The sequence below is a fragment of the Miscanthus floridulus genome, chromosome 12, assembly GCF_019320115.1.
Source record: "Miscanthus floridulus cultivar M001 chromosome 12, ASM1932011v1, whole genome shotgun sequence".
NCBI lineage: Eukaryota > Viridiplantae > Streptophyta > Magnoliopsida > Poales > Poaceae > Miscanthus > Miscanthus floridulus.
Window position 1 is genome coordinate 55,440,954 of NC_089591.1, and position 71,438 is coordinate 55,512,391.

Sequence of the window (71,438 nt, forward strand, 5' to 3'; positions counted from 1 at the left end):
CATTAAGAATTTCCAGGAGACGTATGTCCGTCCTGGGAACTCCTGGGACCTCAAGACTTGCCAGCAGGAGCCCAGTGAGTCCCTATGGGACTACATTCACAAGTTCTCCCAACAATGCAACTCCCTCCCTGATGTCGTCAACACGGATGTCATCAGCGCATTCCTCTTTGGGAGACCTATGAGTCTCTGATCCACAAGCTTGGATGCCTGAAGCCCCGTACCACTTGCGACCTGCTCGACGTCGCCAAAGACGAGGGCCCCTCCGCACATAGGTGCAAGAGGAACAAAAAAGACTGGCGCCGACTGGACAACACCGCGTTGGTCGCCGCAACTGACCGCACGGCCAAGCAGCCCCAATAGGGCCTGCCTGACCACTTCAACAAACTCATGGATAGCCCATGCACCAACCATGCCTACCTCATCAAACACCTCTACAAGGACTGCGAGCTCCTCAAACGTTTCCTACGGTAGGCCGACGGGCCGAAAGAAGGGGACGGCAAAGAGGCGGCAGCCAAGAAAGGAGGCATGGCGGGCAAGGACGGAGATGGTTTCCCCGATGCTGATGAATGCATCATGATCTTCGGTGGATCCGACGTCATCTGGTCCAAGCGCCAGCACAAGGTACGCTATAGGGAGGCATGCGTCGTCAAGACGGCCATCCCCTCCTTCCTCAGCTGGGCAGAATCTCCGATCACCTTCGATCAGAGGGACCATCCCTCCCACATCGCAAGACTTGGATGCTACCCACTCGTCATCGATCCCATCGTCCGCAAGAAGCACCTCACCAAGGTGCTGATGGACGAAGGCAGCGGCCTCAATATCCTCTACGTCGACACCCTCGACGCCATGCGCATCCCTCGATCAGAGCACCATCTGATGGGCTCTCCCTTCCATGGAGTGAGCCTAGGAGCGCAGGCATACCCGCTCGGGCAGATCGACTTGCCCGTCGCATTCGGCAACTGAGCCAACTTCTGCTCGGAGGTCCTCACCTTCAAAGTGGTGGACTTTCTAGGGTCCTACCATGCCATCTTGGGGTGCCCATGCTATGCCAAATTCATAGCAATCCCCAACTACACCTACCTTAAGCTAAAGATGACAGGACCAAATGGTGTCATCACCGTGAGCAGCGCCTTCTCACACGCCTTAACGTGTGACCATGAGCACTATGAGCTTACCACTGTGGTCGTCAACTCGTCCGAGCTCCCACGGCTCGAGGAATCGTCGATCCCGGCAGTCCCAGACTACAACAAACCAACCTCTTCGACGGCCTTCCATCCGCTCAAGGAAACCAAGGTGGTGGAGGTCGACCCCACTGACCTGGCCAAGACAGTGCAGATCGGGACCCAGCTCCCGGCCAAATAGGAATGCGAGCTCATCAACTTTCTACACACCAATCGCGATGTCTTCACATGACAGCCCTCTGACATGCCAGTCATACCACGAGAGGTCACCGAGCATGCACTATGCCTCATCCCGGGCTCGAAGCCTGCCAAGCAGCGCCTGCGTCGCTTCGACGATGAGAGGCATAGGGCCATAGGCGAAGAGATCACCAAACTCCTAGCAGCTGGATTCATTAGAGAGGTTTTTCACTCTGATTGGCTTGCCAATCCCGTTCTTGTTAAAAAGAAGACCGAGAAGTAGAGAATGTGCATTGATTATACTGGCCTCAACAAAGCGTGCCCAAAGGATCACTTCCCTTTGCCATGCATAGACCAGATAGTCGACTCCACCTCGGGTTGCGAGATCCTCTCCTTTTTGGATATCTACTCAGGCTATCACCAGATCGTGATAAAAGAGTCCAATCAGCTCGCAACCTTGTTCATCACCCCGTATGGTTCATACTGCAACGTAACCATGCCATTCGGCTTGAAGAACGCTGGCGCCACCTACCAAAGGTGCATGCAGTAATGCTTCGCTGACCAAATCGACCCGCTCGATCAGCCTAACCAAACCGAGCGGCCAAGACCAATGATCATCGTCTATATTGATGACATAGTGGTCAAAACAACTCAAGCCTACGACTTGATCATAAACTTGGCCGCAACGTTCGTGAACCTCCGAAGATTCAACATCAGGCTGAATCCATAAAAATGTGTTTTTGGGGTTCCAAAGAGGAAGCTGCTAGGATACATTATGTCCGAGCGCGGCATTGAGGCCAACCCCGAAAAAATCATGGCCATCTCCAACATGGGTCCCATATGCAACGTCAAGGGTGTGCAAATGCTCACCGGCTGTCTGGCTACCCTAAGTTGATTCATCTCCTAGCTCAATGAATGGAGGATGCCACTCTACAAGCTCCTAAAAAGACGGACACTTTCATCTAGACTGAGGAAGCCCAGCAGGCCTTGGAGAGCCTCAAAGCGTCCCTGACGTCAGCCCCGATCCCCTTCGCTCCCGAACTGGGAGAACCCCTTCTCCTCTACATCGCGGCCATCAACCATGTAGTAAGCGTCACACTGGTTGTCGAAAGGGAGGAGCTGGGACACCAACTTAAAGTCTAGCGGCCCGTATACTTCGTCGGGGAAGTACTTATCGACCCCAAGGCCGGTACCCCTAGGTGTAGAAACTCCTATATGCTGTGCTGATGGTGACTCGGAAGCTCCTGCACTACTTCACTGACCACGAAGTTGCGGTCGTCACTGCATACCCGCTCGGGGACATCATCCGCAACCGCGACGCCGTGGGACGAATCTCCAAGTGGGCGCTCAAACTCATGGGCCATGACATGAGGTACATCCCCCATACCGCCATTGAATCTCAGGCTCTCGTAGATTTTGTCGCTAAATGGACAGAGGTGCAGCTACCGACCTCAGACGTCACCTACGAGTACTGGACAATGTACTTCGATAGGTCAGTAATGGCGCCCGGCTCGGGGATGGGAGTGGTTTTGATCTCCCCAAACGGGAGTAGGCTCCGCTACGTCATCCACCTCCACTTTTTAGCCTCAAACAACACTATGGAGTATGAGGCCCTCATCAACGGATTACGCATCGCCATCGAGCTGGGTGCTATGTGACTCTACGTTCGTGGCGACTTGGAGCTAGTCGTTGATCAGGTCATGAAGGAGTGCTCCTGCAAAAGCCCCCTCATGACAGTATACTACCAAGAGGTGCGCAAGCTCGAGGACAAATTCGAGGGGATCGAACTGCATCATGTCCCCCCGAAAGGACAACGATACCGCCGATTTTCTTGTAAAATTGGCTGCTAGGCGGGATCCATCCCCAAGCGGGGTCTTCATCAACGACGTCCACGAGCCATCCACCCACATCGTGGAAGGTCCGGTCCAGACGCACCTTGACACCCAGCCGGCACCCGGGGGCTCTGACCCTGACACCAAGCCAGCGCTCGGGGGCTCTGATCCCAGTACCTCCATAATGACATCACCCGCCAACGTCGCCGTATTGGCACTCGGTCAAACCGACTGGCGAGCGCCGCTGCTCGCCTACCTCCTCGAGGAGGTTCTCCCACCCAAAAGGATCGAAGCCCGACAGATCGCTCGACGTGCCAAGACCTTCGTCACGCTCGATGATGAACTCTACAAATGGAGTCCATTGGGGGTACTCATGAAGTGCAACCCCACCAACCAGGGGAAGCAGCTCCTCCTCGAGGTCCATGCTGAGATTTGTAGACATCATGTGGCCTCAAGGTTGCTGGTTGGAAAAGCCTTTTGCTAAGGTTTTTACTGGCCCACCGTGCTACGAGATGCAGAGGAGGTCATCCTCAGGTGTGAAGGATGCCAGTTCTACGCTCGACAAACCCATTTGCCAGCACAGGAGCTCCAAACCATCCCCATCACCTGGCCATTCATGGTCTAGGGCCTCAACATGGTGGGACCCCTCAAAAAGGGCCCAGGCGGTTTCACTCACCTACTCGTAGTGATCGACAAGTTCACCAAGTGGATAGAGGCCAAGCCCATCACCAACATCCGCTCAGAAGAGGCAGTCAAATTCTTCCTCGACATCATTTACCGGTTCGATGTTCCTAACTGTATCATCACCGACCACGGGACTAACTTCACTAGAAAGAAATTCCTAGACTTCAGTGATGGATATGGCATCAGGATCGATAGGGCCTTGATCGAACATTCGTTAACTAATGGTCAGGTCGAGCGTGCTAATGGTATGGTCCTCCAAGGACTTAAGTCACGCATCTTTGACCGACTCAACAAGTATGCTGGGTGATGGGTTCTAGAGGTCCTAGCAATCCTCTAGAGCCTGAGAATGACCCCAAATGGATCTATAGGATTCACACCCTTCTTCCTAGCCTATGGAGCTGAGGCAGTGCTGCCCTCTGACCTCGACCATGGCACCCTAAGAGTAAAGGCTTTCGACCGCAACCGAGCTGTGGAGGCTTAGCAAGACGCAGTTGACCTACTTGAAGAGGCCCGCGAGGTGACCGTCATCCATTCCACGTGCTACCAACAAACCCGATGTAGGTACCACGAAAGGAAGATTAGGGGGAGGATACTCGAAGTCGGCGATCTCGTACTCCAGAGGACCCAATCAACGAAGGAAAAACACAAACTCTCTCCACCATGGGAAGGGCCCTATACGGTGATCGAGGTAATCCGACCGGGCACCTATCGACTCGAGGACAACAACGGCAACGTTCTCACCAACACTTGGAACATCGAACAACTACGTCGTTTTTCCCCTAAAAATTTGGTCATACCGCTTTTTAGTCAAGCTTGCCCTTGTAAAGCACCCCAACCCGAACACTTTTAGCCCGGGTCGCTCGGGGGCTCCATGAGGGTACAATACAAAATATTACCTCTCTTTTTTACTCTCTTTTTTACTGTCACATGGTAAGCAACTTTGTCCCTGAATGGAAGCGTATTCCTTTTTCTTTGATTGTCCTACGTAACTTTGTTCTTACTCATAACCGAACGCACCCCGCCATGACCTACGGTTATGAGTAGCCAAGCCCCACGGGTCATGCCCAGGTTCTTAAAAAAGCTACAGCCTACGAAACTAACAGGCAGGTGCAAAAAAGAAAGTACAAAAACAATAGCTATGCCAGGACAAAAATAAGGAACGGATAATGATTCTATCACAAATGCAGCGCTAATGTATTCACTGATACAAAAAAATTGTTTACACGGGGACTCACCCACGAACTCAGCTATTACATTTCCTACTACTACTCCAAATACTACCACGGCACACACCGCCAGACGTAGCAACCGCTATAGGGGCCTCGCCCGGTTTTGTTCTCTCGACTTCGGTGAGTGCAACGGGTACCTCAAGGGACCCATCTGGTTCTGTTCCCTCGACTTTGGTGAACACAACGGGTACCTCAAGGATGTCGCACCCGTAGATGCTTAGTAGAAGAGCATGGAGCTCCTAACCTTCTCATGCAGTCGAGGTAGCTCCTGGACAGGGACACCACTACCAAGGTACGGCTGCCATGGCTGGAAGAGATCTCATTAAACTTTATGAACTGGCCAACCTGAGTAGCTGCAGGCGCGGAACCCTCCACCGGCACGATCCTAAGAAACTTCCCCTCTGACAAGGCTCACCCAATGAAGATCCACCAGAGAAAGTCCACACATGGCTCCATCCCGAAGAATGCCTCATAGATGAATCTAGCACGCCACCCCCTTCGGCGGAAGCTGCCCCTTCTCAGGCAGAGATGGCCAGCACCGCCTTGGGCAGCCTCTAGCCTGACATCGTGCTTTGGATTCACAAAAGGATCTATAAGTCCCCCCCCCTCGCTCATCCCCTCTCTCACTTAGGAACCGCTGTGGCATACAGGCACTCTCGGTGAAGAGGAAGAAGGAAGAGAGACAATAGTTGGAGAATAGGCAAAGGACTACGACGGAGAACCCTCTCCCTCCCCCTATTTAAGGAAGAAATGCGACAGCCGAAGAGGGGCAAAAGATTAGAGCAAAAAACTCTCTCCCTTCCCCCATTCAATGCGGATGGGAAACGATGGGACACACCCTGACCGATGGGACGCACGCTGACCGACGGAACGCCGCCTGGTCAGACAGAACGCTGCTTGGTAAGACGAGACATGGCCTGGGTATGACCCACCACTATCGCATGACCGGGTACAAAAACCAAAGCATCACCATACATAGGCAGCTCTCTGCATCCCTAGGCGGGACTTGGAAAAACCCAAAATAGGATCTCCGCCGGGAGAGACCATCGGGCTTCCTAAGTCGATCGAACGGCTTAGAAAAACACATCGAGAGATAGGTAGGGAGTGAAGAGACACTCCATGTAGGTCATACCGACTCCATCATGAACGATGAGCACGGGTCCCGGTTGGACATTTCTAACTGAAGCTCTCCAAACCCCCGTCACTCGAGTCATCAAGGTAACACTACCGACCACATCTATTTCTTTATAAATCATTTCATACATCCATACGTGCATTCATTCCATACACCTGTGCCCCTCGACGATTCGGGCCCTGAACCGCCTAGGGGCTCAGAAAGTAAGCATCGCACATGCAGCGGAATGCATCACAACGCTCTGTGTTGCGTCACGAAGCGGCAGTTGCCTTATTTGACATGAGCAACGACCGATCGAGGTTCAAAGGCTAGCCCACAAAGGGCTCGAGGCCACCCCACATCAAACAGAGCCAGGGGAGAAAAATGCAGATGAGCCCTGTGCGGCCCTCGCCTAGTCTGGCAGACATGGTCATCTCAACCTTCTCGTTTGATCCTAAGCCTCTGCCAAGCCCACAAAATCTCCATTGAGGGGATGCCATTAGGCCACCCGGGTCGATCTACAGAACGACCCAGGCATCTACCGGGTTGCAGGTAAAGGAGTAGTGAAATGTCACAAGAGGGCTATGCCGACCCCGTCATGAATGATGGATCCAAATTCCACTCGATCATACCCGTTAGCGAACTCACCGAGCGCGTCACTCGAGCCCGAGTGATCGGGACAAGCGTCAAAACTCAGCCCCTCTAGTTGTGAGGAACTGAGGACGGGGTAATGCACACAACTCAAACCGACCCCTACTAAAGGCCAACGGGGCTCGGGGGCTCAAGACACAAAACGCCTGGGTCTACGACCCCAAACTCACCCTATCCGGCTATGCTTCGACTGCACTCCAAAACAACCTGGGTCTGCGACCCCAAACTCACCCCATCTGGCTACGCTTCGACTGCACTCCAAAACTACCTGGGTCTGCGACCCCAAACTCGCCCCATTCGGCTACGCTTCAACTGCACTCCAAAACTACCTAGGTCTATGACCCTGAACTCGCCCCATCTGGCTATGCTTTGACTATACACCAAAAACACCTAGGTCTACGACCCCAAACTCGCCCTATCAGGATCCACGACTTCGACTCGCCCGATCCCGCGGCGCGCACCGATGCTAGGATCAGCAAGCTCCGTCTCAACCGATCCCTAGACTAACTAACTAACTAACTACCTCAGCTGCACAGACTGCACCGAGGCTAGGATCCATGACTCTGACTCGTCCAATCCCGTGGCGTGCACCGATGCCAGGACCCGTGAGCTCCGTCTCATCCGATCCCTTGACTAACTGCCTCGGCCAGGATCTATGACTCTGAGTCACCCGATCCCACGGCATGCACCGACACTAGGATCTGCGAGCTTTGTCTTGTCCGATCCCAATACTAACTGCCTTGGCTACATAGGCTGCACCGATGCCAGGATCTACGACTCTGACTCGCCCGATCCCATGACGCGCACTGACGCCAGGATTAGCGAGCTCCGTCTCGTTCGATCCCAATAATAACTACCTCGGCTGCACAGACTGCACCGACGCCAAGATCCACAACTCTGACTCGCCCGATCCCACAACGTGCACCGATGCCAGGATCAGTGAGCTCCATCTCGTCCGATTCCAATACTAACTGCCTCGGCTGCACAAGTTGCACCAACGCCAGGATCTACGACTCCGACTCACCCGATCCCACGGCGCGCACCGACTCCAGGATAAGCGAGCTCCGTCTCGTGTGATCCCAATACTAACTGCCTCGGCTGCACAGACTGCACCGACGCTAGGATCCACGACTCCGACTCGCCCGATCCCATAGCGTGCACCAACGCTAGGATCAGCAAGCTCCGTCTCGTCTGATCCCTATTCTAACTGCCTCGGCTGCACAGGCAGCACTAGGGCCAGGATTCATGACTCTGACTCACCTGATCCCATGGAACGCACCGATGCCAAGATCCACGAGCTCCGTCTCGTCTGATCCCTATACTCACTACCTCGGCTGCACCGACTCGCCCGATTCCATGGCGCGCACCGACGTTAGGATCCACAAGCTCCGTCGCGCCCAATTCTAAAAAACTAAAAAATGCCTCGATTTGCACAACAACACCTTGGTTTATGACTCTGTCTCAACTAAAAAACATGCACACACGCCCACTGGCAAACCCCCAGATGATTCTGCTCGAATCACCTGGGGGCTACACCCGCGAGTGCGCTCACGCGCACCCACTGACGGAAACAAAAACTTCCCTCACTGATAACACAAAAAAACCCCAGACGATTCTGCCCATATCACTTGGGGGCTACACCCACGGGTGCGCTCGATGCACCCGCCGTCAAAACAAAAATCCCCCAGATGATTCTACCCAAATCGCCTGGGGGCTCGAGGGCTCTAGTCGGGTTCATAAACCCGGGGTCCCTCATGGACCGGCTTCTCAAACAAAGGTTTGGCCTAAGCAGACCACGCGCAGCTCATGGACCAGCCCAAATACCTAAGCAACAGGCCGGAGGAGCGATCCAATCTCCGATAGGAAGGCCAGGCTGAGGAGGAACAGCGCCCGTTTTCCAACTCCAACCCGCCCCTCTGACTGAAGCACTCACTTCGGTCTCCAGCCCACCTCCGGACGTCCTCTCCGACCGGAAGGCTTGGCCAAAAGCACCGCTTCCGACTCTGACCCGTGTCTCCGACCGAAGATGCACGAAGCCCCTGCTCACTGCCCTTCTCCAACTAGCACGATCAGAGCCGACTAGGACCAACCGACCGGGGACGCCCGCTCGGTAAGGTCCAGGAAACGTCTAGAGAAAACAAGGCAGGGCGTACAAGTCAAAACACGATACCAGGAACTGTACCATGTACACCTGCAGAAACTGTACTCTGTAACCTCCCTGGCACAACAGAGCCCAAACTGTATTGTAGGCGCTGATATTTTTCCTACAGTATTGTGGGCGCCATTAACTCCCATACAATAAGGCTCCCCACATGCCTCTAGACATTGACAGTATTTTGGGTGTCGGCTTTTACCATACCAGGAGAACATGGTAAAAGCCCTTACATGCCTCACAGAATCAACAGGGCAGCAGGTGCCGACGTCTGCCACGCCCAAAGAAGACAAACGAGCCTCCCATGTGCCTCCGACACTCAATAGTATTGTGAGCGTCTACCTTTATCCTGTACCCACCGGCGTGGGGAACAAGGCTCAGTAGTATATGTACGCTCTCCCTCTCACTTGTAAGGCCATCCCCTTCATCTATAAAATGGGATGCGCACTCTCCCCAAAAGGGACAGTTAATCCAGATCGGTTCAAGTCATTTCAGATTCATTAGATCGATCAAGTTCTCTAGTACACCACCACAGAACCGCCAGATTTGAACCACAAGCACACATTTGAACACTTAGCTCATAGCGAGGCTCATGTCTCTTTTGGTCCCTCTAACCAGGGTCCGACTGGACCTCTTGTATCCCCATCTTTCTCCTTCTCGTTTGTAACTCTACTGCAAACTTCGAGCACTTTGGCTCAGGAATAAAGTCACCGACCAACTCAAAACTAGGCGTAGGGCACGTTGCTTGAACCAGTATAAACCCTGTGTCATTGAGTGCTAGGCCACCTCCGATCACAACGTACGACAAAACTACAAATATTTACTTGTTGGTCACTTTCTGCACCGACAGTATATATGCCTGTAGTATTCTCTTAACTTTACTATATACTCCCTCCGTCCTCAAATAAATCAATTCATATAATCCATGTCAGTCAAACATTTTTAAGTTTGCTTAACTTTATAGAAAAGAGTAACAACATCTATGTCATAAAATGAGCATTTTATAAAAATATATTTTATGATAAATCTAATGGTACTAATTTGATACCATAAGTATTGACGTTTTTTTTTCAAAAAATTTGATCAAAGTTTAAAAGTTTGACCTAAGACAATTATAGAAATATATTTATTTAGGGACAGAGAAAGTATCAACTTTTTATACAGCAAAGCTAAAATATCTTATAATTTAAAATAGATTTGGTACGAGATAAACAGAAAAAGGAAAGTTAGTGGCGATTTCAAACATTGTAGTGGACGGCATAAACCAAAATAAAAAAGAAGCAAAGAGTGAAGAGCCGCTGCCCGTTGGTCGCCCACGTCTAGTCCCTCCTACCTTGAGGCCACTGCGAAGCTTCTCAGCCTACCACGTGGCTCCGTTCGTGTGCCCTTAAATTTAGTTTAATCTGCTTATTTTTTTATTCAGAACAATATTTTTTTTTTCTCATAAATTTTTTCAGCATTCCTCAAAACCATCCAGATTCCTTAACAAGCCAACGGGCTAGTCAGCCACCAGCTGCCGCACGACTCTCCCTCAGACAGGCGGGACCACCTGTCATGCCCTGGAACCTCAAAGAAGACCCTCCCGAGTCCGGACGCGACGGGAGACCTCCATCCGTACACGCGGTCCACCGTGGCCCGGAAACTTCCGGCCGTGAATCCAGATCGTGGCGGGCCCCGCCGACCCAACTAGCGGTCCAGAGGCCTCCACGCGAGCCGTGGCCACGGAAACCCGGACCCGGTAGGAGGGAGCGATAAAAGCGAAGGCAAATGTGGGCATCCCTTCTTCAGCCGCACGCTTCTTGTTGCCAAAGAATTCCCTCCCCCTAGCCGCCGCCGCCGCCGCTCGTCTCGCTGAGAGAAGGTGACGAGACCGAGGAACTCGCCGAGTTCTTGGTAGAGAATCGGTTTTGCTTGTCTCAGCCCGGGGTCTGCTGCTTCGGGTGGTGGTGAAGGGGGGAAATTCGTGAGATCTGTTCCGGATCACGCGTGTCGCGCTCGGAAATCGGGGTTCCACACATAGCTTTGTCGATTCGTAAGTTTCTTCTAGTCGATTCCCCTCTTTTTGTCTGCACTGTGTTATAGATTCGAGATTTGTTGGATGTGTTTGTTTATGTTGCTGCCTTTCTAGTTCTCTCGGTGTGAAGGTATGAGGTTGATCTTTAGGAGGTAGCTTGTTTCCTGACCTGGTCGGCGTTAGCCCTGTTGCTTGATGCGTTCGCTGTTCTGATTTTAGATAGGTGGATTGGACATTTGTTCGTTGTACGTATCTTGTTACTTCAAAATTGATGCTAGCCTTTATAAAAAAAAATGATGCTAGCCCTTATAATTGAAAATTGATGGCAGTGGATACGCTTCACCTTGGATTGGATTTGGAAACAATGGGTAGGAAATATGTGTTCGGATTTGGAAACATGGATAGGAAATATGTCCTGTAGTACCCTGGTACTTGAAAATTGGAAATTTAAAGTAAGGAAATACTATTAACCTTTTTGTATAATTTTGATTCATGGATAAGAACTATGAACTCAGTGAAAAAACGCATATGGTTTCTTGTACGAGTGATATCATGCCATGTGGAAAGTAAATGAAATCATCCAAGGCTAAGTTCTGCTTTTGTACCATCAGATCTGTGATTAAATTTGTTTTCCTAAACAGGTTTATGTTTGGTAATGTGAATGATTTAGATCTTGTTGCTCTAATTGGTTGGAAACATTTATTTTGGCCACCATACTTCTTTAATGGCTTAACTGTGGTATGTTGTGGCGGTTTCTTGTAGCTGTCGCGCCTGGATCATCAACAATTGATCTTGTTTTTGACTTCTTACTGGGAAGAATTTTTGTTGGATTTGATGGATAAACTCACTAATTTGGTCTTGTCCTGCAGGAATTTGATGTACTAATGGAGTCTAAGGGTGGCAAGAAGTCTAGCAGTAGTCATTCCATGATGTATGAAGCTCCCCTTGGCTACAGCATTGAGGACGTTCGACCTGCCGGAGGCGTGAAGAAGTTCCAGTCTGCTGCTTACTCCAACGTAAAAATCAATCATCACAATGACCCTCTTCATTCTACTACTTGTTTTATTATTAGAGATGGTGCTAATAGCATCAATTTTTTCTTGTGTTGCAGTGCGCAAAGAGGCCATCCTGATATCCCTTTTGGCTTCCTCGTTCTAGTAGTTTAGGATTTCTTTTCTGACAACTTGATTCTGACCAATCCCTCTGGCCTGCTGCTTCCTGGTAATCGACCAGTTCCCCAGTCTTGCTCCCTGCACTCCTCCCTCCTCCATCTCCAGCATTGTGTTCTGATTCACCTGCTCCAATGGCTGTTCTTTCTGCTGCTGATGCTCCCCCGGTCTCAGCTATCGGGTTTGAGGGCTATGAGAAGCGCCTTGAGATCACATTCTCTGAGGCACCTGTCTTTGTCGACCCTCATGGGCGTGGTTTGCGTGCCCTCTCCAGGGCCCAGATTGACTCTGTTCTGGATCTTGCACGGTGCACAATCGTGTCCGAGCTCTCCAACAAGGATTTTGACTCCTATGTTCTCTCTGAGTCAAGCTTGTTTATCTATCCTCTGAAGATTGTGATCAAGACCTGTGGCACTACCAAGCTCCTGCTCACCATTCCAAGGATCCTTGAGCTTGCTGAAGAGCTGTCTATGCCGCTTGCTGCTGTGAAGTACTCCCGTGGGACGTTCATCTTTCCTGGCGCACAGCCAGCCCCCCACAGGAGCTTCTCTGAGGAAGTTGCTGTACTTAACCGCTACTTTGGCGGCCTGAAATCTGGTGGTAATGCTTATGTGATTGGAGATCCAGCAAGACCTGGACAGAAGTGGCACATCTACTATGCCACTGAGTACCCAGAGCAACCAATGGTTAACCTTGAGATGTGCATGACTGGTCTGGACAAGAAGAAAGCTTCAGTCTTTTTCAAGACTAATGCTGATGGTAACACAACATGTGCCAAGGAAATGACGAAGCTCTCTGGTATCTCTGAAATTATCCCTGAGATGGAGATCTGTGATTTTGACTTTGAACCCTGTGGCTACTCCATGAATGCGATCCATGGCTCTGCATTCTCGACAATCCATGTGACGCCTGAGGATGGTTTCAGCTATGCCAGCTACGAGGTTATGGGCTTCGATGCCACTGCTCTGTCTTATGGTGACCTTGTCAAGAGGGTCCTTGGGTGCTTTGGCCCCTCGGAATTTTCTGTTGCTGTGACCATCTTCGGTGGGCGTGGCCAAGCTGGGACATGGGGAAAGCAACTTGGTGCAGAGGTTTATGACTGCAACAACATGGTGGAGCAGGAGCTGCCTGGAGGCGGACTCCTCATCTACCAGAGCTTTTGTGCTGCTGAAGATGCTGTTGCTAGCTCGCCTAAATCTGTTCTACACTGCTTTGAAGGCGAAAACATGGAGAATGCTCCTCCTATGAAGGACCGCAAATGGGCTAATCTTCTCTGCTGGGAGGAATTGGATGCCGTGGAGGAGGAGAAGGATGGAGTGCTTGATGAGTAAGACGGGCTTCTGGTGTCGATTTGCTTCTGAGTCGTTTTTTTATATCGTTGCAATTTCGTTGTTGTCGTTTGGTTATTCTGTGAAGCAGCCAAGCCAGTCTATCAGTGTGAAAAATGTCTGTATGCATGTGTTTCTATGTTGCCACATGCTGAATCAATTTAAATTCGAATGAGTATACAGCTCTAGGTGGTCAGCTGCGTCTACCACAATGAGCATATATGTATGGGGAAATGTCTGTCAAAGCATTTTATTTATATGAATAAGAATTGCTTTCGAGTTAAGTGATTCGTTTTCGTAAGTGTGAAGTTTCATTGTTTATTATTGAACATATTTCTTTCCAGGTCATCATTAGTGGACGGGCATGTTTCGCGCGATTTCAATCTGTTGCTAGCGTCGTCCCATGCTGGCTCCGCTTCGCTGGAAAAAAAAGTCGAAATACTGTGCTGGTTGATTTGCTGAGAAAGAAAAATATTGTTTCAGCTAAAAATACAAGTTGAAAAAGATAGATTATAAAAAAAGCAAACATATTATTCTAAATTTTCTAATTCTATATTCTATATATGCAAGATATCTGTCTTGAGGTTTCGGAATATGAAAACCATGCTACGGTTCTGTTCTCCATTCTTGTATGCTGACGAGGGCGATTCCCTCAACCTCAATTATTTGATGCGGTAGGCAATAAACCTTTTCCATCGTCTAGAGCCGAACAGGTCGACGGCTCTTGCAACGCTGGAGTCAGTGGGTGACTACTGACTAGGTTCCTCGTCAGTCGTCAACTCGTCTTCATCAAACGAGAAGCATCTCAGACCTTGTAGTTTCTTTCATAAAGTTTACTCTCCATCTTATTGAATATCTAGACATATACATAGAGTATTAAATATAGACTAAAAAATAATTAATTATACAGCTTGCGACTAATTTACAAGACGAATCTTTTAAGCTTAATTAATTCATGATTTGATAACGTGGTGCTACAGTAACACATATGTTAATGCCGGATTAATTAGGCTTAATAAATTCGTCTCGTAGATTACTGACGAATTCTATAATTAATTTTTTTATTAATATCCAAACAACATATACGACACACCATGTAACACCTGATGTGATACCTCAAAACTTTATCCTCTAAATTTAAACCAGGCCTCGTCCTGTTTCGTTTATGCTGCTAACTAAAGCAGATGGAGACTGTAGACGGCTGCTTCTCGCTGCTTCGCCGAGCCAGCCAACGAGGGTTAAGCTCAGATCGTGATTTCTTCGTCAATAGAGTTTTGATTTGCGCTATTGCTTAGAAAAAAAAAACCCACATGCCAGATCCATCCAACTAGGGGGGAGGAATATGCTCTCGTGGTAGCAGTTGCGTACCGCCCTACTGCGTGGTTGAATAGCCAATGCCGTCCATATCTTTGCTTCCAGACAGATGCGAAGAGAGAGCAGCAGCCGCAGGCCAATGGCGTCCATATCTTTGCTTCCAGAACAGATGCGAAGAGATAGCAGGTTCCTTCCAAACGAATCGGTTCCATCCGCCTCTTTGTTTGACCGTCCATCCATAGCACTGCGAAATGATGGGACGACCGAACCTGACCCCATCCGATATCACCAACGAACACGAACACCATTCCCAGTAGCCAGTATTTCTGTTCGGGAGGCCGTATCGTATCGTGGATTATTTACTGCTGGCTGATTTGGTGTGAGAGAAAAACACTGCTCCCGGCTAAAAATTTACGATCATTTACGAGCAAGCGAACAGGCTAGCCGCCAGCCAGCCACCCGTTTGCTAAAGCCGAGAATCTCGTCCCTGGATGCATTTGGGTCTCAGGGAAGCTAGAAACTTTTGCTTAGCAAGGCTAAGAGCAGCATATCTATATAAAAGCTAACTTTCGGAGGCAAGTCCGCTTGCAACGGCGATAAAATTCTCGCAATCGGCGGTGAGCCGAATAGTCTGGCTCTCAGCGGCAAGACGCCCCTTGCTGCCTGAAGCAAAATGCGTAACCGTTTAAACTCGCTCTAACAGCAGCACGTTCTAAGTTCATGAGCAAAAAATCTGGCCACTAACCAAACAATCATCAGCTAATAAGGCAAATTTGGTATAAAGCCCCACTTAGTTTTTTTTTTAGCAAGCCCCACTGAGTTGCTGTAGCTTAATTATTTGCCCAACCGGGTGATGAATCTGGCCACTAATCCCAGGGGCGCGCGCGTGTCCATTCCGCTGATCGGGGACGCCCATGCTCTCGGTCCCGTGCACCACCCAGAAGGCCCGAACCCGAAGGTATCGCGGCGTGCCGACCTCTCGGCCCGACACAGCGAAAGAAGAGAGCACGGGCTCGTGTTCGTGTCGCTTCTCCCCTGGGCCCTGTCCACTACCTGTTGTGCTCGTGCGATATTTTTTTATTTTTAACATTTTTTTTGTAAACAAAATTTAAATCTAACACTGATTGTCATGGCGATGGTGGCGCGCCGGGCGGATGACATGGCGACGACCGGGTTTGCTGACCGGTGGCGCGACAGAGGATCTTGGCGCGGCACTGACGCGCCATAGCCCACGGCGCGGCAGGCCCAGTTAAATACCGCCCACGAGCCGCCGCCCTCCCTTTGTCTGCCTGCAGTGCCCGCCCGCCCGCCCGCCGCGCAGCGCCCCGCCGGCGGTGCCCGCCGACCGCGCCCGCTCACTCCCACCGCGCAGCGCCCGCGCCGGCCGCGCCACGAACGCCGGCGCGTCACGGCCGTCGGCCGCCCGCTCATATCAAGTTAAGGTAGCTCCCTCTCTCGATTTCATGTTATTTTGATTGTTGTTTTAGTTAGGGTTAGTGATTTAGGATAGTTAGGTTAGTGAATTAGGATTGTTATTATGATTTGACGAGCGACTTCCAAGTAGGTTTAGGGTAGTTAGGTTAGTGAATTAGGATAGTCATGTTATTATGATTTAGGATTGTTATTATGATTTGACGAGCGACTTTCAAGTAGGTTTAGGGTTTAGGTTGTGTGTTGTAGTATAGTTAAGGTTTGGTTAGGTAGTTAGGGTTTAGGTTACTGTTAGTTAGGATTTTGGGTTTAGGGATTGATTATGTATTTATTATTTAGTTAGTTTATAGTAGTAAAGGTTGTCAGTATAGATATTAGTTTTCAAGTGTCGGTACTTAGTAGTGCGTGATACGACGATTTTGATGACTTGATGAAGTTTCGTCAAATGCTTATTTTTCTAGTGAAGTTGTTTAATATGTCTGTTAATATTACTTTGAATATATACATGTGCTTTCATATTGTGTTCATATTGCATAACAAGTAGTTCAAATTTTACAATGCTACATAATGTTAATTTGAATACTCTAACCCTTTATTTATCAATTTGTAATAGGATGGCCCCTCCCACGCAACATCCGTTGTTTTCCCGTCTTGAGGTGGAATACGACGATCAGCACCGAGCACACATCTTGAGTGACACCGACGCAGAGGTGGTCTTGCCTCCTTTGAGGCTCCGCACACACACCAGGGCGCACTAGCGGGACGAGCGTTACGCGTTGTACATACGGTGTGCCGGCTTCCTCGAGCTTGTCCGTGTTGTCAACTACGGTCTTTCGCCCCTTGACCCAGCACTACTTACTGCAGCTGTAGACAGGTGCGAGTGCCTTCTTTGTACGTAAATATTCTTATAACAAATTTAAAGCAACTAACAGTCGTTTTATTCTTATAACAGGTGGAGGCCTGAGACCCACATGTTCCACCTACCTTGCGGCGAGATGACCTTGACCATGCAGAACATGAAGGCTATCTTTGGCCTTTGGTTGGGGGACTTCCTATGATAGGTATAGTTGACAACGATCACTGGAGGGAGCTGGTGGCTCAGTTCACTGGCTTTCTTCCACCGGACGACGAGGTTTCCAAGAAAAATAAGTAAGCAATTCAAGCCTATTTAATACTTGCATTGTTTTCCTGCAGCCATCGGGTCTCATTTTCTTTAGTGAATTTCATGAAAAGTTTCGGTGTTTCGTCGCCCTGGATCACAGAGCGCTTTGATTACTTGGATCCACAGGCTGATGAGGCTCAGATCGACAGGTTCGCTAGAGTGTGGTTCTGGCACTTCCTTGGTGCTTTCCTCTTTCCAGACGCCTCGGGCAACACCATCAGCTGTATCTTTCTTGACATACTACGCTAGCCGTGGGAGAACATAGCGGCGTACAGCTGGGGCAGTGCAGTCCTAACATGGACGTATCGATAGTTGTGCGTTGCCTGTCGTCGCACCTCAGGGTATGCGAACCTTGGGGGTTGCTCCTACCTACTCCACGTTTGGTGTTGGGAACGATGACCCGTTGGGAGGCCCCGTAATACTGGTTTACCGGTAAGTACTTTGGTTCACTATATTCTTCGAGGCAGTTACATATAATGAAATTATTAATGGCTAATTCATTATCGTGTTCAATGCAGTATTGGAACGGGTAGGATACACTCCCTACAGTTCTGTATATCTAGACGGAAGCAGAGTTAGTTAGAGAGAATGTGAGGCGCAAGTGTAGGGAGTACATGAACGGTCTCGATTTCCTGACACATGACCAGGTTACGCTCTCTTTACTATCATACATGTGTCTTATTCGATGTACACTATATCATAACCTAACTCAATTACGAAATGTTCAGGTGCATTGGTGTCCTTGGGATGCTTCGGAGCTCCAGTACTATCTTAGTCCTGTCACTAGGGATGAGTCACACGAGTATTGCTGCAACGTCCCTCTTATTTTCTTCCACGTGGTCAAGATTCACTTGTCTATCAAGGTTTGCAGGCAGTTTGGAAGAATGACAGGCTACCCATCACTGCTTTACTCCACCAACCAAGAATTGCCCGGGTGCGTTATCGATTAATAACAAAGCTACAATTCAGAGGTGTGTGTGGTACAACTGACATCGTTTTGTTGCAGGTATGGCCGCAGGAAGAGGTACAAGACCAAGGATTGGCGCGTGACACACAACGCGTACATCCACTTGTGGTAGAATAGGGAACGGTAGCCGGTCCATGCGGGTCCCCTACACGACCAGCACACCTTCGACGAGTACCTGCGGTGGCTTCACAGGTCTACAAGGACACATATCGAGCCCCCGTACACTGAGCAGGCGATCGACGAGGACTCAAAGGAAGATGTGATCGAAGATATGTACGACGTTGCCACTAGAGACGACACACATCTATAGAGAGCCCCGCTTCAAAGATACGTGGTAAGATACTCGAATGGTACAATTTGTTATCCATTTGGTATTAAGTATATGTACTAAAACTGTCCAACCGTGTTTCTGTACTCAGGTGACACAATTGTCCAGGATGTCTAACGAAGCAGCGTTTTGGTTTCATGAGTCTAGAGGGCAGGGGCTAGGCGTTCTCAAGGCTTTTGTGGAGGTAAACATAAACTTGTCCGTTCCGAAAATATATCTTTAGTGTATATGCGTTTGGGAAATGCACTAACTTTAACGTCTATTTATGCAGAAGATGAAGCGGAGCTGCAGGAAGCTAGCTCAGAAGCTAAGCTACATGGACACTCCTTGGATGGAACCGCCACTCCCGGTGTGATCGGGTAGCACGTCTTCAGGCTCTTTAAGGACACCAGCCGACTCTTCTCAGTCGGTGATAGGTGTTACTTCCGCAGTGCATACACCACCACATCATAGCGCTACGAAGGACCCTGTAAACGAGGACGACGATGACGACGACCCTCCGGGCTTCCGTAGACAGCACCACCAGTGGGACGATTGGCCGCAGAACGAGATCGGCATGTCTCAGCTAGGTGGTGCCCCGCTTGGTACCTAAGGAGTCTCACAGGTAGTAATAAAGGTAGTTTCTTTAAATACGTAGGCTCCATGAACTAACGATCATACATATTATACGTAATCGTGCATATCATATACTTGCAGGGTACGAGCCGTACGCACCGGCAACGCGACCACACCGACGTTAGCACACTCCCAATGTGTTGCCAACAAATCCAAAGAGACAGAGGCGTCCGAGGGATCCTTACACTCCTGGGTCTTAGTTTGTTAGGTCGAATGAATATTGTCGTCCCAAACTTGCAGGTTTAGTTGGTTATGTTATGTCGAACTTATGTCGAACCAATTAAAATGTATGTGGCAGCTTGTCAACTTGTGCACGGACTTTATTTATTTGCTTCATATTCGTTTCAATGCGTCGCGGCAACTAGTTCGGGAACCGACAGTCCCGGCGTATCTCGCCGCCGGTGGTCGGCGTCTTGACCCCGATCCTCCCGAGCTTGGTCATTGCCGCCACAAAATCGCCGAAGAAGGCACCCTGGTTGGACGCGCAGTAGTTGACCGTGCTGCGCGACCTCATGTCGACTAGAGCACCTGCTCGGAGCCCACCGGCGAGGGGTCGAGGAAGGCGAAGGCGTTGGGGTCGAAGCTGCAGGTGCCGTTCAGCTGCGACGCGAAGCCGAGGTCGATGGTCGCGTCGCTGTCGATCCTCACCGATAGCAGCCGATCTTCTGTCTGCGTCCAGGTCATGCCGCGCCGTGGGCTATGGCGCGTCAGTGCCGCGCCAAGATCGGTGGCGCGACAGACCCTGCCACGTCACCGATCACCAGACCCGGTCGTCGCCACGTCATCCGCCTGCCGCACCATCATGCATGACGCGGCACAGGCGTTTTGCCGCGCCATGGCAATAGACGCGGCCAAAAGTGTTAATTTTAAAGAAAAAAAATAATGTTAGATTTAAAATTAATTTACAAAAAGTATTAAAAATAAAATAAAAATCGTGCCGTCTCCCATGCGCATTCTGGGGAATGGCATTTGCATTGGCATCTCCAGGTGCGCTAGCCTGCTGAACGCTAGTAGCACCCGGCCAAATTAAAGTTTGCACTAGGGAAGCCTCTAGCTTTTGCTATGAACAGAAAATGTGAATAAATAGCTTTTGTCATGAGCAAAAAATGTCAAAGAAAAATGAAGACATTATAGTTCACGATCAAAGGTATTTAGCTAGAAGATAGTATGTCATGACACATAGATGGTTTATCATTAATTGAAAAGTTCTTATAGTGGTCATTAAGAGTAATATTAAAAATTGAAAATTTCTTATTCCATCGTTTCTAGAAACTCCTTGGGTCCATCCTCCACATGTCAATAACCCTAATCCAAATCCGATAGGACAACCCTGTCCTTATGTCCTCCGTGTCCCGTATGTGCGACCCAGACTTACGATCTATACTCGTACGGGAACTGTTTCAGATTTGATGAAGGAATGTGCTTAGGCGATTCCATGGTGGCAACACGGTCTTAACCAATCGGAGTGGATGTTGGCTATGGGAACCTGACTAGTGGACAATCAGGGTGTGGTTTACATGGTCGAGATGCTTGGTAGGGTCTCGTCTCTTTTTAATCATAGGTTCTGGCTTTTGACATGGGGTCCACATTAAAGGGATGAAAACAAATAGGATTAGTTGGGATAAACCATAAACCCTCTTTCATTTCCATTTTTACACTTATTATGAAAACAAAATCGAAATCAAGAAGGTTGAAAATAGGAATGAAAGTATGATTCACTTGAAACAAAAAAATATATATTTCGAACAGAAACATGTCATTGACGGTCGAGATAAAAAAAAAGATATAAGGGAAATGCCAATACATAGAACCAAAAAACATGACTTTACATGCTGACCTAACAAACTTGACATGGTAACACTATCAACACATAAATAATTCTACTTCGTATTGTAAGGTTTATAAGATGACAAGAATATAAGAGTGCAAGACTATAAGTCCATAATACAACAACCTAACCACCGGCCCACAATAGACGGGGTTAATACGTTGACAAATGGCCGACTATGCTGCATTATTGCATTTCTTAAAACAGGATATCCTGTATGGGTAAAAATGGACTATCCTAGCAAAAAAAAGCGAAAAAGGTAAAAAAAAACTTGTATAATTTTTGTCCTTTTTTCAAAATTTTTAAGAAAAAGAAAATTTCAAAAAATTGTCGAAACGACTGTCAATATGAATCCGGGCGCATTAAATGTAGAAATCAAGATTGAATTAATGGGATTTATCCTGACCTTTTCACCCCTACTCAAATGTACACATAAGAGTGAACACGAGTTTTAAATTTGAAGGTCCAATTTTGATATTTAAAGGATTGTCATGGATGGATTTAGACAAAACAATTATATTGGATTGATTTGGACGTTGACATTTTGTGCTTGTTTGGCATGGCTTAGACCATATTTGGATCCCTCCAGTTTTTGCCAATTTTTAAAAACGTAGCTTTTGGAAACGGGGTGATTCTTAAAAATCGTGAAGCTGTTGATACGTAGCTTTTGCTAGTTTATTGTGACCTATAGAGCAATAAATGAAGTCAGATTCTAAAAATAGGGATCCAAACAAACCAACAGTTTTTGCTCATAATCCAGATTTTAGAAGAGATGCAAAAACTGTTTTTTAAGAATCCGAAACTGATCCAAACATAGCCTCAGTGTCCTAACGCTCCTCTATCGAAGCAAGAGCCAGGAGTTGAAGGAGCAAATCATGGCTCCATGTCCGTACATGAAAAGGGCTCCAGCTCTCCAAATGCACATAAATGCTTCTCCTCGTGTGGCCATTTGGTGCCGCTCAGCAGCTCCTCACCAAATGATCCCTTAGTATTGAAAATGGATTAGATCTTAGATTTTAATTAAACTTCTCTATTTAGATCTGAATTCTAATCCACTACCACATTTAGAGTTGCATGCGCTAGCGTTCATGTGGCATAACCGCCTAATCTAATATCTCCCAGGAGTACTTGTCTTTCATCAGACACTAAGTACTCAAGAGAGGACATTAAACTACGCAGTTCCATCGAGCACACCCCAAGAAAGAACTCAAAAATCCATATTTTTTCATCAGGATCATAAGTGAGACAATAAAGCTTACAACATTCTTAAGCCATTTCTTACAACACTTTATTACAGTAATAGAATATTATCTCAATTGATTATAACAGCGAAATATAACAATGTTATCAGAGTTACAGAGGAAACAAAGATTAATTTAATGACATAATGGAGCATTAACCTAGTGGACATTTATATACGGGATATGCTAGCAGATTTTACATCTTTTCTTATAAAAACCTTTAGTGAGGGTTATAAATAAACACTACGGTCGTAGCGTGAAAGGAATTCTCTCTGAACCCACCAGGAGGTTTCTACACACAAGCGTCAGCTCTATGTATCCTCCAATCACCTGCACATATTGCGACTAATTTGCGAGACGAATTTTTTAAACCTAATTAGTCCATGATTTGACAATGTGGTGCTACAGTAAAGCTACCGTTGCGCGCACTAATGACGGATTAATTAGTCTTAATAAATTTGTCTCATGAAATACCAAGAACTTATATAATTTATTTTATTATTACTATCAAACACTCCTGTATGACACACCTAAATATGAATTTAAATAAGACCCTACGATCCGGCTGAGTGGCTGACCTTTGTGCAGTGCCGGTTGCCGCTGCCTCCCGCGGGATGATACGCTTGCAGTCGCCGGCGCGCCATGTGCCCTCTGTGCTCTCTCACCCAACTCGACATGGTGCTCGTACCGTGGACCGTGGTAGGTTGGTACTGCAGCGATGCCCCTAATTGATAAACGTTCATCCAAACTAAACCCAGCGAATGAATCTCGGACATCCAATTTTGATGACGTTCCGTTCTCTCTCTTTTCTGTCGGGCGTTGTGGACGTACAGACATTCATTCTCTTTTCGTGGACGTGCTGGGTCTAAAGTGCTCGCACATTTTATTTTATTTTATTTTTTAGAAGCACACGCATAAGTTAGAAAACTGAGTTACACAACATAACTTCAAAGAATAACTTAACAACGCTAAGTTATACAATATTACTTTTTTCTTTTTTTTTGCAAAATTTACATTTTGAAAAACAGATGCGAGAATAACATTCTTTTATGTTTCATGAGCATTTTTTTCTTTTCAGAAATTAATCATTCGGGAACATGGGAATAGGGTTTAAAAATTGGTGGGGGGAGCAAAGTAAAAGTAACTTTTACAACATATACTACACAACAAATTCCATAATATGATGCAAACTAGCAACCAGATAAATAATTACTTTCATAACTTCTGCAACTATAATAGCCTCAGCATCTCTGTAACTATGTCATTGAGCATATCTGTGTCTTCAATTGAAAGATCTGCAAAATATTTTAATATTTAAAATAATAAATAAAAACAAAAGTTCACAATAAGAAAAAACATAAGTTAATAGGGAAAATAAGATGACTATCTAACATACAGATGAAACACAAGTTAAATACATAACTCTGATCAGTAAGTTAATTAAATAAGTTCGGTAGCATAGACATGAAAACACAAGTTAGATATATAACTTTGTATAGTAACTTAATCAAATAAGTTAGTTCGCATGCATATAAAAACATAAGTTAGATACACAACTCTATAGAATAAGTTAATCAACTAAGTTAGGTAGCACACATGAAAACAAAAATAGATAAATAACTCTGTTATTTAACATAGCACAAAAAAAAACTATATAGAACAAATGTATAGAGTAAATTAAGAAGCACATTTGAGTGAAGAATCTCATAAAAAATAGAAGAAACTATTTCAATAGCAATGAATGTAATAAATTAAGTAGAAAATCGTACCTGTTATACCTTGTTGATGCAGAATTTGAACATGGTCGAATAACATGGTCAAATCGTCAACCGCTCCCCTATAAAACCGATTTTACAATATGGTCAAATCACATGGGTCCAATAACATTATAGACAGCATGCACAAACTTATTACAATATATGCTAATTGGATGCTTCTCAAGAAAGCCCAGTTAAGCCTAGACAAAGCTAAAATAATCCTCAAAGATTCTGTATTTACTCATGACAGTGTTGATTTATAGAAGTGCATGAAAAAGAGGCTAAGTACAATATAAAAGAATATTGTGTTGGGGAGTAAACACTATCCTGCGTTGGTGCATGCATGGGCTGATGCTGAGCTAACCTAGTATCACTAGCTAGAGCCTCCATGTTAATTACTTCCTAACAAGACATAACAATTCAATCTGTACCTTTTTACCTAACCCATTAATTTAGCCTCTCGATCAGCCTGTTCGGTTGGCTGGTTCATTTCGTTGCTGGTTCGTGAAGAAGTACTGTTGGCTGATTTGTGTGAGAGAAAAATATTGTTCTGGCTGGAAATTTAAGATCGTGTAAAGAAACACCGCACACCCTAATCAGGGGGGGTGACCTTCATTATATAGCCTAATAGGCTAGGGTTACAATGTACAAGGCCAATGGGCCGTACACCCAATATAGGCTGTTACTATTATATTCTAACATCCTCCCTCAGTCTAAGCGGGAGTGTCACGAACACAAAGACTGGATCTAAAGTCAGTGAACAACTGTACAGGTAACCCTTTGGTCATAATGTCCGCGAACTGATGAGACGATGGAACATGGAGCACCCGAACCTGTCCCAAAGCAACCTTCTCACGGACGAAGTGAATATCTATCTCAATATGCTTCGTGCGACGATGATGAACTGGATTGGCGGTCATGTAGACGGCACTGACATTGTCGCAGTAGACGATCGTCGCCGAAGAGATGGGTGCGTGGAGCTCCTGAAGTAACTGACGAAGCCAACAAGTCTCAGCCACAGCGTGCGCAACAGCACGATACTCAGCCTCCGCACTCGAACGAGAGACCGTAGTCTGTCGTTTGGAGGACCAAGAGACTAAGTTGTCGCCGAGGAAGACACAGTAGCCTGAAGTGGAGCGCCGAGAATCTAGACAACCAGCCCAATCGGCATCGGAGTAGGCGATCAAGCTGGTGATGCTGCCTGTGCCGATGTGAAGCCCGGTGGACATGGTGCCCTTGACATACCGCAGGACACGCTTGAGCATCGCAAGATGAGGCTCTCGCGGGGCGTGCATGAAGAGGCAGACCTGCTGAACTGCATAGGCGAGGTCCGGACGAGTCAGCGTGAGATACTGTAGCGCACCGGCGAGGCTGCGGTACTGAGTGGCATCCGCCACCGGAACGCCGTCCGTAGCAGAGAGCTTGGCATGAGTGTCAACAGGAGTCGCCGTAGAATGACACTCAGCCATGCCGGCGCGCTGGAGCAGGTCCACAGCGTACTAGCGCTGAGACAGGAAGAGACCGTCAGCAGAACGCGTGACAGAGATCCCGAGGAAGTGATGAAGGTCCCCGAGATCTGTCATGGCGAACTCGGAGTGAAGGAGCTCGGTGATGCGACGAAGAAGCGTAGTCGAAGAGGCTGTCAGAATGATGTCGTCGACGTAGAGCAGCAAGTAGGCGATGTTGGCACCCTGAAAGCATCTAGGCCCCTAGTTGGATTTCGGTGATTAATGTCAATACAAGATTACTATGACTAACGTGTGTTTTGCAGAGGCAATTAAGTTAGGTCATTGTAATAGAAATCGATTGGGCAATCGAGGTTGTCATGCCCCTACGATGGATATCGTTTCGGTTTTCAAAGGACGCACGACAAGGTTAAGGATAACTAGTTCTAAGTGTCAATTGGAGTTGGAGAGACACTTAGAGTAGTTTAGGACTTTGTTTTTCCTTTGGCCGTACTATGAAGGGGGGTATGAACGGGTAGCTTGACCTAGTTGAGTCTAGTGAGTTAGGTGTGGTGCACACTTGTTAAAACTAGCTCGAGGCAGCTCCTATGAATGCCTAAGATCCTTTGGAGCAAACTTCATTCACATATGTTCGAAAGTTGGAAGTGAATGGAGGGTCAAACACTGACCGGACGCTGGATCCGGTGCGACCGGACGCTGGCCGCAGGGTCCGGTCAGTTCGTTTGACTGAGGTGGTTAAGTCTGTTGTGACCGGACGCTGGAAGGTTGTGTGATCGGACGCTGAGGGCTAGCGTCCGGTCGACTCCAGTAAGGGTCCAGACTTGGAAAAGAGTGACCGGACGCGTCCGGTCAGTGTGACCGGACCCTGTGTATCCAGCGTCCGGTCGTTTACAGTAAGCATCCAAGAGCGACCGGACGCGTCCGGTCGGTACTGACCGGACCCTGGCAGCGTCCGGTCATCACTTGAAAACTGGTTCGCGGGTTGAACTGACCGGAGCGTCCGGTCATCACGACCGGAGCGTCCGGTCACCCCGCAGAAGCTCATAACGGTTAGTTTTTCAGGCTGCCTTATAAATAGAAGCTCCACTCGTGAGTGGAGCAACTTTTGCTCATTCCAACAGCTGAGAAACACGTTTGTGAGTGCCAAGAAGAGCAAGGTCCTAGTGAGGTGTTTGTGATTTGAGAATCCAAGAGAGTAGCCTCACTAGCAAATCAAGAGTAGCAAAGTGTGCATCCATCTTCTCATTAGGCTTCGCGTGGTCAAGTGAGAGTTCGTGCTTGTTACTCTTGGTGATCGCCATCACCTAGACGGCTTGGTGGTGATTGGGAGTTTGGTGTTCACCCGGCGGAGCTTGTGGGTGACCCAACTCAAGTTGTGAGCGGCTTTGGGTGATTCGCCGCGACGGAGTGTCGAAGAATCAACCCGTAAAGAGCACTTGATCCTTGCGCGGATCAAGGGGGAGCTACACCCTTGCGCGGGTGCTCCAACGAGGACTAGTGGAGAGTGGCGACTCTTCGATACCTCGGCAAAACATCGCCGCGTTCCTTTCTCTCCCTATTTACTTTGAGCACTTACTTTGAGTATTTACTTTGAGCAATTCAATACTTGTTTTACATCCATAGAATTGCTTGCTTGAGTAAGGTTGGAACATAGGTGGTGAGTTCGTTGTGCATTAGTTTGATAGAAACACTTTTCTAGGCACAAGGGGTTAATTGGGCTATCCGTAGGATTTGTTTATTGCAAGAGAATTTCGAATTAGCCCAATTCACCCCCCCTCTTGGGCATCTTGATCCTTTCAATTGGTATCAGAGCCTCGTGCTCACGTTTTTAAGCTTAATCGCTTAGAGCAAGATGTCTCACGGGGATGGACCTCCTCCTATCTTTGAGGGAGATGATTTTCCATATTGGAAAATCCGCATGGAGGCATACTTAGAAGCTCTAGATGTTAGAATTCTTAGAGCCGCCTCTCAAGGGTTCCCCGCACCTAGGAATGCCGCACAACTTCAAGGCGATGAAGTAAATTATGAGAAATGGAATGCAAAGGCTCGCAACACCATTTTTAGAGGCCTTTGCAAAGAGGTGTTCAATCGTGTAAGGAACCACAAAGACGCCCATGCTCTATGGTCGGACGTTTGTGCGCTCCATGAGGGAACCAAGAGTGAGCGTGAGGAACGCTATCATCTTGTGATTAAAAAGCTAAATTCTTTTGAGATGTTTCCCAAAGAAAGTGCTAATGAGATGTATTCTCGATTAAATGTTCTTGTAGAGGAAGTCAATGGGCTTGGACTTACTCAAATGTCACCATCCGATGTTGTGAGAAAAATCTTGAGTGTCCTCCCCATTGATAAATATGGGCACATTGTGACCGTGCTACATCAAGGTGATCTTTCCACCGCTACACCGACACAAATCTTGGGAAAGATCAATGCTCATGAGATGTACATGCACATCACACCACAAGATGGCTCATCCTCTACAAAGAAGAAAGAGAAGGACTTAGCATTCAAAGCTAGCCAAGACAAGGGCAAAGCAAAACTTGAGTATGAGAGCTCAAGTGATGAAGATGATGAAGAAAGTCTTGCCCTCATGGTGAAGAAGACCACCAAGATGCTAAAAAGGCTAAATAAGAGTGGCATCAAGTTTGATGGCAAGAAGAAGTTCTTCACAAGCTCAAGAAGAAAGCCAATCTCCGAGATGGATTGCTACAATTGTGGCGAACTTGGCCATCTAGCTCATCAATGCACAAAGCCCAAGAAAGACAAGTTCAAGAACAAGGGCAAGAAAGATGATTCAAGTGATGAAGATGAAAAGAAGAAGAACAAGCCATACAAGAAGAGAGATGGCAAAAAGAGGGACTTCTACAAGAAGAAGAAGAGTGGCAAGGCCTACATTGTCGGTGATTGGCTCACGAACATTGATTCATCAAGTGGATCATCCGATGATGAGAGTGATGATGAAAAGGTGGCCGCCATTGCTATTGATCTTGCATCTTCACCGCCACCATCGCCATCATCCTCTACACACCTATGCCTTATGGCCAAAGGTGAACGCAAGGTAACTAAGAGTGATGATAGTAGTGATGATGAACATGCTAGTGATGATAGTGATAGCGATGATGATAACTCACCTACATATGATGATCTTGTCAAAATACTAAGAAAATATACTAAGATCATTAGAAAGAGTAGAGCCACAAATGAAAAACTTGATGCTAAAAATGATTCACTCTTAGCTAAGTGTGATACATTAGAAAAGGCTAATGATGAGCTCAAAGAAACAAATGATTCTATATCATCCAAACTCAAGGAGCTCAAATCTTCTAAGAAAGAGCTTAAAGATAAAAATGATAAACTTGAGTGGGTGCACAATGAGCTTGTCACTAGTCACCATAAGCTAAAAGATGAATATACAACTCTAAAGATCAATTATGATACCCTTATTATTGCACAAGAATTCTTACCAAATGAGCCACATGATGCTACTAACCATGTTGTTAAGATTGATATAGCTACCTCATGTGATGATTTAATTGATGAAAGCATTGAGCATGGATCTAGTAGCAAGGGCAAGCAAGTGGTTGAGTGCAATGACTATGATGAGTTTGTCAAGCTCAAGAGTGACAATGAGAAGCTCATGAAAGATCTTGAAGAAATAAAAAGTCACAACACCATTGTGCTAGAAACTCTTGATCATGACAAAGAGGTGATCCTTGAGAATGAGAAGCTAAAAGAAGAAATCAAGAAACTCAAGGAGGAAAAGAACAATGATATTCTCAAAGAAGAGAACAAGAAGCTCAAGATGGAGAAAGAGCATCTCAAGGTGGGATTGAGCAAGTTTGCTAGAGGCAAGCATCTCCAAAGTGAGCTACTCATGAATGCCGTCATGAAGATGGATAGAAGTGGCATTGGATACATGGCAAGTGTAGAGAAGAAGAAGGCTCAAGCTCAACACCAACAATCAAAGCCAAAGCCAAAGCCAAAGAGATGTTTTGAGTGTGGACAAGAAGGCCACTTTGCTCATGAGTGTCAAACTCCACCACCACAACCCTTGCCCAAGCATGCTAGACCCTTTGCTTTCAACGCTCACTACATGCTTAGAAAAGATTCAAGTGGAAAGATGAAAGTCATGTTCTTAGGTCCCCCCAACAAGAGTAGGCCTAAGAAAATTTGGGTGGCTAAGTCACTTGTTGAGAAGGTGAAGGGCCCTCAACAAGCTTGGATCCCTAAAGCTTGAATCTCTTGTGTGTAGGTGAACTACAAGACCGGTGGAAGTCATTGGGTTATTGATAGTGGTTGCACTCAACATATGACCGGTGATCCACGTATGTTCACCTCACTAGATGAAGAGGTAGATGGACAAGAGAAAATAACATTTGGAGATAATTCTAAGGGCAAGGTCAAAGGATTGGGCAAAGTGGCAATATCAAATGATCATTCCATCTCCAATGTGCTCTATGTTGCTTCATTGAGCTTCAACTTGCTATCCGTTGGGCAATTGTGTGATCTTGGCTTTCAATGCTTATTCACCGAGAAGGAGGTTGTTGTATCCAAGGTAGATGACAATCAAGTGATATTCAATGGATTTAGATACAACAATTTATATCTAGTTGACTTCACCTCCGAAGATGCAAACTTGAAGACTTGCCTATTCACCAAAATAACACTTGGGTGGCTATGGCATAGAAGACTTGCTCATGTTGGGATGAGCTCACTCAAGAAGCTCATGAAGAATGATTTGGTGAGAGGGTTGAAGGATGTGAAGTTTGAGAAGGACAAGCTTTGTAGTGCATGTCAAGCCGGCAAGCAAGTTGCAAACACTCATCCAACCAAAGCTTTCATGTCAACCACAAGAGTGCTAGAACTCCTACACATGGATTTATTTGGACCAACAACATACAAGAGTTTGGGAGGAAATCTCTATTGTCTTGTGATTGTGGATGACTATTCAAGATATACGTGGGTGTTCTTCCTTCATGACAAATCCGAAGTTGCATCATGTTTCAAAAAGTTTGCCAAGAGAGCTCAAAATGAATTTGAAGTGAAGCTAAAGAAGATAAGAAGTGACAATGGCAAAGAGTTTGATAACACAAACATAGAAGCTTATTGTGATGAAGTTGGAATCAAACATGAAGTCTCCGCAACCTATACTCCTCAACAAAATGGTGTAGTTGAGAGGAAGAACCGGACTTTGATCACTCTTGCAAGGACAATGCTAGATGAGTACAACACTCCCGAAGCTCTATGGGCGGAAGCAATCAACACCGCATGTTATGCATCCAACCGCCTATTTCTTCAAAAGTTCCTTGTCAAGACACCATATGAGTTGCTAAATGGGAAGAAGCCGGACGTCTCTTTCTTTAGGGTGTTTGGTTGCAAGTGCTACATCTACAAGAAGCGGCAACACCTAGGGAAGTTTCAAAGGCGTTGTGATATAGGTTTTCTTGTTGGTTACTCATTAAAGTCCAAAGCATATAGAGTATTTAATCATGCCACCGGCTTGGTTGAAGAAACATATGATGTGGAATTTGATGAATCTAACGGCTCCCAAGGAGCACATGAGAATCTTGATGATGTAGGTGATGAACCATTGAGGGAAGCTATGAAGAATATTCCGGTGGGAGACATCAAGCCAAAAGATGATGAAGATGATGTACAAGTCATTAATCAACCCTCTTCATCAAATGTACCACAAGATGGTGAAAAAGTTGGGAGAGTAGAAAATGAAGATACTCATATCTCCCATGAACAAATGGCGGTACAAGCACAAGATGTTGATGCTCCACAACCTCCTCCTCAAGTGGTCAATAGAAGAAATACACCTCTCCTACAAGATCATCCACAAGATCTCATCATAGGGAGTCCAACAAAGGGGGTGATGACTCGATCTTAAAAACTTACTTCATTTATTGCTCATCACTCCTTTGTCTCTTGCTATGAGCCTACCAAGGTAGAAGATGCTCTTAAAGATCCGGATTGGATCAATGCCATGCATGAAGAGTTGAACAACTTCACTCGCAATGAAGTTTGGAATCTTGAAGAGCGACCAAAAGATGCAAGAGTCATTGGAACAAAGTGGGTGTTCCGCAACAAGCAAGATGATCAAGGTGTTGTTGTGAGGAACAAGGCAAGACTAGTGGCAAAGGGGTTCTCTCAAGTTGAAGGTTTAGATTTTGGAGAAACCTTTGCACCGGTTGCAAGATTAGAAGCCATCCGTATCCTTCTTGCATATGCATCACATCATGAAATGAAACTATATCAAATGGATGTGAAAAGTGCATTCTTAAATGGCTTTATTAATGAACTAGTCTATGTTGATCAACCTCCCGGGTTTGAAGACCCTAGATATCCTAATCATGTTTATAGGTTGTCCAAGACACTATATGGGCTTAAGCAAGCCCCAAGAGCTTGGTATGAGCGCCTTCGGGATTTCCTTATTGAGAAGGGCTTCACCATTGGGAAGGTCGACACCACACTATTCACCAAGAAGCTTGATGGGCATATCTTCATTTGTCAAGTATATGTTGATGATATCATCTTTGGATCATCAAATGAAGACTCATGCAAAGAATTTGGTGAATTGATGTCTAAGGAGTTCGAGATGTCAATGATTGGTGAGCTTACATTCTTTCTTGGTTTTCAAGTCAAGCAAATGAAAGAAGGCATCTTCATCTCTCAAGAGAAATACACAAAAGATCTTCTCAAGAGATTCAAGATGGATGAATGTAAGCCAATCAAGACCCCAATGCCTACTAATGGACATCTCGACCTAGATGAGGGAGGTAACTCGGTTGATCAAACTCTCTACCGTTCTATGATTGGTAGCTTGTTATATTTAACTGCATCTAGGCCCGACATCATGTTTAGTGTGTGTATGTGTGCTAGATTTCAAGCTAGTCCTAAGGAAACACATTTAATTGCCGTAAAAAGAATCCTTAGGTATCTTAAGCACACACCAAGCATTGGCCTTTGGTATCCCAAAGGAGCTTTATTTGAATTACTTGGCTATTCCGATTCGGACTACGCCGGATGCAAAGTTGATAGAAAGAGCACATCCGGAGGGTGCCATTTGCTTGGTAGATCACTTGTGTCTTGGTCCTCCAAGAAACAAAATAGTGTGGCTTTGTCCACCGCCGAAGCGGAATACATTGCCGCGGGTGCTTGTTGTGCACAAATATTATACATGAAACAAACTTTACTAGACTATGGAGTAGTTCTAGAGAAAGTACCTCTTTTGTGCGACAATGAAAGTGCGGTAAAACTTGCAAATAATCCGGTTCAACACTCTCGCACCAAGCATATAGATATCCGCCATCACTTTCTAAGAGATCATGTGGCTAAAAATAATATATCACTAGAAGGTGTAAGATCTGAAGATTAAGATCTGAAGATCAACTAGCGGATATCTTCACTAAACCGCTAGATGAAGCTACATTTTGTAGATTGCGGAACGAGCTCAATGTACTTGATTTTTGTAACTTCACTAAAAATTGAGCTTGTGTTGTCCCTTGCATTCATTATAAAATACGACATGTTTAATTTGTGGCAATGCATATAGGGCTTGTCTAACATGGTTAAGATAACCGCCGAAAAGCGTGTGAAGAAGCTTAACCTTGGATCAAACTTGACAAGCAACTAGATTTACTTACAAATATTACATATGCATGAATGTTGTTTTGTCATTTTGTTCCATTTGCTTTCTTGTTGCCTATTTTCTTAAAAAGAATTATAGCCTAAGGCAAAATATTTTGAAAAATATGAGGGTTTGAGAGAGGTCACTCACATCAGTCCCAATTGGTGTTTATTTGGATCTTATTCAAGTTGGGACTTGATTGGGAACAGGTAGCGCGAAGGTATGTTGAAGAATTGCTGGGAAAGGTGCACCGGACGCTGCACCGGACGCTGCTGTCCAGCGTCCGGTCAGTTCACAGGAGGTGAACTGCTGTTGAAGGAGTGACCGGACGCTGCGTCTGTGCGTCCGGTCAGAAAGGGCTCAGCGTCCGGTCGATCGGAGGATGACAGAGTTGTACTGACCGGACCCTGCCTGCGTCCGGTCATGGACCACCGGACGCGTCCGGTCGCGATTCCAGAGGATTTGGACCTCTCTGGAATCGACCAGACGCTGGGTGGTAGCGTCCGGTCGCTACCACCGGAGCGTCCGGTCAGTGGATCTCGCGCGACTTCATGTCTCTATTTCGATTTCCTTTTCTGTCACGGTTTGGGGGATTATATTAACGGGCCTTCAAGTTTTTCTCTCCTCTGACCTAACCAGTGCCGCCACCTCCTCGCGCCCAATCTCGCGCACGCGCCGCCGCTGCCTCACCAAGTCGCCGCCGTCCTTTTGCGCCACCGCGCTCAGCCCTCTTGCCGCACCATTGCGCCGCCATATCCTCGCGCCTCACCTGCGCCCGCGCCTCCGTGCGCCTACCTAGCCGCGCCGTCGTGTCTTCGCCTCGCCGCGCCTCCACGCTCGGCCCCCGCTCGCCAGTCGCGCTCCAGCCGAGCCACCGCGCCAGCTCGCCTCTGCTGCACCTCGCCGGTCACCTCGTGCCCAAGCTCGCTGTCCAATCGTTGCCCAGGGCCATCCTCCCATTGATTGGTATGGCAATCTTTGTATTTCAATCTTGATCTCAAATTATGACCTAGATCAAATTCTAATCGCACTGATTCCCCATTGCATTCAGGGCGTCTGACCTAACCCTAACCCGGTTCCGAGAATCCCCCGCGTGATATCTTATCTCTTCTCGGATCGCTGATCGTCAGGTAGAAAGCCACTCGATTCAATTTCGCATCTACATTGCTTTCTCTGTTAGGATTTCGCATCCATTAGATATATGGTATTTATTTGTATATCCATCTATTCTATCGTGCAGCGAGTCGGTTCCGTTGTGTTTCGTCTGGCAGTTGGCAGTAAACTCGGAGCCAAGCTCGCGAGTAAGGATCGAGGCCAAGCCTCGAAAGCAGCAGTTTGACAGTTGATCTTCATCAGCGACAGTTCACCATCTTGTCAGTTCAGATGGCTCGCACCAAGAATGTTGGTGGTGGTCCAGGTGATGATGATCGGAGGCCCCCGCCTCGACAGCCAGCCGGATCCAAAGGCAAGTCAACCAAGCAAGTAACATCCAAGAAGCGGAAGTACCCCAACGTAGAGACAGCAAGAGCAGCAGCTGTTGCAGAGGCCGCAGAGCGTGCCGAGAGAGGTGGTACCCGCAGCGGAGTTGTCATTGCAGATCAGCCAGTTTCACCCGCAGTCAGAGCTGCGATTGAGGAGGCTGAGCGTCGTCATGGTAGTCCAGCTGGGACTGCCACGTTGGCGGGACGACGGGTTGCCATTGAGGAGGGTCCGTCAGCATAGCAGCAGCCCCCAACAGCAGAGCCTCAGCCAGCCCAGGAGACTCAGGAGAGTCAGGAGACCGAGCCGGCACCTCAGCTACGTCGCTCGAGTCGCACCAGTGCTGCAGTTCCACCGAGGCCAGTTACACGGCGCAGGGGTTCACGTCCTCCGCCCAGACCTCAGGGTCCGCCTTCAGTGGTTCACCTCGACTTGAGGGCCGCTACAGCCAGGCAGGTTCAGCAGCTGCGGTTTGTTGAGTTTGAGGTATGGTTTCCTCCGAGGAGGGATGAGAGAGCAGCTGAGGGGTTCTACACGCCACTGCATGAGGATTTCTACAATGCATATCTTAACAGTGGGGCAGTGTTCAGATCACAGAGGGTCTGTCAGATAGAGTCCATTGTGGCAGCAGCCGGAGAGGGCATTCGGCAATACTTGTCATATTTGCCAGGATTGTCAGATCTGATTGGACGGACGGGGATATATGTACCATCTTGGGTCCGTCAGTTTTATGCCTCACTCTACATCGATCCTCATCACAGATTCATTCACTTTGCTTTCAACGGCAAAGACCACAGAGTGACTAGTGGCAGAGCCAGGGAGATACTGAGACTACAGGAGCAACCTATAAAGATGCATGAGGTTTGCTATGGACAGCAGGGACCTCCCAGGCGTCCCCATGGAGGGTTGGTACCCCTACAGACTTAGTGCGGCATTGCTTCAAGGAGCCATTTGGTGAGGGGTCGAGCAGGAACCCCAGTGACTTGACTCCTACAGCGAGGATACTAGAGGCCATCATCAGGAGGACACTGCTTCCCAGGTTGGGATACAGGGAGGGCCTGACTCGCTTACAGCTCTGGCTTCTCAATGCCATCATGCAGATGACAGTGTTTGACATCTGGGACCTCCTTCTTTCTGAGATGGAGGATACTATAGCTGAGGGATTCAAGGGTCGCAGGCAGCTTCCCTATGCTCACTGGATCACCTTCCTCATTCGCAGAGTTGTGATGGATAAGCCCACTGCATGATGGATGAGTATACAGGTGCCACCACAGAGTTCCCAGCTTACAACCTGTCACAGCGGATCAGACACGCCACTCCTCAGGCACCCAGTCAGCCTAGCCGTCGCCCCGACGTGCCAGAGTCTGCAGCTCAGCAGGATGAGATCATCAGAGGGATTGCAGCTACTGAGGAGGAGGAGCTAGAGGCACAGCAGGAGGTGAGCGAGTACAGTGATAGCTCCGACGACGACTACCAGCCTATACCTCAGATGCCTCCACGCAGACACGATGCAGAGGCTGGTAGCTCCAGTTCTGCTCCACCTGCTCCACAGACAGACCCCGCTCTCATTGCTATTCTTGAGCGGATGCAGCAAGATCAGACACGACAGGCACAGGAGACAGCTGCCAACTTCGCACAGTTTCAGGCTCGTCAGGACGAGTTCCAACGGCAGCAGCAGCTCCTTCAGCACCAGCAGCTACTAATGCAGCAGCAGCTCATGGGATTCATGCAGCATGTAGTGACAGCTATTGGGGTCCCAATGCCACAGCCTTCGCCCCAGCTTGCACAGCCTCCTACCACTTCGACGACTCTAGCAGTACAGCCCATCGGGCTTCAGAGTCAGGGACAGCCTCTAGTTCAGTTCACGTCACCTCCAGTACAGGTGTCCCAGTGGTTAGCCTCACCGGGTGTTGCCCCGCAGTTCACGCCTTTTCAGACGGGCTTTACACCAGAGCAGTCTTCCTCGCTGTTCGTGCCTGAGTCGTCAGTCTCCAGGAGTCTTGGAGCATCATTCAGCGAGTTGACCGGCATGCCTACTCCGCCTCACATGCATACTGCCGGACCGTCTACAGCAGCTCCAGCTATCATGACCACTCAGAGGCTCCCCTCGTCTGTCGCCTCGTCAGATCCTACGACAGACTTACTTGCAGCGTCACAGGCAGCACCAGCCCCAGCTCAGACCCAGACCGCTTCAGCGACACTTCCTGCTTCAGAGGGTCAGTCAGTTCAAAGCTCAGGATCAGATGATGATGCCGCCCAGTTCCATCTTGCTCCACGTACTTCAGCGCCCGACTCGTCCGCTGCAGCCCCGCCGTCCGACCCTTAGGTTTTGGTGTTTGACGCCAAAGGGGGAGAGGGTTTGAGTATGTAGACTCAGGGGGAGCGAGTTTTAGGGGGGCTAGTTATCTAGTATTAGCTAATTATATACATTTGGAGTTTCATTTGTGTGATACACTATTACTTATGCATTCGTGTGTTTACTTTCATGCATACTATTATATATATGTGATAGTGCTATCTACGTGATTGTGATATTTGACATGTGTGATTTCTACTTTGCTTTATCTATATGTCATATCACTTGAGTAATGCTCATTTGCCCTTTGCTTCCGCGGTTATACTTCGAAGCAAATGAGCTTTGTAATTAGTACTCATGCTTAATTCATATCCTTTGAGTACATTGTGTTGGCTTGGGTCATATAAGCTTGACTAACTCTTTTGTTCTTATTGACAAAAGCTTATATGAACCAAGTCCGTCAAAAACCTCACTCCATAACATACTCGAGGTGGTATTGTCATCAATCACCAAAAAGGGGAGATTGAAAGCATCTAGGCCCCTAGTTGGATTTCGGTGATTAATGTCAATACAAGATTACTATAACTAACGTGTGTTTTGCAGAGGCAATTAAGTTAGGTCATTGTAATAGAGATCGATTGGGCAATCGAGGTTGTCATGCCCCTACGATGGATATCGTTTCGGTTTTCAAAGGACGCACGACAAGGTTAAGGATAACTAGTTCTAAGTGTCAATTGGAGTTGGAGAGACACTTAGAGTAGTTTAGGACTTTGTTTTTCCTTTGGCCGTACTATGAAGGGGGGTATGAACGGGTAGCTTGACCTAGTTGAGTCTAGTGAGTTAGGTGTGGTGCACACTTGTTAAAACTAGCTCGAGGCAGCTCCTATGAATGCCTAAGATCCTTTGGAGCAAACTTCATTCACATATGTTCGAAAGTTGGAAGTGAATGGAGGGTCAAACACTGACCGGACGCTGGATCCGGTGCGACCGGACGCTGGCCGCAGGGTCCGGTCAGTTCGTTTGACTGAGGTGGTTAAGTCTGTTGTGACCGGACGCTGGAAGGTTGTGTGATCGGACGCTGAGGGCTAGCGTCCGGTCGACTCCAGTAAGGGTCCAGACTTGGAAAAGAGTGACCGGACGCGTCCGGTCAGTGTGACCGGACCCTGTGTATCCAGCGTCCGGTCGTTTACAGTAAGCATCCAAGAGCGACCGGACGCGTCCGGTCGGTACTGACCGGACCCTGGCAGCGTCCGGTCATCACTTGAAAACTGGTTCGCGGGTTGAACTGACCGGAGCGTCCGGTCATCACGACCGGAGCGTCCGGTCACCCCGCAGAAGCTCATAACGGTTAGTTTTTCAGGCTGCCTTATAAATAGAAGCTCCACTCGTGAGTGGAGCAACTTTTGCTCATTCCAACAGCTGAGAAACACGTTTGTGAGTGCCAAGAAGAGCAAGGTCCTAGTGAGGTGTTTGTGATTTGAGAATCCAAGAGAGTAGCCTCACTAGCAAATCAAGAGTAGCAAAGTGTGCATCCATCTTCTCATTAGGCTTCGCGTGGTCAAGTGAGAGTTCGTGCTTGTTACTCTTGGTGATCGCCATCACCTAGACGGCTTGGTGGTGATTGGGAGTTTGGTGTTCACCCGGCGGAGCTTGTGGGTGACCCAACTCAAGTTGTGAGCGGCTTTGGGTGATTCGCCGCGACGGAGTGTCGAAGAATCAACCCGTAAAGAGCACTTGATCCTTGCGCGGATCAAGGGGGAGCTACACCCTTGCGCGGGTGCTCCAACGAGGACTAGTGGAGAGTGGCGACTCTTCGATACCTCGGCAAAACATCGCCGCGTTCCTTTCTCTCCCTATTTACTTTGAGCACTTACTTTGAGTATTTACTTTGAGCAATTCAATACTTGTTTTACATCCATAGAATTGCTTGCTTGAGTAAGGTTGGAACATAGGTGGTGAGTTCGTTGTGCATTAGTTTGATAGAAACACTTTTCTAGGCACAAGGGGTTAATTGGGCTATCCGTAGGATTTGTTTATTGCAAGAGAATTTCGAATTAGCCCAATTCACCCCCCCTCTTGGGCATCTTGATCCTTTCACACCCGCTTTGTAAATAAAGAGGGACGTGTCGGAGGTCGAAGCAGTGAAGCCGGACCGCTGAATGGAGCCGGAGAACCGCTGGTGCCACGCCCTGGGCGCCTGCTTGAGTCCATACAAGGACTTTTGCAGGAGACAGACGTGGTCGGGAGCCGCCGGGTCGACGAAGCCGGGCGGCTGCTGGCAGTAGATGGTCTCGTTCAGATGGCCGTGAAGAAAGGCGTTCTTCACGTCCAGCTGATGTATCGGCCAGGAGCGAGAGGCGGCGATGCTGAGGATGACCTGGATGGTGGCCGGTTTGACAACCGGGCTGAACGTCTCGTCGTAGTCGATGCCGTACCGCTGCGAGAAGCCACGAACGACCCATCTGGCTTTATGACGAGCCAGAGAGCCGTCAGCATTATACTTGTGCTTGAAGACCCACTTGCCGGTGATGACGTTGACACGAGGCGGTCGAGGAACAAGACGCCAGGTGCCATTGTCCACAAGTGCCTTGTATTCTTCAGTCATCGCCGCGCGCCAATTAGCATCGGCGAGCGCAGCACGGGTGTTGCCTGGCAGCGGAGAAGCCAGGTTGGAGGTCGAGACGGTGAAGCCATACCGCTGCATGGGCGGCGGCAGTGAACCCGTCCGGGAACGAGTCTCCCGCGCAAGAGGCTCTGGAGCCTAGGGTGCCGCTGCCTGCGGCGATGGAGCCAAGGGCACCTTCGGCTGCTGCTGGTCCGTCGGCGGCGCCGGCTGAGGAGTCGGTGGCGGACGCGGACGACGAGTGTAGTGGATGCCGAACCGCTGCCGATCAGCTGCAACGGCGGGGGCACCGGCCGGCGTACGAGAAGCCGAGGGGGTAGGCGGGTCCGGCCGGAGTGCCTGGGGCAGCCTGTAGGCAGCACCATGCCACAGGATGGCAGGATCCAGCCCGACGGGGTCGCCGGCATCGTCTGTTGCAGACGAGGCAGGCGCAACCGAGGACCGCGAGTGCCAAACGTCTGAGGTAGACGGGGCAGGCGCGGGAAGTATATCCTGTATCAAAAAATCAAGAGAATCCGGTTGGGGCTTGGAAGCCGCAAACGGAAAGTGAGTCTCATAAAAAACGTGGCGAGAGATGATGATCTTGCGAGTAGAAAGATCAAGACACCGGTAGCCCTTCTGGGAAGGAGGGTAACCAAGGAAGACACACGCTGCTGAGCGAGGAGACAGTTTATGGGAAGTCGTGGCACTAAGGTTCGGATAGCACAGGCAACCGAAAACTCGGAGGATGGAGTAGTCTGGCATTTTGCGGTGAAGAAGATGATAGGGAATACCATTATGTATGGACGATGACGGCCGCCGGTTGATTAGAAACACAGCGGTGGAAAGAGCTTCGACCCAATAGGATGGAGGCATGGCGGCATGAAACAGAAGCGTGCGAACTGCATTGTTCAGTGTGCGAAGCATCCGCTCAGCTTTGCCGTTCTGGGCGGATGTGTAGGGGCACGAGGTGCGAAGCAGGATGCCGCGGCTAGCTAGGAAGGTAGCGGTGGCATTGTTGATGAACTCGGTGCCATTATCTGCCTGAAAACAGCGCACAGGAAAACTGAACTGTGTGTGAGCGTAAGCAACAAACTGGACAATGTGTTCATGAACTTCTGATTTATGGCGAAGAGGAAAGATCCAACAATAATGTGTATAATCATCAACTATGACAAGATAAAATTTATAGCCAGAAATACTCAAAACTGGAGAGGTCCAGACATCACAGTGAACAAGTTCAAAGGGAGCTGATGTACTAGAAACCGAACTAGCAAATGGTAGCCTAGCGTGCTTGCCAAGCTGACAGGCATGACAAATGTGGCGAGCTGCTTTATTACACTGGATAGCTGATAGCTTAGTTAGAGTGTTGACGATGGCGGGTGCAGGATGACCAAGGCGGGAGTGCCATAACTCCGGGGAGACGACAGCGACATGGCAGCGAGGTGGCATGTGATGTGGAATGGTGTAGAGATCCCCATTGCTATTGCACCGAAGAAGGACCGTCTTGGTCTGCAGATCCTTAACAGAAAAACCAGAGGCGTCAAACTCAATGGAACAGTTATTGTCGCGAGTAAGCTGTCGAACAGATAACAGATTACGAGTGAGTTGGGGAGCGACAAGAACATTATCAAGACGAAAAGGACGATCAGCTATTTGAATAACAGAAGTGCCACGACGATGAATAGGAATTGATTGACCGTTGCCGACCGTAATGGAGGACGGTGGCGACGGGAGATGGGAAAGTAAAATACCGTCATTGGAGGACATGTGAGATGTCGCACCGCTGTCCATGACCCAGGGTGCAGACCCGCCCTGGATCGCCATCTGGTTGAGGGCGGCAATCAAGCTTGCCGAGTCCCAGCTGCCCGGAGGCCCGTACGCCGGAGGACCGCCGGCAGTGGAGAACTGCGGAGGCGCGAAGGCGGTGTGTGCCTGTGGAGGAGGCGCAGGTGGTGCACCCCACTGCTACTGCTGCTGGGAAGACCACGGAGCAGCCCAAGGGTTGTAGTAAGCCTAGGGGCCGGCCGGCTGACGCCCGCCGAAACTGTCGCCTTGCTGCTGGTTGCGGCCACCGCCGCCATTGCCACCTTGCTGCTGGTGGCGCCAACCGCCGCTACTGCCACCGCCGCCGTTACCACCACGGCCGCCCTTGCCCTTGCCACCGCCCCCACGATTGGTGGACGCAGAAGGGTTAGACTGGCAGGATGGCGACGTGCAGGAGGAGGTGGTGGAGGCGGCCAGTGCTGAAGCTAAGGCCGCCTTGTCCTCGGTGCCAAGGCGGAGCTCCTTGACGCGGAGCATGTTGGTGGCAGACTTGAAGTCGGGAAGCGGCGACGTGTTGGAGATGATGTCGGCGGTGTTGGCGAAGCGGAGGTTGAGGCCACGCAGAAGATTGAGCACGAGCTGTGCAGGGGAGATGGTGTGACCGACCTCCCGGAGGGCATCAGCGGTGTGCTTCATCTGCTGGGCGTAGGCGTCGACGGAGAGGTCGCCCTGGGACAGGTTGTGGAAGTCCTGCTCGAGGACGACGGCGCGGGACTCCTTGTTCGCCTCGAACAAGGCCTCGATGGAGACCCACAGAGCGCGTGCATCCTGTTCAGGCTCCATGGCGAGGTCAAGGACGGCGTCGTCGACGGAGCCGTACATCCAGCCGCGGATGCAGGCATCAGGCTGAGACCACAGGGGGTCAGTCGGGCGCGCGTCCGCCGTGCCATCGATGTGGCCGAGCAGCCCGTACTTGCCGCAGAGAGCAGTGAAGAACGCCTTCCACTTGGAGTAGTTCGGGCGCTCGAGGCTGAGCGCGATGGGGACGTGCTGCTTCACGTTGACGGAGGCGTATGCGACGAAGAGAGGAGCAGCAACAGAATCCCCCATGGCGCCGGACGACTGGTGGCTGAGGGTGCCGGTTGTGGAGGAGGAACTCGACGACATGGGCGCGACTGGAAGGCAATCACGCGCGGACGCAGAGAAGATGCGCGACTGCCCCGGGCGTCAATCCGCGCGAAGCAGAGGACTCGACCGAGCCGCGCGGACGCAGAGAAGATGCGCGACTGCCCCGGGCGTCAATCCGCGCGAAGCAGAGGACTCGACCGAGCCGCGCGCAGGGTGCGACCGCACGCCGAAATCCGATCCGCGAGGCGCGCGTCGCGTGGGGGCGCGACGGAGGTCGTTCCGCGAGGCGCGACGGAGGCCGCGCGAGGAAGCGAAGGTGCATGCGGGGCCTGGGCTGGCGGCGGCGCGAAGGCGCACGCGGCCGATGGTGCGGTGGCGCGCGTTCTCAGGGAGAGCGCACGGGCAGAGGAGAAGCGAAGCGGAAGGTAAGGATCGTAATTAGGGATGATACCATGTAAAGAAACACCGCACACCCTAATCATGGGGGGGTGACCTTCATTATATAGCCTAATAGGCTAGGGTTACAATGTACAAGGCCAATGGGTCGTACACCCAATATGGGCTGTTACTATTATATTCTAACAGATCGTTTACGACAAGCCACAACCAAACGAACAGGCTGAGTTTGAACACCAAACTAAACTACAAAGCAAATATTATGCTAAAAAAGGAAAAGTAACTTACACAAGGCAATAATTCAGAATAGCAATGTAATAACAAAAGATGGTTTATATTATAGACACAGCCATTTCAAGAAGTTATATTATCTCTATATACTTTTTTATGAGGGGAAAGAGAGTAGATGGGTAGGAACAAGGAGTTCTATGAGCCACAGAAAATGCTATTGTACCTTAATTTATCTTTTACCTGTTATTACTCTGATCCTATCAATTATCAGATCGTTGATCATGAACTGAGTCCTGACACACTCCAGCTATACATGGTACTAAATGGGGTCAGGAAGTTCAGTAATAGGAAGCTAATAAGGTATGGGTTACTACATATATACTCCGAGCTACGGTACCTTAGGATATTAACGAATAATATAGTTTTTGACATTGGGATGACCGATGGCGATCATGAAAATTACTGACCTAAGGATCACTCTGGAATCTAGAGGATCCCTGTTCGGCTTGCTGAAATTTGGTTGATGCTGATTTGTTGTGAGATAAAAACATTATTCCTTCACTGAAAAATTCTACTGATAAGTTCAAGCGAACAGGTATATCCAACAAAACTATCGAAATCATATATACATATTACAATTTGAACCGCTATCATGCATGAAACTTGACTAGCACGCATGAACAAAGCTAATAAGAAACTGGTATAATAATATAATAAAGAACAAAGAGATGAATGTAAAAAACCAATTTGCGTTGGGTCAATTATCAAATCAAAGAAGAAGTAGTAGGCCCCAACTCTACAGCCCTAAGAACAAAAAAGGATAGTATCTGTAAAAAACCAATTTGCGTTGAGTCAATTATCAATCAAAGAAGTAGCAGGCCCAAACTCTATAGCCTAATAAGAACAAAAAAAAAGGATAGTATCTGAACAAGCTTGTTACGGAACGATACTAGAGCAAAGGTTCCAAATTAAGGAAGCAAAAAAAAGGACAATATCTGAAGAAACTAGCTACAGAACGAGACTAGAACGATAGCTTGGAAATTAAGGAAGCCAGACCTCATCTTAGTGAAGCTCCTAATCACACAGGCTAGCCAAATGGCAGTTGTATTGTAGGAACCAACACCTAGAAATCACAGATCTAATAATAACCAAAAAAATCAGTATATGTTGAGGACAGCTGGGAACACCTGAGGTCGGCGATCTGGGACTGACAGTACCTCGGCCAGCAGCTCTATCTGGTATATGTTGAGTAGAATAAACCATACTACTCCTTATATAAATAGCTGAAAAATCAGGATGGATAGGTGACAAGAGTGTTTTATTCTAGATTCATATGAGCTGCTATTCTTTGATGTTTATGTCAGTGATTTTTGTTCCTTGTAGTTTGCCTGCGGGATAAGAAATACCTCAGGCATACGGTATGTTGAAGGTGTCCAATGATCTTCTCATGAATGCATTGTTGACGAAAGATTTATAAATATGTACAAGCTATGGTTTTTAATTACATGTTTATGTTTATGAGATTGTGATTGTCAGTAAAAAAAGAGACCTCAGAGGTAAACAAGTTTAGCTTATGCAGCCAAAATTCAAACCCCAAGATGGTGAACCAAACTAGAATTAGGTAGAAATAATGTAGCGGTTGATAGTATTCTGAATTCAAATCCATTCTTCACTTCCATTGTGAGTTGAACAGGTCTTACCTACTTACTTACATACAAGCCCAATAAACTTTGAGAGCAATCATCAAAGTCTAAAAAATTAAGAGGGATCATATGACATATCTCATCCATTCGTAGCATGCATAACAAATGAATGAATTGCTATGATACTTCCATGTTATCTAAGCCATTGAGATGTTAAGCACTTTCAACTTCTGAAAAATAATGCTTAACATTTCTGGTCTCATTTAAAAAAATAAGATATAAATGGATTTTAAATGTTTTGAAGGATCTGTTAGCATCTTGGCAAAGAGTTTCACAGTCATGTAATGCGCGACATGAAAGCGTGCTGTCTTAAGCATGGCCGCGTCATTCAGACAAGACAAGCATATGAATGTGTCAAGACCAAATAAACAGTGGTCCACACACAAACACAAACAGTGCGGTGTCTAAGCATACCTGTACCATTCGTACACCAATTTCACTCACAACTCAACTCAACTAAATTAACTAAATTCAACAAAACAACTCTAAACATCTCAGCTAATTGACATTTTATAAGTGCAAATTCATATGCTTGTCGAACATACAAGTTTTGAGCAGAAACTTAAACATGCAAGTCGAACATACTAACTTGCAAACAAAACTAAACCATACAAGTTATCAGCAGAAACTTAAACATGCAAGTCGAACATACTAACTTGCAAACAAAACTTAACTATACAAGTTGAATATATAAATAGACCAAAACATCACTCACTAAGGATTCAGTTCCGGTGCTCTAACCGCTGTCACTCCTATCCTCATCAGTGGTTTTACCATTACCAGAAGAATTAGATTCCTAAATAAAAGAACATAGTTAGCACACTAACTAATAAAACATGAAACATTTGGTTATCTGACTGCTACTTCAACTAAACAAAACTAAAGAAAAAAAAACTCGACCTGCGGGGGGTTATGACGGCCCCCGGGTTTTCTTACTAAGAAGATCTTCTCACACAGATCGAGAAAACCCCCGAACCCCCGTCCACATCCTGACGCAGCGGTATCCTTGGCCAATGAGAAGGCATTTGCCGGACCTGGGCCGTGCGGCACTCAAGGCGCACACACACGGTACCACAGGCCGGACCAAACCCTGGGCCGGACCATTACTGCGCTTTGGCACATGGGACGGGCGAGGGGATTTTTTTAACCTCAGCCTGAAATTCGCTCCCACGGGGAGTCGAACTCAGGACCTGAGGAGTGCCGCCGGGACACCTAACCGTTTGAGCTAGGCACCCTTTGGCACAAAACTAAAGAAACAAATTGCCAAACACACTTCTAATTGCCAAACACACTTCTTACATCTTTATTAGAAGACTGCAACTCATAACTTGATTTGGACTTTTCTACTTCAGCAGAACTTTCTCCCTCATGACTCATGAGCCATCTATAACCAAATGTATTTCATAAAAAAAAAATCAGAATCAGTTAATAAAAGAGATCATAACTAATAGGATGAATCAGCTGACAGTATAATTCCTTCTTGTAATTTCATAACTAATTAATCCAACCTAACAGAATATACAATCCAAAAAGAATCAACAAATACACAGATTGTTCAGAAGATCAACGGTGGTAGCCTATCAGTGGCCAATCCCTGGAACTCTGCTGCTGTCTGTCAATGCTCAGGCAACATCTATCTAATCTATCACGCTCTTTCTCCTCATCAGGGATTGGCAATGAAGAGTAATAATCACCAATTCATAGCAACAAGCTGATGCCAATGTAGATTAGTCTTCCCTAGTCGCCAGTGAGGAAGGGATCTAAAATGCAGTAACAGATGCGGCCAGCTGCCGAGGCCGACCACGATGACTCGAACAGCACGGCCAACACGGGGGACAGAAGAGCAGCGAGAGGAGGGCGGTGGCGGCCACCAGGGCCAAGACGTTGCACGGCGACGACGCGGGAGCCGGGGTCGGAGCCGAGGACGGTGAACTGGCGGCGCCTGCGCAGCACATCGAAGGAAACCGGGAACGACGAACACCATACGGATACAGAAAAGAGAAAACCTAGAAAACTACTCGACACGACCTCGAATCGAATCCTCCAACAATGCAAATCACGGCGAAACGAGAGAGAGATCTCAGCAATACCTTGCGACGAATTCCGGAGAACACCCACCGGCGACCCCTCGAATCGACTCCCGGCGAGGTCGCCCCGAAGAGGTGGCCGTGCAGGGCAGGGGAGGAAAGCTGGGACGAGAGGAGGAGCGGGGAGAAGAGGACGGTGGCAGTCAGCGGGACCAGACGACGTGCGACTCCATGGGGGCAGGGATTGCCATCCCTCAAATCCAATCCCACCGAGGTCGCCCGAAGAGGAGAGCGATGGGGGAGATTAGGGGAAGATGAAGCGGAGCTGTTCAAAACCGCCCGCCCGCGTCGCTTCGCTGGGTTGTTGAGTTTTTCTGCGAGAGAGAGAATATTTCGAACGACGGAAAAGGAAAGGGGAACGAGACAAAAAAGGAAAAGAAAACGTGGTTGGATCATCGTTCGCTCAAATCGCAACCGATGAACGCCCGTTATATTGGACTCGGGGTACCTTGCCGATTATATGCGCCATGTTCGTTTTCCTTCTAATATAAACCGTACTTTTTTAATCAGTGAATGATACAACGAATCAGCAGACTTGTGAACAGGACAATGATTGTTTGATCGCGTAAATCTGTGCGCATTCATTTTAGGGCGCGTTTAGTTGTGCAAACTTGGTGTCGCCTAAATTCTGTAGGCACAGTAGCGCACTATAGTATTTTATTTGTATTTGATAATAATTGTACGATCGTTGACTAATTAGGCTCAAAACATTCATCTCGCAAAGTACAACCAAACTATGCAATTAGTTTTTGATTTCGTCAACATTTAGTACTCCATACATGTACCGCAAATTTAATGTGACGAGAAATCTTCTTTTTACATAGTGCCCAAGGCTTCTGCGTGAACTAAACATAGCCCTAGCAATACTAGTACGAGCGTACGACCACTACGCAGTAATTCTTCTACACGGACAGAAACTGAACGCCGTCCTGCCCGTAGTCCATCCCACATGTTCGTTGCCTCGCCTTGCATTCACGGTCCCGCTTCAATGGCCATTGTACCGCAAAGTGAACCGCGTAAGCACGTTCGCTTCGCTTGCTAGTGACGCCATGCAAAGTTATCAGGTCAAGTACAGTGTCCATCGCCATACGTAAACTGTGTTGCAGATCAGACACGTCATCTACACAAGTTTATGCATTTTCTTTTCGCTCCTTTTCTTTCACTAAAAAACGGTGACGCCACCTACACAAGAACACCTCACTAGCTCACCGAAGCATCACCGGGCCATGAACAAGAACTAGCCGGCACCACACCAGCTACATCAACAAAGGAATATAGCCAATCTCATCCTCACATCACTTTTCCTTGCTCTACAGCATAAGTTCCCCGGGTCGATTCGTCAGCCATTGACGCTGGAGCAGGTCCGCCGGATCTCGCCGTCGGCGCCGGTCTTCACGCCGAGGCTGGTGAGCCTGGCGTACGAGCTGGCCCAGCTCACGAAGAAGCCGTCCTGGCTCTGCGCGAACTCAGCCACCTTGGCCCTCGTCGTGGCGTTCTGCACCAGCACGGCGTCCGTGCGCAGCAGGCCCCGCCCGTCCAGCAGGTTCGCGAAGTAGCGGTTGTCGAAGACGGACGCCGACCCGGAGTCGCAGTCCACGGCCGTGCCCGCCGACACGGTGCCGTTCGCCGCCGAGCACGCCTGGATCAGCTCGTTCGCGTAGTCGGCGTTCATGGACCCGTCGATGGGCGTCATGCTCCCGTTCGCCACCTGGAACCGCTCCCGGAACGTGTTGCAGTGCGCCGACCCGATGGTGTGGCCCCCTGCACGCGCGCGCGCGCAAGCCGTCGGTGAGATGCGTCCACAGTTTCGCATCACTCAAAGCAGTTTTCGTCTGTACATACCTGAGAGGGTGACGAGATCGTCCAGGGTGAGCCCCTTGGCGGTGAAGCTGGCCGCCATGGCGTCGACGGAGAAGCCCGTGTCGATGATGTTTCTTCGGACATTGGATGCCAATGAGACGAGGCCGTCTCGTCTTCCCAGTTCGACAGGCACCGCCGGTCCTCCAGCCTGGTTTTGGAACAAAAGTCCATACACAAGCATCTCAGTTAGTGAGTTGTTCAAAATTGTCACGGGACTAAGAGCATCTCAAGAGTATGGCTAAATTTGGATATGGAAATTGGCTCTCTAAAACAATTTAGCCTATCAAAATGAAAAGGTTCCGCAATAGCTTGGCTAAAGCTGGCTCTCTATTTGTTGAACCGTCTGCCACGTCATTAGGCTTGGATTAAACTCATACGTCATCACTTTAAAGCATATCATCGAGCACCTCGGGGGCATGGACAGCGGCAGCTCGGCGCCTCTGCTTGCTGTTTGTGCCGAAGGTCTACTTTGAACAGAGCAGGCGCTGCACTTCCCTCCGCAAGGCATCCACCTCGCCGCACAACAGCAGCACCTCCTATACGCTCTCCTCCTGGTCAGTCAGATTCCTTGGTGCTCATGGCCCCACGAGCAAAGGCAGGCACAAGCACACAAACATGCCTCCTCGTTGCTGCCATTGTGGCGGCGGCGGCCAATCTTGGTTTGGCCTTCGTCCCAGGAGTAGCAGTTAGGTGCTCGTTTGACTTCGGGTGGTGGTACACTTGATGCCCGCGGCTGCACAGCTGCCGGAGCCTATGAATGCGTGTTGCTTCCATGACCGTTGCTGCTCGCAACTTGTTGCTTCATGGCCTGGGGCATGGACAGCGTGACGCTTGGTGGGAGCGTGGGACGTGAATGGCAGTGGCGCTCGGCGGGGATGGGAGCATGGTCGGCGTCGGCACTCGGCGGGGATACGGGTTAGGACGACAGCGGCGGACGAGGCCCACAACGGATGGGATGGCGAGCGAAGTCTGCTCGCTTTTTTCTCCCGAGCGACAAAGGCGGGATACCGAGTTTGTCATTTTGAAGATCCGTTTGACGAGGCTGTTGGAGCCTGTTTTTCTGAAGTTTTGCCAAAACCGAGTAGGATAGCTAGTGTGTAGGAGATGCTCTAAGTAATGGACATAGGGGGGCTTTCTCCCAAACATAAGATGGCAGACATGAGACTAATTTAATGGAAACAGCATGCAGCTGTCCCTATACCTGTACATACTCTAGTAGTACGGAGTATTTGGACCCTAGGAGTAGTATGCAAGCTGTGCTCTTGTTTAGTTATACCCTAAATTACCAAAAAGTGCTACAGTACCTATCACATCGAATGTTTGTGGCCCGTGCATGGCGCGTTAAATGTAGACGGAAAAAAAACTAATTGCACAGTTTGGTGGGAAATTACGAGACGAACGTTTTGAGCCTAATTAGTCCATGATTGAACACTAATTGCTAAATAAAAACGAAAGTGCTACGGTAGCCCCAAATTCCAACTTTCTGAAACTAAACACTCCCTGTATCTTCTTGCAGATGTTTGGTCACATCATATCATATATGGGACCAGAAACTATCAATTCATTGATTGCGTAGAGATCTAATCCCTTCAGCATTTATTAACGAGGGATTCTGTGTTGGCCTAAGTTCAACAAAGTAGTTAAGATTTGTACTATTGTTTCTACGACATGTCACACCGCGTGATTAAATCAGCCAATAGAGTGTTTTTCTCTCACAACAAAACAGCATCAGCCGGCTTATAAGCCACAGAAACGATCAAAGCGAACAGGGTGTTAAGTACCAAGGTAGCTATTGGAGCATTCACAGTTTTGAGTGAATTGTAGTAAAAGGAAAGGCAAAGCTGCAGCAACTGTATACTATATAAGAGGTTTGAGCTGATTGGAATGCTACTTACAAACACAACAGCATCTCTTGAGGCGAGGACGACAATGTCACTGCAAGAAACAGTCGCAGGGCACACGACTTCTAGCAACCTCTTTGCTGCATCGATGACATTGAACCCACCAAGTGAGAGATTTGCAGGATCAGTCCTCTCCGTACCGTTACCTTGTATCAACACCGATGCATCGCATCCCTGAGATCAAGAAAATAGACACTCTTTAACCTGAATCGTATTATGTCAGTGTGCACACTGAAAGTTTCCACAAAGAGTGAAGATGCACTATGATAGCTGCTGCCTTCAGTCACATGCAAGCTTTCAAAGACTACACTGCTGTTTGGCACCCAATACTAGGCATTAATGATGTTTGAAGATCTGGGTCTGACTAAGGGGCTGTTTGGTTCTTAAAATTCCTGTCACATCGAATGTTTGGACACATGTATAGAGTATTAAATATAGACTAATTATGAAACTAATTGCATAACTTGCGATTAATTTGCGAGATGAATCTTTTAAGCCTAATTAGTTCATGATTTGACAACGTGATGCTACAGTAACATGTGCTAATGACAGATTAATTAGCCTTAAAAAATTCGTCTCGGAGATTAGCCTCCATCTATGTAATTGGTTTTGTAATTAATCTATATTTAATGCTCCTTATTAGTATCTAAACATTCGATGTGACATGAATTTTAGGAGCGACTAAACACCCCCTAAAACTGTTTGTGTTTGGTTACCAGTCTAGGAGTACCAGATAGCCTACCATTCTTGAACTTTTGAGTATGCACTTGATTAGGAATTTAGGATTAAGATAAATGGAAGCAGGATAGATAATGCAAAGATTTGAGCAATGGCGTTATCAGAGGACAAAACAGTTTTCTTGGTCTTGTTTCAGGTAACAGGCAAGTGGTAACGTTTAACTTGCTGCTACAATTTGTACTCGTTCATTTCTTCGGGTCTGCACAATTTGTACTGGGAAACAGAAGTTGCATATTTTCTGCTCAGCACTCTGAACTACGGGTGTCAAAAATCATTGAGCAAAGCAACCTGAGATAGGAATTGCACCTGACAAAAAAAGCTAATCACGAAAATATCTCTGCATTGCAACCTGAGATGTAAACTAGATCTATATTTTTTTTGCATGCAAAAAAGCTAATCACGAAAAAATCTCTGCATGATCAGCTAGATCAGGCACGTCCATTTCACTAATTGTTTGGGAGCAGAACAAAAGAATCCTCAGTTTGCAACAATGCAGTGTTCTATTTGCCACTCGAATCAGATGCAAGGATTCAGACACAGACAGTCCATTCCATACCTCGACGAAGCAGTCATGGAAGACCAGCCTAAGAAGCTTGCCGGGGATGGAGGGGTCCAGGGTGGATGCCGACCTAACGACATCCCTCACCGCCAGCTCAACGCCCGGGCAGGACTGCGCGTAGAAGCTGGGCGAGAGCTGGCCCAATGTGGAGGACATCGTCGGCGTGGAGTTCGACGGAGGCTGCGGCGGAGCAGGTGGTGGCGGTGAAGCCGCCGGTGATGGAGACTGTTTCGGAGCCAAGGGCGGGGATGGCTTTGGAGCCGTCCGAGAAGCTGGTGGTGCCGGTGTGGGAGGTGGATGAGACGAGGGCCTTGGCGCCGGCGCGACGGATGGGGATGGTTTCGGAGCCGGCGCCATTGCAGGTCGAGAGGGTGGCTTTGGAGCTGGCGAGGTTGCAGGTGGAGGTGACGCTCTTGGCACCGGTGGTGTCGCCCTTGGCACCGGTGGTGTCGCCACTGGCGGAGACCTCGTTGGAGCCGGCCTGGGAGACGGTGACGGCTTCCCAGCTGGCGCCGCGGGTGGCGGAGACGACGGTTTCGCGGCCGGGGTTGGAGGCCGTGACAGCCTCGGAGCTGGCGCCGCAGGCGATGGGAACGACGGCCTCGCCGCCGGCGCCGTCGGGTGCCGCGACGCGCTCTGAGCCGGCGACAGAACCTGGGACGGCGACTGCGAGGCGGCGAGGGCCAGCAGCGCCGACAAGACCAGCATTGAGCAAACGACGGCGCCGCCGAGCCCCCCGCCCATCTTGCGGCCGAGGACAAGGAGAGAGCGAGGAGCGCGTCTTTCCTAGAGCCACGAGAAGCTCACGGGCACGTCACTGCGCCTGTGAGAGCGAGCGAGATAGCGATGGGGGCTGCGACGCGGTGTCGGGAGAAAATCTATCGTCTCAGCTGGTGCTGGTCTAGCTCTAGCATTAAGGGCGCGGGCGCGCGGCACGCCGCCACGAGCCCACGAGCCACCACGAGGGCCAGGCAGTGCGAGCGCAAGCGGCACAAGCTGCTGCGGTAGCACTGCCAGTGTTCGCAAGACCGTCCCCTGGCAGGCCTACGCGCTGCTCGTCGCCTCGTCCACGGCCACCGCCCCGCCGACCTTTTCTCCCCCTCCGCCAACTAACAGCGACGTAGGAAGTAAATATCGCCATTAATGGCGCACCTCGCGCTGGAGCCCAGCCAGGCGCCGGCCCGCTCGCTCGGATCGCCATCAATAAATGAAACACTACCTCCACATCGTGCTCTCACCCGCGGCTGGAGGCTGGAGCCCTGCCTGCCCTGCGCCGGAGGAAGCTGATCGGGGAAATCCGAGCCGTCGTGGTAAAAGCATCGGGGCCCAGCCGGTGACGCCTGAGAGCAGTTATTACACACCAGCGAGGCAGCGAGAGAGGTAGAGAAGGAAGAAGTTGCACGGCAACACGGCGTCGGCAGCACCGCGGCAGCAAAGCTTTGCTTGGAGTCGCTTGATTGTGAGATGATATGGGGTTAGCGCCTCTCGGTGGAACCAGAATGGCAGTACTGTGCGACGGGCCGACGGAATTAAGCGGGGCACGGCGGCGATGGCCCCCCGCAGCCCCCTCCGTGCCTGCGCATCACGGTTCACGGACGCTGCCCATAACTCCGCTTGTGTCTGCTGGATAAGTACGTTTCTCGGTGGTTGCGCGGACGACGTACAGCACAGATCGCGCTAGCTAGCGACGTGCGTGCCCCAGTGGCAGACAGAACAGGATCCGCTCCTCGTTTCAGGGCATGGGCCAGAAGCCCAGAACGGTTACCCCAAAACACAGATCCAGGGGCGACAGGCTATACGATGCCGCCCGAGTACGTCGATAGTGGTACGGTACTGGTACCTGATAGGGAGATATTCCAAACCATTTCTCCAAATACACTGTTTATTCAAAAACACAGATACACGGAAACGTCGATATAAGACGTTTAGAATTTTCTACGTACATTAATTTTTCTATAAATTTAGGCATAATGTATATCTAATTAAATAGCAAATTCTATGTATGTAGATACACAACATCTTATAATTTAAAATAGAGTGAGTAAGCTACATACTTTCTAAGTTCAAGTTAGATTCAATAGCTGAAACATCCCTCCTAATCCTCCTCCTCAACTTCTTTGTCCTTTGATGGAACTGGAATATCTCCAGAAATTTACGTACCGGTAGCAATTTTAGCTTGTAGCTGTTCAAGAACATGAACAGACACCGCTTCACCAAACTTGGTCCCAAAACATAAGCTCCCTGTTCGTTTGGCTTATAAGCCGTACTTTTTCAGCCAACGAACAATATTTTTCTCTCACAACAAATCAACCATCAATACTTTCAGCCATGGCTTATCAGCCAAGTGAACAGGGCAAAGGAGACTGAGAAGGACAAGGGAAGGACCAGGATTTGAAGAGAAGGCAAACTCACCACACAGAGGGAAAGGAGCAGCAATCGTCGGTAGCACGCGTGGAGGTGGAAGGGTTGGCATGGTCCGGATGAAAGAGGCATAGGCGGGTAACGGGAGGTGGTCGGGCGAAGGCAAAGATGCATCAGCAACGGGCACAGTTTCGCAGAGGGAAGAAGTTTAGGTGAGGAATGGGATGTGACACATAGAATCATCTATTGCAACATATGAAAATTATATGAAAATTATCTGTTGTAACATTCCAAAAGTCTTATACAACACGAAGAAACAATAAACATAACATCCTAGCGTCGCCGGCCATGTGGGCTTGGATGTACAACAATCAAAGATGGGTTTGAGGCGCCATGCGAGCTTGGATGTACAACAACCAGGAGACGCGAGGCAAAGGCTCATGTTCGCTTGAACTTATCAACACGGCTTATCAGTCATTGTACTGTGTTTTTCTCTCATAATAAATCAGTGAATATTACTTTTCAGCGTCAGCATAAGTCAAATTTCTGCGAAACGATATGCCTCCAACTGTAAGCCTGGGCCCATCACTGAAGGGAGCTACGAGAAGGGAGTAGCTCCTTGCCGGAGGAGAAGCCATGTCATCGGTCAAAGCTGCGCTACGCCATCCTGAGCTCAAGCGATGCTCATAAGGGCTGATGTGCCATGCGAGCTCAAGCACGTGAGACCATTCGGGCTAGCGACGCTTAGGGCGCGTTTGCGACCCTGGCCCAGAGGCCCGGCTGCGCCCGTGGGCTGCAAGTTGTCATGTTTGTCGTCGATGGCCCACAAGGGAGCCTGGCTTCGCAGAGCAACACTCGACCTCTCCGCCTGGCTCTCTGGAAACGAGCGAAACCCTCGTTTCTTCCGAGCCGCGCTCGTCTGCGACGCACGCGGGCGATTTTGGGCGGCGGCGGGGTGGCTCGCGCGGGCTCTGGCGGGAAGGGGAAACGTCTTCGCGCGCGTCCCCGCTCTCCGCTCCCGCTCTGGCCGCCGCGCGCGAAGCGAAATGGCGGCGATTTCGCCGGCCTTTATATACGGGTTCCCACTCTCCACTCTCTCCTTCTTCCACTCGGTGCTTGCTCTTCCACCTCCCTCGTGAGAGACCGGCGGTGAGTTGTGGTGCGTGGCGGCGGCGGCGACGACCTCCGGCTGGTTGTGGGTTAGGTCACCGGCGTCGAGTTTCTTCGCCGCTTCCCTGCTCCGGCTGCTGCCGGGACTCCGTGGCAGCGGTGTTCCTCTTCTTCTCCGTCCGCATCTGCTTTGTCTTTTTCCCGATCTGCATCCTCTACTTCCAGATCTGCCTCCTCTCCGTTGTTTGGACCCCGAGCCAAGGTGAAATCGACCCCTAATCTTCTTTTTTGTGGTGCTTCTCGAACCTATTAGGGTTTCTTGTTCGTTGTTGTTCATGATCTGTTAGGGTTTCATACTTGTTATAACTGCTTCATGCTCCTATTAGGGTTACTTGTACCTTGCTGTTCTTGATCTGTTGGGCTCGTGATCTGTTAGGGTTGTTGATCTATTTCAGATTTGTATTGTACCTTGCTGTTCATAACTGTTTGATGCAGTTGTTAGTGTTACTTGTACCTTGCTGTTCTTGATCTAAGTTTTTTGTTCCATCATTGGTCGATGATGTTGTCCACATAGTACTGGGAGGCATCACATAAAGATGCAGCCATGCTTTTGTTGGCATGCATTCATTTCACAGTCATGTTGATGCCTAGCAGGGCTCATTAACTGAAATCATGTTATATTTTTACATGCTTGTAGATGGATCTGTCTTTGAGCCGTGACATGCTGTGTAGGAAGGCAGCTACCTTGACTGTTGTTATGGTTACCTTTGTATCTACTAGGCTGAAAAGGAAAACCCCTGAACCTAAAACCCCACTGCCTGATCCTATAGCACTGGCCCTGATTAGGGATGAAAATGAACAGCATAGACAGAGAACACTGAGAATGATATACAATTCCACTGATTCAGAGTGTATTTCTATGATTAGGATGAAGAGAGTTGCTTTTTTTAAGTTAGTGAGAACTTTTAGAGAGAGGAGTCTTGTCACTAATAGGGAGGGGGTGTCAGTAGAAGAGCAGGTTGCCATGTTTTTACATGTTGTAGGGCACAACCAAAGATTTAGGGTTGTCCACCAGTCCTTTAGGAGGTCCATCCAAACTGTCCACAAGCACTTCCATCAGGTGTTGTATGCTGTGGGTGAGCTTAGGAATGAAATGATAAAGCCAGCTAGCACTACCACTCACCCAAAGATTCTTGGAAGCCATACATGGAATCCATATTTTAAGGTAATTGTATACCCTAGGTTCATTAGTTACATTAGACCTATTGCAATGACTGACCCATGCTTTTTAGGATGTCATTAGCTTTATAGATGGCACTCATTTCCTAGCAAGGGTTCCTAGGCGCATGCAACAAGCTTTTAGGGGTAGGAAAAAGGATCCCACCCAAAATGTGATGGTAGTTGTGAATTGTGATCTGAAATTCACTTATGTCCTGACTAGCTGGGAGGGCTCTGCCCATGATGCAACTGTTTTGGCAGATGCTGTAGCCAGGGAAGATGGCTTGAGTTTGCCAGAAGGTAATTGCACACCAACACTAATTACATATTCCATGGCCTATTAACACACACTCTCACAGTAGATGTCTTGTGTAGGTAAAATGTTCTTGGTAGATGCTGGGTATGCATGCAAAAATGGTTTCCTACCTCCCTACAGGGGGGTTAGGTACCATTTGTCTGAGTATGGCCCAAGGAACAGGCCCACCAATGCAAGGGAGCTCTACAACCTTAGGCACTCATCACTTAGAGTGACTGTGGAGAGGGCTATAGGTGCACTGAAGGGCAGGTTTAGGATCTTGGACAACAAACCCTTCCACAAGTATAGGACACAAGTGAAGCTTGTAGTTGCCTGTGCCATTTTGCATAACTGTATCCTAGGTTTTGGCATTGATGAAGTAGTTCCTGATGAGGAAGGTTTCACTACTTCTGCTGATCCAACCAACCTACCCCCAGCCCATCTGGACCAAGACTCTGTTGACATGGCTGAAATAAGGGATGCCATTTGCAATGCTATGTGGGAAGGGAGGGGAATAAACACTAGTTGATGTAATATGTTCTTGATTTTAGTTTCTGTACCCTACTATGGAACTCATGTGTGTCATGCTGATGTAATAATTTGGTGGATAAAGCTGAGACCAATTTTATGCCTCATTTATTCTGTTCTTGAAACATTCTGTTCTTCATGATCTGTTAGTTTGTGGTTAGTTCATACAACTGTTAATATTGTTGTCAGCCTGTTCTTGACTAATTCTGTTGTTGATTTCATTACATGCCAGTCCTAGGATGGATTCAGGTGCATTTGAGGGTGGGTTTGTTGCTGGTACTTCAGTGATGGAGCAGCTCATCAATGGTGGTTCTGCCCCTGTTGTAGCTGGTGCTAGTGCTAGTGCTGCTGCCCCTGTTGTAGCTGGTGCTGGTGCTGGTGCTGCTCTAGGTGCAGCAAATCCTATTGATGTTGCTGTTCCTGTAGCTGGGAATGGGGCTGTGAGGGCAATGAGGTGGACCAACACCACCTCTGGCTTTGTGCTAAGGAGGATGGCTGCCCTTGTTAGTGATGGTAGCAGGCCTGAGAAGGTTTTTAAGGACAAAGATGTGAATTCTGTGGCCAAAGCCCTCAAGCAGTTCTGTGGGGAGGTTGTTAGCCCAACTCAAGTGTACAACTACTTGAGGAAGTGGAGGCAGAAATGGGCTAGGGTGAGCAAGTTGAAGGACCTTAGTGCTGCTCTTTGGGATGACCAGGCTCATGCTATCATGCTTGAGCAAGAGCACTACCTTGGCCACTGCAAGGTAGCAGTTTGATCTCGTCTTTGCCTTGACTACCTACATTTGCCTTTCTTAAACTACATTTGCCCAACTCTGCAGGACCATCCTAAAGATGCAGAGTTTCTTAACTGCCCTATTAGGTTCTACACTGAGATGGAGGCTATCTTTGCTAATGCCATGGCCACAGGCAAGTTTGCACTTGGGTCTAGTGAAGCCTTAGGGCAGAACCAGGCTGACAGTGTTGGTGCCAAGGCTGATGGTCCTCCTTTGACCCACACCACAGTTCCTAGTGAACAGGGAGGGGATAGCAAGGCCACTGAACTGCTTCCTACCTCCTCAGTTGCTGGCCCAAAGAGAAAGAGAGGGAACTTCTCTGAGGAGGAGATGCTCATGTTGACTAACATGTCAGATGCTGTGAACAATGTGGCCAATGCTCTTAGGGAGACTGGACCTACCCATGTTGATGCCAATCTGTACCTTGCTGTGATGGAGATGTCTGGCTTCAGTGAGGAGGCACTTATTGTTGCCTACACCTTCCTCCTGGACAACAAGGCCCAAGGCAGGGGCTTTGTGAACATGAGTGATGCCCACAGGGCCCTTTGGCTTAGGACCTTCCTGGCCAAAAACTACTATGTGTAGTTCCACTACACATGAAGGGCTAGAAGGCCAGGAGGGGGTTGACTGTAGAGATGTATAGTTCCTCCACCCTCCCTCACCTACTCTCTCTTCTTTTGACAACAGGACCTTTTGTGCAGTCTGCTTGTTCTTTTGACACTTGACCTTGATGGTGTAGTTTGCCTAGGAGGGTGGCTAACAATAGGCAAGGATTTGGGAACATTTGAGCCCTTGGCTGTTGGGCTGAACTTGGTATTATAAGAAACTTATTTGTAGCCTCTGTTGGCTACTTTTTATTTGATAACTAGTTGCCTTTTTTGTTGTTTATGCCTCTGGTGGTAACTATGGGATTTAAAGGCCTATGATGCATAAAACAAACTTGAGGTGGCTACCTTATTCTTGTTTTGATGGTTTACAGTGTTGTGCTTTCTTCTTTATTTGCTCAGTTGTACTCCACAGCAACAACATCCTCTTGTGATGGCTGATGGCAGTGAGTGCAACTGTTGTTTATTTGCCTCTTTATTTGGTTCTTACAATTCTTGGTAGCCACCAATGACTAAACAAGGAAAATAACAGCTGAGGCTAATTTTTTTATCAAGTTGCCGATGATGTTCATCATCATTCAAACTGAATGGTCGACTAAGGCATGTCATTCAGACCACTTACATGTTCTACATTTGGTTGGTTTCAGAGAATGTCTCCTTGCTATGTGGTCTTTGAAGGAAAGAAACCTGGGATTTATTTTACATGGTATGAGTGTGCTAAGCAAGTGCTTAGGGAAGAAGGGGCTATCTATCAGAAGTACAACAACTATGATGATGCTCTTAGAGATTTTAATACAATGGTACCTCAAGAACCCTTGCTGTTACCAATTCATGCCCCTCATGAGGATGCATTAGCATCCCATGAACTGGTGACAGGTCAAGGTTCTGAAATCTATCCTCATTCACCTGAGCTGCAAGGCTATTACAAAAATGCTGTCATCTTGATCTTGTTTATGGTTGTAGTTGGTCTGTCACTCAAGCTGTTCATGTGCCACAACTGTTGTTTTAATTAGGCCGATGATGACACAATAGGATGACTGCATTAGCTGGCTACATGTCACTTTGATTCATGTACTCTCTTTTCTGTTAACTTGTTGCCCTTCTCGGCTTGCCAAACTACTTAATTCTGCTACTGTTCTTAATTTGCTTCTTTGATTATGCAATGTAGCCGGCAATATATGTGTTGATTAAATGGAATTAGTCTGAGGCCTATGTCTTTTGTATATTTTCATTCAAAGTGTTTGCTTCTCTATTGATCATGCTGTTCTTCCTTCTCTTTGGGCCAGGCCGAGCACAGCAACTGGCAAACACAATCTGTGCTTGGCAGTTGGTAACGGTTGGCGTTTGAGCCCGGCTGAGTATTGGGTCACAAACACCAGCTCGTCTGGGCCAGGCTGAATCGGTCCAGGTGCGCAAACAAGCTGCGTTGCAGCAGTTGGAGCAGACCTGCCCCGGCCTGGTCCGTTTGGGCTGGCTAGGCCATGCTGGGCCAGGTGCGCAAACACGCCCTTAAGCTCTCCCAGTTCCATTTTATTATTTTGGTTTCCTTTCCTTTAGATTTTGATCCATATATTATTAATTATATTTATTTATTTATTTATTTGTATTTTAGAATATATCACTTGTTATTCTTTTTTTTAAAAAAAACTCGATCCGCGGGGGTATAACAGCCCTCGGGCATTGTACTTAAGAAAAAGACCTTCTCACGCAGGTCGAAAAAACCTCCCGAATCTCTGCCCCACCCATACACAGCGGCACCGCAGCTCCTGTGAGACTGGGCTGGCCTTAAACCTGTGCTTTGGCGCGGGACGGACGAGGGGATTTTTTTCAACGAGCAGATAAACTGCGCCTCCTCTAGCCAACAAATCCACCCCCAAGGGTGTAAAGCGCACAACCAGACCAACTGGTCTAGCGTTCGCTTACTTGTTATTCTTTTTTTTATTTTCAAGGATATTATAATACCAAATCTAGTATTTCTCCTAAATCTGGAATAGGGTTATTATGAACGTAGAACAATTATCTTATAAAGGCGGAACGTTATATACTGGACCTAGAACTCGCATCAACTGAATAAAAGAAAGTGTTCTATCATCGTCAAGAAAATATGTATTAGCAAAATTTTATTTTAATATATTCCATATAAGGTCTTGATTTGATGTAAAAAATGGTGTAATCAGGATTCAATCAGAATGATCGATTTTACTATTACGAATTTCTAATTTAGCCCTCTTATGGATCGAGCTGGTGACAAATGAATCAGATCCATGGCAATAGCCTCGTTAGTCGCCACGAGGTAGTAGCCTAGTAGGGTTAGGGTTAGGGTTAGGGATAAATGGGGGATTGTCAGCCTGTTCGGATGATCACGAATTATTTACTACTGGCTGGTTTGGTGTGAGAGAAAAATATTATTCCAGCTTATAATCCATGATAATATACGAGCAAGCGAATAGACTGTGTGTCTTGCATCAGCGGAGGGGTCGCATCAGCGATAGATTGGTGGACGCTAGGTCCACCGAATTTTCTTCCCTAGGCAGCAGCAAGCGGCGGTTGGGCAGCTCTTAGCCTGGCTCAGTGGCGAAGTCAGAATCTAAATTTAGAGGAGAAAGAGGCCAAATATTAATAGAGTTGTCATTTACCCTTCAATTACATAGTAAACTAGCAAGATTATTAAGGATTGTAATGAAAAGTATCTTCGGTCACTGGCCGGACCTTAGCAGCCTAAGAACGGGAACATGGCCTCAAGTTTCCGTTTCCACGTTCTCCGTAAGCCTGGGCAAAATACCCGATACTCATTACCCGTACCCGAATTACCCGAACCCGAGGTACCCGATACCAAATTCGGATAGCGATTTTGATTACCCGAAATTAGTTTGGGTAATTCGGGTAATATCCCCCGATACCCAAACTACCCAAAGATTTGTTTTTGTCTTTGTATTTATCATGTGTTGTTAGCTGAACCATTTAACTTATCACTTTATTAGAATATAATTCTCTCTATTTGAATGAGTGACTGTAATATATTATTCACTATAAATTGCTATTGAAATTCTATACAAATTGCTGCTGAAATTATGTATAGATCGCTACTGAAATTTAGTGTAGTTTGTTGTTTTCTGTAAATTTGGGTATATCGGGTAATACCCGAACCCGAACCCGAATTTGCGGGTAGTGTTTTTTCGGGGGTAATATCGGGTAGCAATTTTCATTACCCGAATTTTAAATTATCCGAATTATCCGACCTGAAAAAATTGGGTAACCCGAACGCCCAGGCTTAGTTCTCCGTTCCAGGAAGACAAACGTTCTCGTTTCCACGTTATAAAATATACGCCAAATTTCCGTTAACGGAACGGAAAGATGGCTGCTAAGGGCCGGACAGCAGCCAGCGGGCAGGGGCAGGGGCAGTGGTCAGTGGACTGCAGCCACCACAACAAAAGGTGAATTTATAGTTAAGGGTGAATTTGTGCGCTAAACTTCACTCGTACGGACCGGTGAATGAGCTTCGGTTAGGCCCAACTTGATGGCGGCCTGGTGGAATTGGGCATCTGTTGGGCTGAGATCCGCTCAAAAAATATCTGTTGGGCTGAGAAAGAGAATATTTAGGGTTCGTTTCCAAGCGAGCTAAAATCCCTTCACGTCTTGTTGCGCTGTTCGGCTCCTCCGGGCTCCGGTCCCCTCCCGCCGGCGGAAGTCACCGCAGCGACGACGCGGTGAAGTGATGGGCACGCCGAGCGTAAGCGACGGCGGCGGTGGGGAAAGTGCGGCCGACGGGTGGCGGGCGGAGGAGGCCGTCGCGGGCAACCGTAGGGCACTCGAGGCCCTTCGGGAGCTCGTGGCTTATCCTTTCCTGTACGCCGACGAGTCCCGTCTGCTCGGCCTCAAGGTAATGTGCTCCCGCCTCTTGCCCCCATCAGACTCTGTCATTGTCTGCTACACCTTCGGGTTAATCATTCAGCTTGCTTTCTTCAGTGGCCCAGAGGGTTGCTGTTCCACGGCCCCCCTGGCACCGGAAAGGTACTGAGTTTGCAATTCCTCGTCTTAACTCTCAGCTCTATTTTCCATCATCTAAAAAGAGCTCTATCACAATTCACAAATCACCTTGAAGTGCTTGGATTGTTTTTTTTTTTTTTTGGGGGGGGGGGGGGGGGGGGGGGGGAGTGGAGTTTGATGTTTATTTAACTTGTCAGTATTGAAATATGGAAGACCTAAACAGTATGGTGATTGTTATTTTTGGCAGACAAGCCTAGTTCGAGCTATTGTTCGAGAATGCAATGCGCACCTGATAATGATCAAGTACTGAATTTACTTTGAACTGTTTCTGTTTAGTGCTGACATGTACAATTGTACAGTGTATTTTTTGACATGATTTGAAATATATTGCTTCTGGTCACACCTTGACAGTCCATATTCTGTACACAAAGCCCATGTGGGAGAGGGAGAAAAGTTCCTGCGTGAAGCTTTTTCTGAAGCATATGCTCAGGCTTCGCGGGGGTAAACCAGCTGTGATATTCATCGACGAACTTGATGCCATATGTCCACACCGCAATGAAAGGCAAGTTTTGCATATCTCTTTTCTTTGTGCGTGTAAATGAGATCTTAATGCGCTTTCACAGGAGAGAGAATGACTCCCGCATTGTTGGCCAACTTCTTACTCTGATGGATGGAAACAAGAAATCGTCAAAGATGCTTCCTCACATAGTTGTTGTTGCATCAACTAACAGGTCTGGGCATGCCACACTTTTGATTTCGAAATACCATTTGCTATAATTCAAGGTTTGTTCCATGTTTAAGAATCCTGCTGGGACATGATTTACAATCTATACACAGATACCATGGAATGCCATTATGTTCAATTAATTGCGCACATTTTACAAAATTTTCTTAAAATAACCTTTTAAGCATGGTGCTGGATATGGTCTTTCTTGTTGAACTGAAACACAGCTTGTTACCTCATTAGGGTAGATGCCATTGATCCAGCATTGAGAAGGGCAGGACGTTTTGATTCAGAAGTAGAGGTTGTTGTTCCTACAGTTGAAGAGCGGCTGCAGATTCTAAAGGTAGTATTTGATGTCATATTTCATAAATCTGTTGGTATACAGTGGTTTTCTTATGGTTACGGTTACAATTTAGGTATCTGGTTTAGGAAATTGCTGTTGACAAATGACAAATGTAATTTTATGCTTTTGACCACATGATTGTATATGTATTTATTTTTATTGAATCTAAAAAGGCTTTAAGACATCATACCAAATTCTGTGTTTTGTGAAATCTTGAATTCATGCTCTTGATTTCTTTTACATAAACCTAATGTCATAGCTCTTTATCTTCTTCAGCTTTATGCCAAAAACCTACATCTGGATGAAAAGGTTGATCTTCAAACCATTGCTGCGTTCTGCAATGGCTATGTTGGAGCTGATTTAGAAGCATTATGTCGAGAAGCTGCCAAATTTGCATATCATAGAATGTTAAGCATATCTGAGGGTGACAAAGTACTTAAACTACATATGGAGGACTGGGAGTCTGCTAGATCTATGGTGGGACCAAGCATAACAAGAGGGGTAACCAAAGAAATTTCAACGGTTTCATGGGATGATATAGGAGGCTTGAAAGATCTAAAGGTTAGGCATTTCTTGTTTTGGTTCCCTTCTGGCAAAAAACCTGTTTTGATGGTGGTTGTTCCTGTGCTTCAGAAAGAGCTTCAGAAAGCTGTTGAGTGGCCCATCAAGCATGCCGCTGCATTTTCTAGACTTGGGATACCACCAGTCCGGGGGGTGCTTTTGCATGGTCTGCCAGGGTGCTCGAAGACTACCCTTGCCAAGGCTGCAGCACATGCTTCCCAAGCTTCTTTCTTTTCTTTGAGGTTCATCAGTAAACAATGTTATATGTTGAGAAAACAACAGCTCACTTCCGTTGTGCGAAGAACAAAACAGATTAGCATAATTTACTGATTTCTGCCAGTTGAGTTAATATGATAATATCTGGTATCCAGAACTCAGCAAAAGCTTAAAAAATAATCAACTAAAACACCTTCAGATAAAGATACTCTCCTCAACACTCACTGGGTTTTCACATAAATTCTTATAACAGTGGTGCAGATTTATATTCCAAGTATGTTGGAGAAGGTGAAGCTCTGTTACGTAGAACATTTCAGAAAGCACGTCTTGCTTCCCCAAGCATTATATTTTTTGACGAGGCTGATGCCATTGCCCCCAAGAGGTATGCACTGATATGTGATGCACAATATAATAAAAATGATCTGATATAACTGTCATAACTAGCAAGAATGGATAGGAATTGCCTATCCATTCTTTTACTATACTGTTAAAATGTAAAAAAAAATGTATTTAACATGGTACACATAATGTGGAGAATTGAACAGTGTGTGCAAGCAAATTCTTGTTGAAATGGTAACTTGGGTGTTCTTTTTATGACAGTAGAATCAGTTTATATGGAATTCAGCTTTGCACTTGTAAATCTTTACTTTTAGATTCAGATTACAATGTGTGAATTTTTACTACAAATAGTTTATGTTGGCACCTGTATGATCTTGCAGAACTGGCCCTGGTGGGAATTCTAGTGGCAATGCCACAGTTGGAGAAAGACTTTTGTCGACTTTATTGACCGAAATGGATGGTTTAGAACTGGCCAAGGTACTGTTAGCCTGCTGATAGCTTTCTGTGTGATTCTACTGATTATATCTACATGTATGTTCACTAGAAGGGCATTCTTTTCTTTTTTAGGGAATTATTGTATTGGGTGCTACAAATCGCCCAAATGCAATTGATGCTGCTCTTCTGCGTCCAGGACGTTTTGATAAGGTCCTTCAATGCTCCTGTCATTGATCTTCGAGGAAAAAAATAATAATTGTTCCTGTCATTGAGACTTGGACATATAGGCACTGACCATAATTTCCGATTGATTTGCAGGTGCTGTATGCCCCGCCGCCAGATGTGGAAGGGCGATACGAGATACTACGCATCCATACACGGAAAATGAAATTGGGAGAGGATGTAGATCTTTGGAAGATTGCGGAGTGTACCGAGTTGTTCACCGGTGCTGATCTTGAAGGCCTTTGCCGGGAAGCTGGAATGGCAGCACTGAGGGAAGATATCTCAGCAAGTTCGATATGTAATACCCACTTCCAAGCTGCACGAAGTTCATTGAACCCCTCTCTTACAAAAGCAGTAGTTGATGAGTACTCAAAGGCAGCTATAAATGATCCATCAAGGAGGAAACATTAAGATGTTCTCTCTCTCTTTTTCTTTGTAGCACAAGAATATCTAGAATGCTTATCTTGAGCAGCGGGGAGACATTAAGCAGTTCGCTATTGTACAAGACTGCTAGATCCTTAGCATTGACAAGGAATGCAAATATGCAACTGTTGTTTCAATGAAAAATTCCAGTTCCTTTTCTTTTCCTCAGAAACATCATGTATCAGCTATAAGTGATCCATGGTTCATTTGTTGATGTATTGTCGTTTTGCTGCAGCAGTCTGTCATTTTCTTGCGCAAACATCCATCTTGTACATGCACTCTCTTAGTTATATGCTTGGTGCAGCAGCATTGCTGCGACGGGGCATGTGAGATCATGAAAAGTTATTTATGAAGATCACAAGGCAGCTATTATTACTTAAAGAGAAAAGCTACATTGCTACAAAGCCATCGCCAATCTCTGGTCTGCCTGAATACAGGTTGATCTAATTGTTTATATCATTTGTCCAATGCTCCAACAACAAGCAGAGTATTTTACACGGGGAAGAGAAATTTCAGAGAGGGTCTTCTTAGAGTACATCTGTTACACAGGTCCGTTTTTGTAGACTAAGAATGCACTGGTCTTGCAGTAACGGCATGCTAGCCCCTTGCCAGAGGAGGTCGGGGGAGTAAAAGCAAACTGTGAAATCCCCAAAGTCCTGCCTTCGCAGAAGGTTTTCCTGCTTGAGATGAATGGAAGTGGCAATATCAAGAGAGGAGCTCAGTCTATGGAAATTGCTTGCCAAAAAGGCTCAAGAAAATAAATTATGGTGTCATCAGTTACGAATAGCTTAACAATCCATTATATACAATTTGATAAAGAACATCTTGTTGCTAGGCAGAATACTGCACGCTTGAAAATGATCTGGGTTGTTGATGTGAGGGGAATAACGTTAAAGAAGTGTTGGCTTGTAAATGGATGAAACTTATGGAACAAATAAGCAGCATGTGAAATAAAAAATTGTCTGACCTTGCAACATCCATTAGCTTTGAGGCAATTCGTTTTCTTCTGCGTGATGGTACCACCCAGATGGCTCGAAATCCACAAAGTGCAGGAACAGCTTCTGTTTCGCAAATTATGGCACCAGGGTCCTGGCACTCTTCTTTGTTCTTGATTGAATGATTGTGCCGCCTTATGATTTCCCTCTTGAAACTAACTTCGCCAAACTCTAATGTATGACCATTTTTTCCTGGCTCAGTACTGTTAACTGGCAAATCCTTATGGCTTTCTTCTGTGGAGCTTGGGATAACTCTATGTGCTGTTTTTATTGGTTCAGTGACAAGGCACCCCACGATCCTTTGTCCAGATATGTATAGATACACCTATACAATAAAGATTATTCTTATTTATTACCATGTAAGACAAATGTACTGCATAGGATTGCCATATACTATTGAACTAGTATCATGTAATTACTACCTTGCAAAGCTTATGCAGAAGTTTCCCTTCACCAAATCCCAGCTCCTTCACCACTGTGATCACCTCTCTGACCTGCCATATTTGTTTGACATCACATTAACTTGCATAGATCCGTACCACTTGTATTCACATTTGTGAGGATGGCTTAGACATTAACAGGCAGTAAGCAAAAACACAAACATATAACAGCTAAAGAATACTACTGCTTTACAGTCTGCATTTCTTCAGAAGTCGGGGCACTACCATTTTAATTTTAACATAAGGAATTGAGTTGGGCAGAGTAGTACCTTATTTTTCCACACACAAGAGTTCTCATCATTTGCAAGAATAACCCGATCACCACCCGCGGACCTCGCTATCACTGGCTCATTTTTCCAGCCCTACAACTCATCGGTTTAACTAAACACTCCACACAGAAAAACTAAGAGCACAACGCATGGAACACCTTGACCTTGAAAGGGACTCCCTCGGAGTAGCTCTTGTGGTACGCCCTGTGAACCTTCTCGTCCTCGTCGTTCCCTCGGGCGTACATCATGCCGCAGACGGAGCACGTGTGGAGTAGGAAATCAGGCTGCCCCAGCTCCAGATGGAACTGCGCGTAGTTCCTCTTCTTGCTGACGAGCTCGTCGCGCCTGCAGCCCTTGGCCTTCCGCTTCGCCTCCGTCGCCGCGCCGTCGCTTCCATGCCCATTCCCCTCAACGTCGCCACTGCGCCAATCGGCACAAATGAGAAGGAAATCACAAATTGCTTCATCCCCACAAGCACAGATGCTAACGAATTCGCTTCATCCCCACAATCAGGCACCACAGCAATTGAGCAAAAAAGATTCAAAGCCGGCAAGATTTGGTATCAGGGGTAATCAGTTCGAAGAGGGGTAAGGAGGAGGACCTGTTCGGATCTGGGTCCGCTTCCTGCCGCTTGAAGAACGCGCTGATCTTGGGCTGCATCGCCTCGCTTCACCTTCCTGCGAGTTCTCTTCTTCCTTCTCCCGTTTGCCGTTGCTGCCGGAGAGGGGAAATGCTGAAGAGGCGACGACGGTTAGCAAGAGGCGGCGCTTCGGAGGGGACAGGGGACGAAGCGGGAATCGACGGTGCAGACATGGTGGTGAGGTTGAGGGCGGGGCGGATCGGACGCGCAGGACTTGCGAAGGCCGTCGCGCGGGTTACTGAAAAGTAGATGCGAGATTCGGCGCCAAAACTACCGCCCAAACTTGAGGCGACGTGCAACTGAGGGCATACGCCCCGTTCGGCTGAGCGCTGGTTTAGCTGATAAGTCATGCCTAAAAATACTACTAATTAATTTAGTGTGAGAGAATAATATTATTTGTTGATTAAAAAAATATAATTTATAAGTCAAACAAATCTAAACCAACAGGGTGATAAAAGGAAAACAGAAAAATCGTTTAAAACGGCAATCAAATTTTACGTAGCTCTTCCATTTCCGACTTCCGAGTACTAGGTAGTACGTGCAACAAAATCAAATGGTGTTTGTAGCAGTTTTCAGAGTTTAATCCACAGTACGTCTAAAAAAAAGTTTAACCCACAGTAGATCTTTGATACCAATTTTCAGTTGTATAATAGGGGAATTTGTAGGTCTATATTTTGCCCACATTTTATTATTTGATGACTACTATTGTGGTGTTTGGAGACAATTTCTTTGATTTCCATAATGTATAGTAAGGGAATTTACAGTTTGTTCGTTTGGTCGTATTTAGCTTATAAACCAAGACTTACTTATCAGTCAACCAATAGTATTTTTCTTTCGTATCCAACCAGCCAACGGTACTTCTAGCCATATCCATGGCTTATAAACCAATACAGCCAAAACGAACGTGTCATTGTATGTCTATATTTTGCACAGAGGCGTAGATCTCGACGGCGCGAACTTTCGTCTAGGGTGTCCTCGACGGCAGCGACTGGCCGACGAAGGCGAAACACGCGGTGGGGTGGCTCGGGTACGGCGGCAACCTTCGACGAGCACGGGTGCACGAAAGAGAGCGAGAGGGAGATCGAGATTGGCACTAGAGGGTTGCTCACCTCCACGCGAAGGGCTTCGGTGCGGTCTCGTCGGCGTGGATTGTAACACCCTTGGTGTTACGCCTTAATCAAAACACTAAACCATATCATGAGCATCATGTTTATGTATTATTGCATGTGGTAAAATAAGAAATTAAATTTTATTACACTAATTCTCAAATTGAGCTCTAATTTATTCCTTGTCCAAGTATTATTCCGTAGCTCAAATCACTTTCATTCATCCTGATCCAACTCTAGCTCTTATTATTCTTCTCCTCCTTAATTTCTCATGCACGCACTCGGCACTCGCAAGCCGCGAAGCACGTTTCAGTACATTCTTTGGCAAAGACGCAGTGCTTTTACTTTGTCATGTCAAGCAAGTCAAGTTAGCAGCACATGACCGACCGACAGCAGTATCGCACACGCTACGCATTAATCTCACACATAAGTCCGACCCGCTGAGCACTCCGTTTGCTCGCTGCTCAGTTGCTTTGCAAATGAAGGGCATACACATTTTCCGCACGCGACACTGTAGCAACCTGTTCACCACGAAAGCACTGTTCATCCAAGAAGCACTTCGTGCACAGGCAGCTGCTTTTGACCCGTGGTCTCCTCCATTGATTCCTTGACCGCTCGTTTGCCTCCTGCATGCCCCAACGAACGTCGTCCTCCTTTAGTATGCATGTCAGATAATCTTTGATGATCCAAGGAGATGAACTTTATTATGATGAACATGATAAACATAAATATCTATGAGTATTGTTAGAATATAAATAAATTATTAGAGAGCACAGTATAAAAATAATTCGTTGTGGGTTTAATGTTTATCCACGAATGAACTTGTAAACACTGTCCTTCGGAATTACTTGCATGTAGTAATTCGCACACAAGCTGACACCTTTTGGCTTCTGAAAGTTGCCAGCCACGCACCATTGACCGATAATTAGAGCAGTGCTCTTCTGGTCCACTACGTCTTGCATAGTTTATCGTAGAAAATACTATTGTGGCCCATGCCCCATATGCCTACTCTCCTCTCCTCCTAATGACTGATGAGATAAGCCTACTAGCTACTACCAACTTGCACTACTGCATGCCTATATCATATGACTCCTCATAGTACTAGAGAAGCATGCATTACATTCTTCTGGTGGTCTCGGACGAATCCTCGTCCCTATCGCTAGATGTTTATTTTTAAATTTCGTTGTTTATCATTCTGCACTTTGATATTTGGTATTGTAATAATGTACTTTTAAGAAACTCTGATGTATGAAATGGATAAGTATTGTAACTCGTTCTCATTATTGGATCCTTGGGAAAAATGTGGATCTTTCGGGTTCTCCCTCGAGGTGTGCCCGACGGATACCGCTCGCTGTAGCCTGCTTTCGGGGTGCTTAGTGTTTGGTGGAAGACAAGCGCCTCCGTGAGTATGCTATTTCGGATGGTTCTGCCACATGGATGCAGCAGGAAGGGGATGGGCGGCGGCTGATCAAGCTCATGGGTGGCTGAAAGGGTCGAGATGGCGACTAGAGGGGGGGTGAATAGTTCTTTTTAAAACTTAATCACGTTGGCTAACTGAAACAAGTGCGGAATTAAAACTATCGGTCTAGCCAAGACTACACCCCTCTATCTATGTTCACTAGCACCTTGCAAAGATACTAATAAAGCAACAAAGGTGCCGGGCTAGCTAGAGCTCTCCTAACCAATTCTAGAAGCAAGGTCACACAAACCTATGCCACTAGTACTTTAAGCAACAAGGGAGCTCCTACATATGCTAGTAAACAAAAGCACAAAGCCAACTAAGCTCACTAGCAATGCTCAATAACAAGGCAACCAATGCTAAATTAGAGAG

The 71,438-nt window shown here is 47.5% G+C and overlaps 3 protein-coding genes, 1 long non-coding RNA gene and 1 pseudogene across 5 annotated transcripts; 2 read left to right on the plus strand and 3 right to left on the minus strand.

Annotated features, from left to right (window-relative positions):
* Window positions 1-12,169: 12,169 nt before the first annotated feature.
* Window positions 12,170-13,815, plus strand: LOC136496446 (S-adenosylmethionine decarboxylase proenzyme). Its single transcript, XM_066492115.1, has one exon. The coding sequence runs from the start codon at window positions 12,338-12,340 to the stop codon at window positions 13,532-13,534; it is 1,197 nt and encodes a 398-aa protein (XP_066348212.1). The 5' UTR covers window positions 12,170-12,337; the 3' UTR covers window positions 13,535-13,815.
* Window positions 13,816-23,475: 9,660 nt separating this feature from the next.
* On the minus strand, window positions 23,476-47,275 carry LOC136498419 (uncharacterized). The gene is made up of 5 exons (XR_010769619.1): window positions 46,963-47,275; window positions 46,172-46,256; window positions 45,588-45,668; window positions 24,187-24,254; window positions 23,476-23,712 (listed from the first exon to the last, which is right to left on the minus strand). It is a non-coding gene; the product is annotated as an uncharacterized lncRNA (long non-coding RNA).
* A 740-nt stretch (window positions 47,276-48,015) lies between these two features.
* Window positions 48,016-53,045, minus strand: LOC136497947 (peroxidase 18-like). Its single transcript, XM_066493848.1, has 4 exons — window positions 52,015-53,045; window positions 50,715-50,894; window positions 48,802-48,967; window positions 48,016-48,720 (listed from the first exon to the last, which is right to left on the minus strand). The coding sequence occupies exons 1-4, from the start codon at window positions 52,759-52,761 to the stop codon at window positions 48,299-48,301; spliced, it is 1,515 nt and encodes a 504-aa protein (XP_066349945.1). The 5' UTR covers window positions 52,762-53,045; the 3' UTR covers window positions 48,016-48,298.
* A 9,501-nt stretch (window positions 53,046-62,546) lies between these two features.
* LOC136497017 (cell division control protein 48 homolog B-like) lies at window positions 62,547-66,316 on the plus strand (annotated as a pseudogene).
* A 205-nt stretch (window positions 66,317-66,521) lies between these two features.
* On the minus strand, window positions 66,522-68,772 carry LOC136497984 (protein CHROMOSOME TRANSMISSION FIDELITY 7-like). 2 transcript variants are annotated; one of them, XM_066493904.1, is made up of 7 exons: window positions 68,673-68,772; window positions 68,463-68,594; window positions 68,026-68,281; window positions 67,862-67,954; window positions 67,575-67,646; window positions 67,125-67,477; window positions 66,522-66,834 (listed from the first exon to the last, which is right to left on the minus strand). In XM_066493904.1, the coding sequence occupies exons 2-7, from the start codon at window positions 68,519-68,521 to the stop codon at window positions 66,699-66,701; spliced, it is 969 nt and encodes a 322-aa protein (XP_066350001.1). In that variant the 5' UTR covers window positions 68,522-68,594; window positions 68,673-68,772; the 3' UTR covers window positions 66,522-66,698. The 2 variants fall into 2 exon arrangements, with proteins under 2 accessions (XP_066350001.1, XP_066350000.1); XM_066493903.1 differs by having other exon boundaries at window positions 68,463-68,699.
* Window positions 68,773-71,438: the final 2,666 nt, after the last annotated feature.

Bases quoted from the DNA above. Each gene is read 5' to 3' on its own strand.
- LOC136497984 (XM_066493904.1), bottom strand. From the start codon at position 68,521: ATGCAGCCCAAGATCAGCGCGTTCTTCAAGCGGCAGGAAGCGGACCCA. The intron at 67,955-68,025 runs GTCAAGGTGTTC...GATGAGTTGTAG, and splicing joins CCGAGGGAGTCCCTTTCAAG to GGCTGGAAAAATGAGCCAGT. The intron at 67,647-67,861 runs GTACTACTCTGC...CAAATATGGCAG, and splicing joins CTTGTGTGTGGAAAAATAAG to GTCAGAGAGGTGATCACAGT.
- LOC136497947 (XM_066493848.1), bottom strand. From the start codon at position 52,761: ATGGGCGGGGGGCTCGGCGGCGCCGTCGTTTGCTCAATGCTGGTCTTG. The intron at 48,968-50,714 runs GTAAGTAGCATT...TTCCAAAACCAG, and splicing joins CAAGAGATGCTGTTGTGTTT to GCTGGAGGACCGGCGGTGCC. The intron at 48,721-48,801 runs GTATGTACAGAC...GCGCGCGTGCAG, and splicing joins CGATCTCGTCACCCTCTCAG to GGGGCCACACCATCGGGTCG.
- LOC136496446 (XM_066492115.1), top strand. From the start codon at position 12,338: ATGGCTGTTCTTTCTGCTGCTGATGCTCCCCCGGTCTCAGCTATCGGG.